This window comes from Pyrus communis, chromosome 3 (genome assembly GCF_041283825.1).
Source record: "Pyrus communis isolate YQ-2024b chromosome 3, ASM4128382v1, whole genome shotgun sequence".
NCBI lineage: Eukaryota > Viridiplantae > Streptophyta > Magnoliopsida > Rosales > Rosaceae > Pyrus > Pyrus communis.
Genome location: NC_142567.1, coordinates 8785349 through 8857437, shown reverse-complemented (window position 1 = coordinate 8857437; position 72089 = coordinate 8785349). Strand labels below are relative to the sequence as shown.

General features: G+C 37.6%; 4 protein-coding genes and 1 long non-coding RNA gene across 6 annotated transcripts in view; 3 read left to right on the top strand and 2 right to left on the bottom strand.

The window, feature by feature from the left end:
• Positions 1–1040, top strand: part of LOC137716053 (zinc transporter 11-like) — a 2075-nt gene extending 1035 nt beyond the window's left edge. The window contains exons 2-3 of the mRNA XM_068455447.2: positions 116–156; positions 287–1040. Coding sequence (XP_068311548.2) covers positions 116–156; positions 287–802 — 557 coding nt within the window. The 3' untranslated portion in view covers positions 803–1040. The remainder of the gene's footprint in view (positions 1–115; positions 157–286) is intronic.
• A 17518-nt stretch (positions 1041–18558) lies between these two features.
• Positions 18559–20874, top strand: LOC137716180 (zinc transporter 11). The gene is made up of 3 exons (XM_068455589.2): positions 18559–19113; positions 19905–19945; positions 20075–20874. Exons 1-3 carry the CDS (start codon positions 18633–18635, stop codon positions 20582–20584), a joined length of 1032 nt encoding a protein of 343 aa, XP_068311690.2. The 5' UTR covers positions 18559–18632; the 3' UTR covers positions 20585–20874.
• Positions 20875–22072: 1198 nt separating this feature from the next.
• On the bottom strand, positions 22073–25723 carry LOC137715344 (uncharacterized). Its single transcript, XM_068454636.2, has 6 exons — positions 25300–25723; positions 24178–24520; positions 23122–23206; positions 22896–22982; positions 22545–22787; positions 22073–22458 (listed from the first exon to the last, which is right to left on the bottom strand). The coding sequence occupies exons 1-6, from the start codon at positions 25461–25463 to the stop codon at positions 22382–22384; spliced, it is 999 nt and encodes a 332-aa protein (XP_068310737.2). The 5' UTR covers positions 25464–25723; the 3' UTR covers positions 22073–22381.
• Positions 25724–31742: 6019 nt separating this feature from the next.
• LOC148697864 (putative protein phosphatase 2C 8) lies at positions 31743–35157 on the top strand. 2 transcript variants are annotated; one of them, XM_088690237.1, is made up of 5 exons: positions 31743–31935; positions 32727–32797; positions 33676–33721; positions 33932–34015; positions 34831–35157. In XM_088690237.1, the coding sequence occupies exons 3-5, from the start codon at positions 33713–33715 to the stop codon at positions 34972–34974; spliced, it is 237 nt and encodes a 78-aa protein (XP_088546363.1). In that variant the 5' UTR covers positions 31743–31935; positions 32727–32797; positions 33676–33712; the 3' UTR covers positions 34975–35157. The 2 variants fall into 2 exon arrangements, with proteins under 2 accessions (XP_088546363.1, XP_088546362.1); XM_088690236.1 differs by lacking the exons at positions 31743–31935; positions 32727–32797 and having other exon boundaries at positions 33202–33721.
• A 570-nt stretch (positions 35158–35727) lies between these two features.
• Positions 35728–37299, bottom strand: LOC148697863 (uncharacterized). Its single transcript, XR_015960306.1, has 2 exons — positions 36254–37299; positions 35728–36178 (listed from the first exon to the last, which is right to left on the bottom strand). It is a non-coding gene; the product is annotated as an uncharacterized LOC148697863 (long non-coding RNA).
• Positions 37300–72089: the final 34790 nt, after the last annotated feature.

Sequence of the window (72089 nt, the reverse complement as noted above, 5' to 3'; positions counted from 1 at the left end):
CTGTATGTGTGTTTTTGCTGAGAATTGTGATTGCAACAATAATTTATGAAGCAAAACTAAGCTTGAGGTTGACTGTAAAACTAAGACAGTCGTGATAGTTTATTTTTCACTACAGGTAATATTGAGCAGGGAAAGGGTGGTCAATATGGCACTCAGGTAAGATATATACTTGCTAATTTCATATATCTTCTGGTGGTAATCGTATCAGGATTTCCATACGTATTGGGGGATTACTTGGTGGCCGTTCTGAGACTAACTCGAAACTTGTTTTTGATTGACCCGGCAGAGCCATAACCACTTTGCAAATGCAGTGGTTGCAAGCGCTACTTCACTTGGGGACAGCATCTTGTTGATAGTAGCCTTGTGTTTCCACTCTGTGTTTGAGGGCATTGCAATTGGAGTCGCTGAGACTAAAGCCGATGCTTGGAAAGCCTTATGGACAATTTCTCTTCACAAGGTATTTGCGGCCATTGCCATGGGCATTGCTCTCCTTCGAATGATGCCTAACCGTCCCTTCTTATCATGCGCTGCCTACGCTTTTGCATTTGCTATTTCAAGTCCTATTGGTGTGGCAATCGGAATCCTAATAGATGCGACAACCCAAGGAGCTGTGGCTGATTGGATATTCGCGATTTCAATGGCTCTAGCATGTGGAGTGTTCATATACGTAGCAATAAACCATTTATTGGCAAAGGGCTATACACCCGACAGAGCAGTTTCAGTTGACAAGCCCCAGTACAAGTTTCTGGCAGTTTTGTTAGGCATTGGGGTAATAGCTGTTGTGATGATTTGGGACACTTGAAGTCATTGTTCGTGCATGATTTGTTTGTGGAAGATTGCGTTCGGAAGTATAGATTCGTTAGTAGCAAGGCAAAGGGTTGATATATGTAATTTTGGTTTTATTTTGATTTTTGCAATCATAAGTTATTAGTTCAGGATAGAGAGCAGTGTTGTAATGATCGCCAAATGTTTTTAATTCGTATGTGTTGTAATGATCGCCAAATGTTTTTAATTCGTATGCATATTGATACAGTTATAAACAGATGCTTTCCGGGTTTATATATATAAGCAATATCTGGGGCAGAGGATTCGAGCTCAGTACCTCGGGCGCAGGAGTAAACATCCTTAACCACTTATGACCAGTCCCTTGGCCTTTCCAGGTCAAGCAGCATATCCTAATGCCATTGAACTACAGCCTATTGCCATCGTCTTGTGTATTCATTTCTTCTGTTTGATTTGCACAAGATTCACTTCTCAAGTCCAAAACAAGCTGTATAATGACACACTGAACCGTTCATTTTTTTCATGCACCACTGCAGAATGGCTTGCTACAATCTTCTCAAGCTCTCTCTCCTCCTCTGCCTCATCCTGGGCCAACAGTGGCCAAGATGACGATGAAAGCAACAAGAGCGACAACGTTCACACCCTTCCCTCCAAGCCTCTAATACTGGTGAAGATTTGGTGCTTGGTTTTGGTGTTTGTTGGGACATTTGGAGCCCGAACGTCGCTCTACTTCTTTAAATGGAACGAGGGGATCTTGGTTCTTCGCACGCAGTTTGCCGGGCCTGTATTATGTTCATTCACTTCTTGATGCGTGCCAATAACTGTGATCCTATGCTATATTATTTTATGCTTACACCAAACCTTCGACTTTTTTCTCCTGCACCAGTAGAACATGGCGTGCTACAATTTCCTCAAGCTCTCTCTCTCTCTCTCTCTCTCTCTCTCTCTCCCTCTTCCTCTTCCTCTTCCTCACCCTCTCCACATTGGCCTATAGCAGCCACAATGATGTTGAAAGTGAAACCAACAAGAACGACATTCCCAGCCTTTCGCACCAAGCCTCTAATACTCGTAAAGATTCGTGCACAGTTTTTTTTTTTTTTTTTTTTTTTTTTTGGGACATTTGCAGCCGGAATGTCGGCCTACTTCTTAAAGTGGAACGAGGGGTTTCTGGTTCTAGGCTCACAGTTTGCTTGTGGTATTTTTCTGGGAACAGCTCTTGTGCACATTTCAGGTTGATTCAAACAACACTTTCTGTGGTTTCGTATGTGTATACTAAGCAGGACAGTGACCCTCAAGTTTAATGTTTCCGGACCATCCCTTCTTATCATGCCCGGCATATGGTTTTCTGCCTCCATTTCCATTCCAACTGGTATCAGAGATGGGCACAACTCAAGGTAGAAGGCAGATTGGATCTCCGCCATTTCGATAGGTGTGGCAAGCGGTGTGTTCATGTACGTATCCATAAACCATCTACTTTCAAAGGGCTATACAGCTCCCATGGCAGTCTCCGTTGACACACCCCATTACAAAGTTTCTGGTTGTGTTGTTTGGGATTGTAGTAGTAGTATCGGTTGTCACAATCTGGGACACTTGATATAATCGTGCCAAGCTCGATGTCTATTTGATTCTATCCTCGATATCGCTGGTAAAATGAATAAAAATAATGCTAACTATTGATTATCCTGTTCACCTTGATTCATGACTAGATTCCCACTAAAGCACAGATTCATAATGGAAAAATTGGCATATATATGCAGCACAGACAATCAATGCAGTCTGTTCTTCAACTAATCACACAACTCATGATTATTAACACCAAAGTGAAACAGTTTATTTGAAAAGCTTCACCGTAAACAAACCGAAAGACATAATTTCAGAAAGGAGAAACCCCCAACGGTTGCGAAACTTCTCCTTCAACACTTGTTTTAACTGATTTCAAGCAGGTGGTATTGCTGTTAAGAACTCTATCATCGTATTGTAAAAACTGTCTCGTTTAGCCACTCAAAAAAATGACGCTCCGAATGAGAGATTCTTGATATATTCTTATAAAAATAGTAAGAAATGGGGTTTGGGGTCTGTGGAATATTCTTCAAGAAGACCAAAAAATTACAAACAAATAATTCATGGCAAATCTACAACCCCACACAAAATACAGAAAGCGATTGCGTACGTTTACTCCAGGTCAAGTCGTCGATGGCTGTTTGAAAACCAAAATCCACCACCCATTTTCTCTTCTTCTATGTCATCAAATATTCTAATAGTCCTCCGAAATATAGTCATTAAATCTTTATTTTTTTACGTTCTAACTAAAAACTTGGAGTTTAAAAAGTTAGAAGTATCCGACAATTCAGATAACCATATTAAATCCTGTCAATATCATACAACTGTATTGGGAGTGTATTCAATTTCATCTTCATAGTACAACTCTCTGTTTTTCTTCCCCCCATAAAGTACGTACTACAACCAAACCCGTTAAAACCAATGCCTCTCTCTCCCTCCTCTCCAAACCTACAAGTCAACAACGATGGCTCCACTGTTGGTATATGGTCCAGCCCATGATGAATGTTCTAGATTATTCTAGTAAGCAAGTGAGGTGGCTGGAGCATGCTAGACAATTCTAGCATGTTATTAAGTTGATGGAAGAAGCTAGAGAGTACTAGCTTCCTTGGTTGCAAATGGAAAGATCTAGAAGCTACAATTTCGTGGCTAATCTAGAATTATCTAAATTAGAGGTTGGTAGAATATTCTAGAAACTAGAAACTAGTTCTAGTTTGTAGAAGGAATTAGAAACTAGTAGAATGTCAAGCCCTCACCTATAAATATGGGTGTAGTGTTGTAATCAAGTAACCAAGTGTGAGTAGCAAAGGATCAAGTCCAAAGCTAGAGTTCCACTCCAAGAGTGAGAGTGAGAGTGTTTCACTACACATTGTGTGAGTGAAGTTTAGAGTGATAGAAAATGTGTATTATACTTTCTTGTATTCATCAAGCCTTGTCTTTGGCTTGGTAAGACTACTCTTGTTGTACTCATCATTTTCATATAGTGAAGATTGATCGTTGTTCCGTGGACGTAGGCATAAATTGCTGAACCACGTAAATTCTTGGTGTCCATTTTCTACTTTACTTTGTGCATTCTCTATCTTGTAGTACCGACATTCCTAACATCCACCTCTCCCTTGCTTACTCCTCCTCTCTTCTCTCCTCCTCCTTTGCCTCACCATCCCGCCTTAGCCCACAACGGCCACGATGACGACGATGAAACTGAACCCAACACCAACGACAACGAAACCCCACATGACCTCTGTTCAGGCCTCTAATACTAGTCAAGATTTGGTGCCTCATCATAATATTTTTTGGGACGTTCGTACCGGGGTTTCGCCTTATTTCTTCAAGTGGAATGACGAGTTCTTGGTTTTGGGTATCCAGTATGTTGGGGGTGTGTTTTTGGGTAATGCTATGATGCACTTTCTGAGTGATTCCAATGAGACTTTCAAGGACTTGACCCAAGAAGAATACCTCTTTTGTGTTTATGTTGGCTTGTGTGGGCTTCTTGCTTACAATGTTTGTTGATTGTGTCATTTCCCATGTGTTCCTCAAGAACAAGAGTGTTGTGTTTGCTGCTGATCTTCAGGTTCAGGGTAAATGCTTTTGGTCTTCTAGATTTTGTTCTCTTTGCTTGCTGAGTGAGTGAAATTCCTTGAATGGGAAATGATAAACACACACGCTTTTCAGCCTCACACACACTTCTTTTTAATCATTTCCATTCATTCTCTTTGATTTACTCAATCCACTAACAACAAAAATAACAACAAAGCATTTTCTCACTAAGTGGGGTTGGCTATATGAATCCTAGAAAGCCATTGGGCTTGGTTCTATGTCATGTCTTCCGTTAGATCCAACTACTCTAAGTCTTTTCTTAGAGTCTCTTTCAAAGTCTTCTTAGGTCTTCCTTTACCCCTTCGGCCCTAAAACTCTGTCCCGTAATCGCATCTTCTAATTGGAGCGTCAGTAGGTCTTTGTTTGATTTACTCAATCCGATAGCTAAAAATAAAGAAATTTACAGGTTTGTGTGAGTAGCTAAAAAGGTGTTTGAAAATCACATTCCCACCGGTTTCCGTTTGATTTATTCCATTCAATGACCAGAAATATAAAAATGTAAAGGGACTAAAAGTGTGTTGAAAATCACTATCCTTGAATAAACAACTATTTGGTGTTGGATTTTTGTATCTTCAGTAACAATTATCGTCTATGAGATTTGAACTCCGACCTTTTCACACTTAACAAAGTGGAGACGGGGGTGCCACTAAACGAACTGTATGTGTGTTTTTGCTGAGAATTGTGATTGCCACCATAATTTATGAAGCAAAACTAGGCTTGAGGTTGGTTGTAAAACTTGGACAATCAAGTGATAGTTTATTTTTCACTGCAAGTGTTCAAGCATGAATTTCGCTGGGAAATGTCCCTGGCTTGAGCACACAGCTCCCCGAGGAGTTGGCATTTTGGTTTTTTATTGGCTTCCTACTTGTCAGAATGCTGCAAGAGGAGGACACAATTAGTTATGAAAGGTGCATTTGTGGGGCCTTAGGTGTAGGCCTTGAGGCTCACAATCAAAACTAACTGAGTGCGAAGGCATGCCACTGCCATCTCTGTATGACAGACATAGAACAAGTGTATTTAAGCCGATTACTTGCGTCCTAAGTTATTCTGACTTCTTGTTATCAAAGGATTGTCGTGGATGGGTTAAGTCTACATTAATTCTTCTATACATGTGCCTTCTAACAACAACAATTTCCACACATTAATTCCCACACTTGATAATATTTTGGTTTCGTCATCATCTTGAGGCTCCATTTCACACCACATATATCATGTCTCTATAACTCAACAGTCCTTGCCACTTGTCCCCATTTCTCCTGTAGTTCCCTCTTCACATTCTCGTCAAAGTCCCTTTGTTTCTCAACCACAGTCACAACCACAGTCCATTACTGCTAGTAACAGTTCTTCCTCTACACTCTCTGTGGATTCCATACATAGTCCTAAGGATTATGTGAACTCATCATTTAGTCCCGAGAATCTGCAAGTGGTTCTTCCTTTTGCTCCCATTAGTTTGCATCGTATGCAAACTAGAAGCAAAAGTGGTATTATCAAAAGAAAGGCATTACTTACTACTTTGGTTGAATCTAGTGAAGTGGATTCGTCAGTTATTGAACCTACATCTTATAAAAATGCTCTTAAGGTTCCAATTTGTACAAGGCTATGCAGGAGAAAATAGATGCTCTTCATTCTCAAGGGACTTAGTTTTTAGTATCATTACCATCTCAGAAGAACCTTTAGGTTGCAAGTGTGTTTTTGAACTCAAGAGGAACTCTGATGGCTCAATTGCAAGACATAAGGCTCGTTTGGTTGCAAAAGGTTTTAGTCTAGAACCTGGTTTAGACTTTGGTGAGACCTTTAGCCCTGTGGTCAAGCCAACAACAATGAGATTAGTTTTGTCCCTTGTTGCTCATTTTGGCTTGCCTCTTAGGCAATTAGATATGAAGAATGCCTTTTTACATGGTTTTTTTGCAAGAGGAGGTTTATATGTCACAGCCTTTAGGGTTTGAAGATTCTAATCATCCATATCTTTCTTGTAAACTTCATAAGTCTCTCTATGGCTTGAAACAGGTCCCTTGAGCATGGAATGAATAGTTCATTGCATTTCTTCTAAAACTTGGGTTCAAATCAACGTATTCTGATTCTTCTCTATTCATACATACAATTGGCAGTGATGTTGTGATTCTATTAGTATATGTTGATGATATTATTATTATTATTGGAAGTTCAATGGCTGTGATTCAACATGTTATATGTTCTCTTACTTCTGAGTTTGACCTAAGGATCTTGGGGATTTGCATTATTTCCTTGGCATACAAATCACTAGAATAGCTTCTGGATTGTTTCTCTGACAGTCTAAGTATATTCAAGACTTGTTGCAGAAAACAGAAATGCTTAAATCCAAGCCTTATGACACTCCTTGCTTACCTTATAATAGACTTTTGAAGGATGATGGCATTCCATACAACAATCCTACTGCCTATCGAAGTATTGTGAGTGCCTTATAATACCTTACATTCACTCGTCCAGATATCTCATTTTTTGTGCACCAACATTTTTTGTGCACCAAGTCTGCCATTTTATGTAGAATCCTATGGTGTCTCATTTTACTGTAGTGAAAAGAATATTAAGGTATTTGAAAGGCACATTGCAGCTTGGACTTACTTATCCCAAGAGTGATCTGACCATGAGTGCTTTTAGTGATGCTAATTAGGCAAGTAATCCGAAAGATCGAAGATCAACCACTAGATTGGTGGTGTTTCTTGATTCAAATCCTATCTCTTGGTCTTCCAAGAAACAACAAACTTTCTCTTGTTCTTCCACAGAGGCTGAGTATAGGGCTATGTCAACTACATCTGCTGAGATTGATGGGATTTTACAACTTCTTGCATTTCTGTAGGTTAAAATACCTTATCATCCTGTTCTCTTTTGTGACAACTTGCTTGCTATAGCATTATCTTTTAATCATGTCTAGCATCAAAAGATAAAACATATCGAGGTAGGTGTTCACTTTGTTAGGGAGAGGATTGCAAAGAAGCAGCTTGGAGTTTAGTTTGTGTCTTCTCGAGAACAATTTGCAGATATCTTCACTAAGGGTCTCAATGCACCTTTATTTCAAACTCATTGTAACAATCTCATGCTTGACTTATCCAAACATGAGATTGCGGGGGATGTTAGAGTATAATAATGGTAGATCAATGGTAGATATAGTGCCACTTATCAACTTAATGTAGGAGTAGTTAGTTACGATTGTTGGTAAAGTGGTTATGATGTATGGCTTTACTATAAATAATAGTTGTGATGCAATAACTTCTTAGTTAAGTAATATTAATACAATTTACAGAAACCTTTCATTTCTCTCTCTGAGCTCTCTCTTTCTCTCTCTAAATTTCTATCATTTCTTGATTAATGACTGATGCTTAACAATAAATGGGGTTTGTGGAATATTCTTCAAGAAAACCAAAAAAATTAAAAATAAATAATTCATGGCAAATCTACAACCCCACACAAATTAAAGAAAGCGATTGCGTACGTTTACTCCGAGTCAAGTCGTCGATGGATGTTTGAAAACCAAAATCCACCACCCATTTTCTCTTCTTCTATGTCATCAAATATTCTATAGTCCTCCGAAATATAGGTATTTATTAATCGTTAAATTTTAAATTTTTTACGTTCTAACTAAAAACTTTTAAAAAGTTAGGAGTATCCGACAATTCAGAGAACCATAATAAATCTTGTCAATATCATACAACTGTTTAGGAAATTGTAATACCAATCCTATTTCCATATTAAACTCTGAACAGGACTTGGCTGCTGAAAAATCAGCAGCAGCTTCTACTGTTGATCAATCATAGCTGGACATGTGTCCAAGTGATTGATTTTTTAATCACAACTTAAACACGTCCAAAGAATGTTATTATTTAGATTTTTAAGCATTCGGAAGTATAGATTTGTAAGTAGCAAGGCAATGGATTGATAGATGTGATTTTGGTTTTGTTTAGATTTTTGCTATCATATGTTAATAGTTCAGGATAGAGAGCAGTGTTGTAATGATCTCCAAGAATGTTTTTATAGCTTATGTGGCTTGGCAATCATCTGGATGATGATCATCTTACATAAAAATATATAAAATTGTATGTGTATTGATACAGTTATAAACAGATCACTTTGCGGCTTATATATGCAAGCAATATTTGGGAAGAGGATCGAACTCAGTACCTCGGGTGCAGGAGTAAACATCCTTAACCACTTAAGACAAGTCACTCGGGCTTTCTAGGTCAAGCAGCGTATCCTAATGCCATTGAACTACAGCCAAATGCCATCGTCTTGTGTATTTTATTTCTTCTGTTTGATTCGCACAAGATTCACTTCTCAGAATCTTTCGCATCATGCAGATTCATTTGTTAGAATCTTTAGATTTATTACTAGGATTCTGTAAAAAAAAAACAAGTTGTATAATAACACCCTGAACCCTTCAATTTTTTCATGCACCACTGCAGAAAGGCTTGCTACAATCTGCCCAATCTCTCTCTCCTCCTCTGCCTTATCCTCAGCCAACAATGCCCAAGACGACGATGAAAGCAACAAGAACGACAACGTTCACACACTTTCCTCTAAGATTCTGATAATGTTAAAGATTTGGTGCTTGATTTTGGTGTTTGTCTGGACATTTGTAGCCATAATGTTGCCCTACTTCTTTAAAATAACGAGAGTTCTTGGTTCTTGGCACGTAGTTTGCCCCGGGGGTGTATTTTTCGGAACAATTCTCGTGCACATTCTGAACGATTCAAACAAGACTTTCCACTAAGCAAGCCTTTTGGATCAATAATTTCACCAAATGTCTAAGGGTTCTTGATTCTATCGAAAAGCCACTGCAAATATATTGCGACAAGAAGATTTCAAGTTAGGTCTCTGTAATAGGCGGATTAGTAGGGAACCTAGCACTATATGAAGGTTGTCCCTGCACTCACGACATTCAGTCTCTTTGTGTGCTAAAACCCTATTCACTAGTAAGAATATATTAGTTGTGTGTGGAGAAGACTGCCTTCTCTAATCTCTAACATCATGTCTACCTCTGAATGGGCGCGAAGGTTGCACCTGTACCATGATCAAAGGGATATAGCATTTCCGGCTTTTGGTGTTGCTGTGGAATCTGTTATCCTAGTAGAAAGTGTGAGGAGAAAGACTTCGATTCGGCACAATGAACTTGACTTCTTTGCTTTCTTTTCTGGTTTATTTGCAAGTTAAGTATTGTGTTCATTCGCTTCTTGATGCATGTCAATAACTGTGATCCTATACTATGTTATTATATGCTTATAATCCAAACCTTCAACTTTTTCTCATGCACCGCTAGAACATGGCTTGCTACAATCTTCTCAAGCTCTCTCTCTCTTCCTCTTCCTCTTCCTCTTCCTCACCCTCTCCACATTGGCATAGAGCAGCCACGACGATGATCAAAGTGAAACCTGTAAGAAGGATGAAGTTCAAAAGTGTGATCCATGTGAGGAAGTTATCAATGGTCAAAACAAAGCCACTTAATAGGTTGTTATACATATAGTTGGTTAGTTAGAATCTGTTGCTTTGGTTAGAGGGAGTTGATTAGAGTGAGTTAGTTGATATAAGGAGGTAGTTAAAGAGGAGTACTTGCTCTGCAAGTTTGGCAAACTTCTATATAAATGAACAATATAAATCGTATGGTTTTCTAATGAAGAAAAACATTCTCTACTGATACAACTCTCTCTCATCTCATTTATCTCTCTTCTTAAAACATATTTCAGCTATAGTAATATGGTATCAGAGCCGGCCGATATGGTGCTTCCGCTCAACCTCTAAAGCATTTCTTTCTCTTCTCTACCCTCTAGTTTGCATATCTCTGTGATATTTTTGGCGACGGAAAACATACCAGTCGCTCAGAAAGTTGGTTTCTTCTCGTTTGCCCACCAACTGTTTGATCAAACGTCTTAGTCAATGATTGTTCACGAAATCTGCAACATGGTCACTGCAGCTCAGTTACAGATTGTTCAGTCGCCGATTACCAGTCTTCTCTTCATCGTCTCCACTTCTATTACAGTAAAGCTTGATGATTCCAATTATCTTACTTGGAGCTTTCAGGTCCGATTGCTTCTGGAAAGCCATGAAATTATGGGATTTCTTGATCGTTCAAGAAAGTGCCCCCCACGGTTCAACGACAATTCTGAAGTTGAAGGGGTTGAAAATGATGACTACCTGGTATGGAAAATGCACGATCGTGTACTAATGCAGTTGCTCATTGCCATATTATCAACCACTGCCATTTCCTGCGTCATTGGATGCAACAGTTCTGCTGAGATGTGGTTGAATCTCACTGAGCAATTCTCTGTTGTGACAAAAGCAACGATCTTTCAGATGAAGACAGAACTTCAGAATATCAAGAAAGGGTCAGAATCTGTTGCTGTTTATCTCCAAAAGATTAAGGATGCAAGAAATCACCTTGTTGCAGCTGAAGTAATTTTTGATGATGAAGATATTATAATTCTTGCATTAAAAGGACTACCTGCAGACTTTAACACATTTCGATGTGTGATCAGAGGAAGGGAGAATGGGATATCTCTCAAAGACTTCAGGTCTCAACTCGTGGCTGAAGAAGCTATCATTGATCAGTCTTTTGGATTGTCCTTTGGTAGTGCCATGGTTGCTGGAATTCAATCTGACAAAGGGAAATCACTTGTTCATGATCAAGATCAACCACGGTCCTCCTCTGATCCATCTTTCAGGCACAATGGAGGATCCAATCTTGCTAATTCCAATCATAATACTGGATCTTACAGCACTCGGAGTTACCACAACTTTGGCAACTTTAAGGGTAACAATTTCAGGGGCAAAGGGAGAGGCAGATTCCAATACAATTCAGGTCCCAGATTTTCCAACGATAATCCCAGCATTCTTGGTACCCCAAAGCCATATCAATCTCACTGCCTGGATCACCATTCTGAGATTCCTACTTGTCAAATATGCAACAAAAAGGGTCATGTTGCTGCAGATTGCTTTCAAAGACATACCAACACTGCCTCGAGCTCTCCTATTCAATGTCAGATCTATTGGAAATATGGACACTCAGCTCTTCAATGCTATCACTGAAGTAATTTTGCGTATCAATGGAGGCCTCCAACCACTAATCTCAATGCTATGCATGCCAATCATCAAGCTTCAGCATCATCTGACCAATTTTGGCTTACAGACACTGGTGCTACATCACACATGACATCTGACTTGGCAAATTTGGACCTCTCTACTTTATATCAAGGAACTGATACAATTACCACTGCAAGTGGTGCAGGTTTGCATATTTCCAATATTGGCACGTCTAAATTGGTTGTTCCTCATCATTCCCTCACTCTTAAGAATGTATTACATGTTCCAAAGCTTTCTCAGCATCTGTTATCCGTTTATCAACTATGCAAAGACAATAGGTGCAGATTCATTTGTGATGATGTGTCTTTTTGGGTTCAGGACAAATCCATAGGGACAATCCTACTGAAGGGGCTGTGTAGAGCTGGTTCCTATCCTATACCATTCACCATTGATGCGTGATTTATACGCACACAAATTAAACCCTCTTTTTATCAATTGTAGTAAGTATGTAAGTAGGGATCGTTCTGGACCGGGGATTAGGAGGGATTGTTAATCACTTGGATTTGACTCAAAAATGTGAAACAAAGGTTAAAACACTAACTAGACTCAAATAATGCAAATCTAAACAATAAAAATACTAAAACAAACCAAAAGACTCAAACTGAAACTAGAACTTAATTTGGACGAAATTAATAGTGTTTATGACTCCAAATACTTAAGAACACAAAATGAAACAAAATCGAATGAATAAGACCCAACAAAATATGGGGGGATTGTGTTTGGACGAGATTAAATTAAAGGCACAGATTCTAATTTAAAACATATAGTAAAGATGAATGCGATGAAAATATGGATGGAATGCTAGCTAGAAGGTTCTTCTCTACACATGTTACACTTGCATACAAGATTGATTTTCAGTTGGTCTTTCGATAAATTATGAAACTCAACACCCCGGGTTAATTAGGTCCGCTTAAATTAACCGTCAAGTTCTCCTTAAGTTAATGAATTGGATGGGTTTGCGCAACGCAATTCACAACATTCTCCAAAAGTCCTTTACGTGAAAAGCACAATAAAGATACAATCAAAGATCATTAAGCATCATGAAAACTATAAGTGTTGACGAGGCCTTCGTTACTATGAAAAGCATGAAACTAGTGCCAAGAATTCATTTAACGCGATTGTTTATAAGCAACCTCCACTACTTGTGAATATAAGTTCATAACGATTAGGTGAAACTCACTTATATTCTAGCGTCATATTCATGCATGAAAATTAAGCGTGCACTCTCAATAAACATACATAAATAAGTTATCAATCAAACGGTTAAACAAATTGAATCCACAACTTATGAAATTCCAACCAAAGGTAATCAATTCATATTGCAAGCATAAACATGGTTTCGAATCACCCCCTAGCTAAAGGAGTTTTAGTTCCTCATACGTACAAGACAAAGATAAGTAAATTTAAACATTGAAATCAAAGAAACACCTAAGCATTCCAACAACTCAAACTTGAATTGTATGAACGTTTAGGCCCTCTTCTCTTCCTCTTTGTCGCGGCACAAGGTCTAAGGATAAGTTTTGGGGTGGTGTGAAGTGTTTTGGAGGAATCGGGAGTGGTTGGAGTGGCTGCAATGGAGGAGAAAAACTGCAGAAAATGGAAGGGGATGCACGGCATAGAATGGGCAGTTTTGTGTTGGTGTGTTGTGTGATTGTTTTGTGGTGAATGGGAATGGTTTGTATGAATGCATTGCATGGTTTTATAGGGAGAGAATGGATGGGAGAGCATGTGAATGGCAGCTAGGAGGGAATGATTAAAGAGGGAATGCATGTGGAATGACAACTAGGTTGGTTGGTGGAAAGCTGAAAATGCAAAGAGGAATGCTAAAAATGGGATGATGTGCACGGCATTGAATGTTTTGGGTGCATGTGAGAAAATGGATGAATGATTAAGAGTGCATGTGGGTGAATTATAGAATGGGAAAGCATGTGAGTGACAACTAGGGTGAATGGTGGCTGCAATGATGAAGTGGAATGGCTGAAAATAGGGGGGAATGCCACGGCAAGGTGTTTGTTTAGGTGCATGTGGCTGAAATTGTAGGTTATGCATGGTTTAGGATGGTTTTTGGGAAGAGAATGGGCTAGGCCCTTTGTTTTATGTCCTAAAGTGCATACAAGGCCTTCAATTTCATCCAACACTTTGGCTCCAAGCATAAGCTATCCATCCTTAGCCCAACATTGCTCCAAAAGGCCCCAAAATGCACTTCTTTCCTCCATTAGCCCTTAGAACCTGAAAACATACGAAAATGGCTTAAAAGACTAAAATAACTAAGGAAACACAACGTATATGCACGAGAACAAGCCAATTAGGTCGCATAAATATGCTCCTATCAACCATTTCACAGAAGCAAGCTTCACCACCTACATCTCATTCATGTTTCCTTGCAAAACCAGTTCACTCAAGCATATGGCACAAAAGGCTAGGGCACACATCCAATGCAATTACTTATGCAATTCTACATCAATCTTAAGTACCTGCATCACTAGACACATGTTCATCCATTTGTACACCATGTTTAGAGGGCAAGTTCACCAAATTACCATTTCAATTCCCTGTAAACAGATCTGTACATCTTTTAGAAAAAATCCACAGTGATGTATGGGGACCTGCCCCTTTACTATCCTATGAAAGATTTCGGTATTATGTAACCTTCATAGATGATTGTACTCGTTACACATGGATTTTTCCATTAAGAAATAAATCAGAAGTGTTTGCCACTTTTGTTCATTTTCATGCCTATTTGAGTACACAGTTCTCTGCTATAGTTAAAATCTTTCAAAGTGATGGTGGTGGTGAGTATACAAGTACCATGTTTCACCAATTTTTAGCACAATATGGGATTTTACATCACAAATCATGTCCCTATACACCTGAACATAATGGTTTAGCAGAAAGAAAACACAGGCATATTGTAGAAACAGCAGTCACCCTTCTTCAAACTGCCAAACTACCTAACCAATTTTGGGTTCATGCTTGTGCTACGGCTACTTACTTGATAAATAGGATGCCTTGTGCTTCTTTACACATGAAGTCCCCTTTTCAAATGCTATATAACACTGTTCCTGAGATTAATCATCTCAGGGTTTTTGGTTATTCCTGTTTTCCTTTGCTCAAACCATATACTTCTTCTAAACTTTAACCTAAGACAACAACTTGTGTGTTTTTGGGATATGCAAGTCAATACAAGGGGTTCCTATGTCTAGATATTGCCACTGGTAAAATTCGAGTGTCCAGACATGTTTTATTTGATGAAGCCAGTTTTCCATACTCAACCTTCACAGTATCACACACTTCCAAATTATCTTCTGCATCACCTATTACAATGCATCCACCCCTGTTTCCTCTAGTCATCACATCAACAAATCAAGCAGTCACACCCTCATTTCATTCCATCTCATCTCCCACCACAGAGTCATTATCTATGCATTCATCTAGTGCTTCAGAATCTTTTTCTGCATCTCGAACCTCAGAATCCTTGGAACCAGGTGCATCTCGTGCTCTAGAGTTTGATTCTTTCCCTGCACATAACACACCTGCATTACACATACCTTGTGCCTCTTCCGTATAGCAATTGCCTCCACCTAGCTCCATTACACAACATCATATCCCTGTGGATCCTGATTTCCATCCTAAGAGACTCAATGTGGTTCTGTCCATACCAATGAATGTGCATCCCATGCAAACAAGGTCCAAGAATGGGGTGTTCAAAAAGAAAGCTTTGTTAGCTACGATTACTTCTGAACCAAAAACTTTCAAAACTGCTTCCCAAGTGTCTGAATGGCAGATTGCCATGCAAGAGGAAATAGAGGCTCTTCATTCTCAACAGACTTGGTCTTTAGTTCCATTACCACCTAATAAGAATTTAGTTGGATGCAAATGGATCTACAAAATTAAAAAAACATGCAGATGGGTCTGTGGCAAGGTACAAGGCCCGACTTGTAGCACAAGGGTATAGTCAAGAAGAGAGTGTCGATTATTTGGAGACCTTCAGCCCTGTGGTAAAACCTACAACTATAAGGCTGATCTTTGCCTTAGCTGCTCAATTCAAGTGGTCTTTTAGGCAGCTAGATGTCAAAAATGCCTTCTTACATGGCATCCTTCAAGAGGAAGTATATATGGCATAACTTCCGGGGTTTGCGAGTGTCACACATCCTTCACACTATGTTTGCAAACTTCACAAATCATTATATGGTCTCAAACAGGCTCCTCGAGCCTAAAATGAAAGGTTCACCAGCTTCTTACCAAGCTTGGGATTTCAAGTTTCACAGGCTGATCCCTCGCTGTTTATACAACAGTCTTCCAAGGGCACGGTGTTATTGCTTTTGTATTTTGATGATGTCATTCTCATAGGTAGCAGCCCTCAATTGATCAACCAAGTGATCACAGCTCTTACTATAGAATTTGAAATGAAGGACTTGGGTTTCCTGCACTACTTCTTGGGATTGCAGATCAGTTACACCTCAGAAGGATTGTTTGTGTCTCAAGCAAAGTATATTAATGAGTTAGTTGATAAAGTTGACCTCCAGGACTCTAAACCGTGTGCTACACCATGTCTCCCATATCACAGACTTCTCAAGGGTGATGGGAAGCCGTATCACAGTCCAGATTAATATAGAAGTGTTGTTGGTGCTCTGCAGTATCTTACTTTCACAAAACCTGACATAGCATTTTCTGTCAATCAAGCTTGTCAGTTTATGCATAATCCTATGATTTCTCATGTTATTTCAATTAAGCGAATCCTCCGTTATCTCAAAGGGACATCCATTTATGGCATTCATTTTAAACCCAGACCATTGCATCTGCAATCTTATAGTGATGCAGATTGGGCAGGAGATCCAAATGATCGCAGATCCACTTCAGGCTTTGTTGTATTTCTTGGTTCCAACCCCATCTCATGGGCATCAAAGAAGCAACACACGGTATCCCGATCATCCACAGATGCTGAGTATCGAGCTTTGGCAATCACTGCTGCAGAACTTGCCTGGATTCGACAATTATTCTGTGATATGCATATACCTTTACATTCCTCTCTGCTGATATATTGTGACAATGTCTTAGCTATTGCCCTTTCTACAAATCCTGTGTTCCATGCCAAATCCAAACATATTGAGATCGACTACCATTTTGTCCGTGAGAGAGTCACTCGGGGTGATCTTCAAGTTCAACATGTGTCTTCGACAGACCAATCCGCAGATATCCTAACAAAGGGCTTGTCTGCACCATTATTTCAACACCATTGCAACAATATGATGCTTAGTGTTCTCGAGCATCAGCTTGAGGGGGGATGTAAGAAGGATGAAGTTCAAAAGTGTGATCCATGTGAGGAAGTTATCAATGGTCAAAACAAAGCCACTTGTCAAAAGATTAAATAGGTTGTTATACATATAGTTGGTTAGTTAGAATCTGTTGCTTTGGTTAGAGGGAGTTGGTTAGAGTGAGTTAGTTGATATAAGGAGGTAGTTAAAGAGGAGTACTTGCTCTGCAAGTTTGGCAAACTTCTATATAAATGAACAATGTAAATCGTATGGTTTTCTAATGAAGAAAAACATTCTCTACTGATACAACTCTCTCTCATCTCCTTTATCTCTCTTCTTAAAACATATTTCAGCTATAGTAATATGTCGCCCTACTTCTTAAAGTGGAACGAGGGGTTTCTGGTTCTAGGCTCACAGTTTGCTGGTGGTATTTTTCTGGGAACAGCTCTCATGCACTTTTCAGATTGATTCAAACAACCCTTTCTGTGGTTTCGTATGTGTATACTAAGCAGGATAGTGACCCTTAAGTTCAATGATTATGGACCGTCCCTTCTTATCATGCCCGGAATATGGTTTTCTGCCTCCATTTCCAGTCCAACTGGTATCGGAGTTGGGCACAACTCAAGGTAGAAGGCGGATTGGATCTCCGCCGTTTCAATAGGTCTGGCATGCGGCGTGTTCATATACTTATCCATAAACCATCTGCTTTCAAAAGGCTATACAGCTCACACGGCAGTCTCCGTTGACACACCCCATTACAAGTTTCTGGTTGTATTGTTTGGGATTGTAGTAGTATTTTCGGTTGTCAAGATCTGGGACATTTGATATAATCGGCCAAGAAGGAGATTGTCATTCAAGTAGTTAAATGCATTCAACTTGTAGGCATGTGCTGGCCGACATCCGAAGGTGACAAAGCCATATTAAGATGCATGAGAACAACGAATATAAATAAGATTTATAAATTTAATTGTAATTAATATGCAAATGAGTAATGTGTTCAGAACATACAACTAATTTAGAACACTAAAAAGAAATAATATAAAATTGAATGAGTTTTCCAAAAACCCTAGCATGCCATAAAACCTTTCATAAAACATATCTCGTATATAATGTGCTAACTAGTGGTATCAGTATCGCCCAAAGGCATATAAAACTCTTCCTTCAGAACATTTCTTCTGAACGCGTTCCTTAAACGCATATTCATTATATTTAAATTTCTATTATTTTATTCATATTCATTGTTCTCATGCTTTCTAATATGGCTTCGTCACCTTTGAGTGTTGGCCAGCACATGCCTACCTTGATATTTGGGTGAATATCAGGGTCGGGCGTGTCAGATTCTACCTGGTGATATATTCTTATAAAAATAGTAAGAAATGGGGTTTGTGGAATATTCTTCAAGAAAACCAAAAAAATTAAAAATAAATAATACATGGCAAATCTACAACCCCACACAAAATACAGAAAACGATTGCCTACGTTTACTCCAAGTCAAGTCGTCAATGGATGTTTGAAAACCAAAATCCACCACCCATTTTCTCTTCTTCTATGTCATCAAATATTCTGATAGTCCTCCGAAATATAGTCGTTAAATCTTTATTTTTTTACGTTCTAACTAAAAACTTGGCGTTTAAAAAGTTGGAAGTATCCGACAATTCAGATAACCATATTAAATCCTGTCAATATCATACAACTGTATTGTAAATTGTAGTACCAATCCTATTCCCACGTTAAAGTCTGTTTTTCTTCCCCCCAAAAAGTACGTAATACAACCAAACCCGTTAAAACCCATGCCCCTCTCTCCCTCCTCTCCAAACCTACAAGTCAACAAAGATGGCTCCACCTCTCCCTCGCTTACTCTTCCTCTCTTCTCTCCTCCTCCTCTGCCTCACCATCCCCGCCTTAGCCCACAGCGGCCACCATGAAGACGACGAAACCCAACCCGACACCAACGACAGCGAAACCCCGCATAACCTCCGTTCGAGGCCTCTAATACTAGTCAAGATTTGGTGCCTCATCATAATATTTTTTGGGACGTTCTTACCTGGAGTTTCGCCTTATTTCTTCAAGTGGAATGAAGGGTTTTTGGTTTTGGGTATCCAGTTTGCCGGGGGTGTGTTTTTGGGTACGGCTATGATGCACTTTCTGAGTGATTCCAATGAGACTTTCAAGGACTTGACCCAAGAAGAATACCCTTTTGCGTTTATGTTGGCTTGTGGGGGCTTCTTGCTTACAATGCTTGCTGATTGTGTTATTTCCTACGTGTTCCTCAAGAACAAGAGTGTTGTGTCTGCTGCTGATCTTCAGGTTCAGGGTAAGTGCTTTTGGTCTTCTAGATTTTGTTCTCTTTGCTTGCTGAGTGAGTGAAATTCCTTGAACGGGAAATGACAAAGACACACACTTTTTAGCCTCACGCACTTCTTTTTAATCATTTTCATTCATTCTGTTTGATTTACTCAATCCAATAACAACAACAATAACAACAAAGCATTTTTTCACTAAGTGGGGTCGGCTATATAAATCCTAGAACACCATTGCGCTCGGTTCTGTGTCACGTCTTTCGTTGGATCCAAGTACTCTACGTCTTTTCTTAGAGTCTCTTCCAAAGTCTTTCTAGGTCTTCCTCTACCCCTTCAGCCCTGAAACTCTGTCATGTAACCGCATCTTCTAACTGGAACGTCAGTAGGTCTTTACATGATTTACACAATCCGATAGCTAAAAATAAAGAAATTTACAGGTTTGTGTGAGTAGCTTAAATGGTGTGCGAAAATCACATTCCTAGCTGTTTCCATTTGATTTATTCGGTTCGATGATCAAAAATATAAAAATATAAGGGGACTAAAAGTGTGTTGAAAATCACTGTCCTTGAATAAATAACTGTTTGGTGTAGGATTTTTGTTTCTTTAGTAACAATTGTTATCTATGAGATTTGAACTCCAACCTTTTCAAACTTAACCAAGTGGAGACGGGGGGTGCCACTAAACGAACTGTATGTGTGTTTTTGCTGAGAATTGTGATTGCGACCATAATTTATTAAGCAAAACTAGGTTTGAGGTTGACTACTAAAACTAGGACAATCAAGTGATAGTTTATTTTTCACTGCAGGTAATACTGAGCAGGGAAAGGGTGGTCAATATGGCACTCAGGTAAGATATATACTTGCTAAATTCATAATCTTCTGGTTGTAATCGTATCAGGATTTCCATACGTATTGGGGGATTACTCGGTGGTGGTTCTGACACTGACTCGAAACTTATTTTTGATTGACCTGACAGGGCCATAACCAAAACGTGGTGGTTGCAAGCGCTACTTCACTTGGGGACAGCATCTTGTTGATAGTAGCCTTGTGTTTCCACTCCGTGTTTGAGGGCATTGCAATTGGAGTCGCTGAGACTAAAGCCGATGCTTGGAAAGCCTTATGGACAATTTCTCTTCACAAGGTATTTGCTGCCATTGCCATGGGCATTGCTCTCCTTCGAATGATGCCTAACCGTCCCTTCTTGTCATGCGCTGCCTTTGCTTTTGCATTTGCTATTTCAAGTCCTATTGGTGTGGCAATTGGAATCCTAATAGACGCAACAACCCAAGGAGCTGTGGCTGATTGGATATTCGCAATTTCAATGGCTCTAGCATGTGGAATGTTCATCTACATAGCAATAAACCATTTATTGGCAAAGGGTTATGCACCCAACAAAGCAGTTTCAGTCGACAAACCCCAGTACAAGTTTCTGGCAGTTTTGTTGGGTATTGGGGTAATAGCTGTTGTGATGATTTGGGACACTTGAAGTCGTTGTTCGAGCACGATTTGTTTGTGGAAGATTGCGTTTGGAAGTATAGATTTGCAAGTAGCAAGGCAATCGATTGGTAGATGTGATTTTGGTTTTATTTAGATTTTTGCTATCATATGTTATTAGCTCAGGATAGAGAGCAGTGTTGTAATGATCTCCAAGAATGTTTTTATTGCTTATGTGGCTTGGCAATCATCTGGATGATGATCATCTTACATACAGATATATAAAATTGTATGCGTATTGATACAGTTATAAACAGATCGCTTTGCGGTTTATATATACAAGCAATATTTGAGGAAGAGGATCGAACTCAGCACCTCGGGTGCAGGAGTAAACATCCTTAACCACTTAAGACAAGTCCCTCAGGCTGTCCAGGTCAAGCAGCGTATCCTAATGCCATTGAACAACAGCCAAATGCCATCGTCTTGTGTATTTTATTTCTTCTGTTTGATTCGCACAAGATTCACTTCTCTAATCTCTAATATCATGTCTACCTCTGAATGGGTGCGGAGGTTGCACCCTTGTAATAGTACCATGATCAAAGGGATATAGCATTTCCGGCTTTTGGTGTTGCTGCGGAAGCTGTTAACCTAGTAGAAAGTGTGAGGAGGAAGACTTCGATTCGGCCCAATGAACTTGTCTTCTTTAGTTTCTTTTCTGGTTTATTTACAAGTTAAGTATTGTCTTCATTCACTTCTTGATGCATGTCAATAACTGTGATCCTACGGTATGTTATTATATGCTTAGAATCCAAACCTTCAACTTTTTCTCATGCACCACTAGAACATGGCTTGCAACAATCTTCTCAAGCTCTCTCTTCCTCTTCCTCACCCTCTCCACATTGGCCTACAGCAGCCACGACGATGATCAAAGTGAAACCAACAAGAAACAACGGCATTCGCAGCCTTCGCACCAAGCCCCTAATACTCGTAAAGATTTCATGCACAGTTTTCTTTTTGGGGACATTTTCAGCCGGAATGTTGCCCTACTTAAAGTGGAACGAGGGGTTTCTGGTTCTAGGCACACAGTTCAAACAAGACTTTCTGTGGTTTTGTGTGTGTATACTAAGCATGAGAGTGACCCTCAAGTTCAATGATTCCGGACTGTCCCTCCTTATCATGCCCGCCATATGGTTTTCTGCCTCCATTTCCAGTCCGACTGGTATCAGAGTTGGGCACAACTCAAGATAGAAGGCGGAATGGACCTCCGCCATTTCGATAGGTCTGGCATGCGGTATGTTCATATACGTATCCATAAAGCATCTGCTTTCAAAGGGTTACACAGCTCACAAGGCAGTCTCTGTTGACACACCCCATTCCAAGTTTCTGGCCGTGCTGTTTGGAATTGTAGTAGTATCGGTTGTCACGATCTGGGACACTTGATATAATTGTGCCAAGTTAGGAGCTTGTTGTTCAAGTAGTTAACTGCATTTACCCTGTACTCGATGTCTATTTGATTCTATCCTCAATATCGCTTGTAAAATTGTAAAAATAAAAATAATGCTAAATATTGATAATCTTGTTCACCTTGATTCATGACTAAATTCAGGGACCAAACTGTGTACTTTAAAAGGTTCCCACAAAAGCACAGTTTCAGAATGGAAAGACAATTTCAGAAAGGAGAAACTCCCTACGGTTGTGAAACTTCTCCTTCAACACCTGCTTTAACTGATTTCAAGCAGGTGGTATTGCTGTCGAGAACTCCATCATCGTATAGTTAAGAACTGTCTCGTTTAAGCCACTTAAATTTGCCCATGTGCGAACAATACGTCAGACAAGTCATCCCCAGGACTCAAAGTTCTCCATGGTAAACTCTCCCAAGGCAAGCTGTTACAATTAAAGGCCCTGCCAAATCCCCCAAAAGACAGCCTGCAAAAAAAGAAAGAAAAATTACATGTACACTTACAGATGATTCACTTACAAATGGATACACCCCGATTAGGTAATTCGCTTACCAATCCACTGGCCAGATGAAGGGCGGATAAGGGAGGCACCAATACCGGCCCCAATGGAAGCAAAAACTAGTGATGCACCACACCTGATAGTAGTAACTGTAACCTTCTTCCCAAGAATCTTAACTTGTTCTGCCGTATCGATGTCATCAACCTCTTCTCTAGACTTTATTGTACGAGAAATATATCGGTAGACATCAATGCCAACTTGGATGAGCCATGACGCTGCCACACCTAGAAAGTGCCCTGAGTAAACATGGACAGCACAGTGAGAATGAAAGCTCAATCAACCAACAACAGTGACCATGCCATTTTTTCTTGCATATGTGACAGAATACATGAATAGAATATTACCTCTGAAAGTTGTTTTGCTAACACTACAGAAGAAAACTAAAGTAGGCAATCTTCTTCCAGCTTTCCGCATGGCGGACTTAGGAACATCTGTAGATTTTGTTTGTTGGTCGCGTATTTGAAGAAGCAAAACATATAACTAATTAATTAATCATATTTACACGCTTGTTTTTTGAACTTAATCTTCTCAAATAAAAGTAGATTTGGGATTATTGTGGAAAGAAATTACCTTTGAGAAGTTTCCATGCCATTCTCTCTGATACATAATGGACACAAATTCGTTCCAGAATCCGTCTAGTGGTTACAACAGAAGTCTGCAATGGATGCAAAACGTAACTCAATTGGAAGATGCAAAACTTTGTTGAGTTCAACAATAGAAGTGCAAAATTTTGTATGCTGTTTAATTAAGTGGTTATATTTGGGAAAGAGAAAACCCTAGAACTGCTTCAGGTGAAAGCTGTATTGTGTGTTGTGGGGGGTGGCAGGGAGAGAGAGAAGAAATTTCCTGTGCTAAAATGTAAATAAAGAAGAAAAAAGTTGAAAGGTGAATGCAAAGAGGTAAATCAACTGGTTGCTGATTCAACAACTAATGAACATTTCCATCACATTTCAGAAATAACTTGTTTCGTGATCAAATTGATTTTCAAAATAAACATGATTAGTGGTACACACTTGCATCTGGTCTATAAACCAGCAGAACTATACACGTCGACGAACAAGACAAAAACATCCGAGCACCTAATTCTGTTTAAATTTATCCACCTTTAAAGATCCATAGAATTCAAATAACTGTCAAGCTACTTATGATGTACAAGCAGCGCATACTGATTTAAAAGTGTAAAAAAAAAAAAAAAAAAAAAAACAAAACAACAACAACAAAATAAGCACCAACTGTTAACGTGGAATCCTCCTTCAAAGATCCATCAATTGCTAATAACTGTTGTGGAAACTTATGATGCTTAGTGCATACAGATTTAAAAGTATCATAATTTCAGCAAGGCGTTCCTCAAAATTAATGTTATCTTCACCGGATAAAATTTCCAATAAGGTATCTTCATTCTACAATGAGTCCTTCACAGAGGGTTGAGTCAACTATCTGAGGCATATTATGTCTGGTGTGCGACCAACAAAGTATAAAAAATAATCATTACGGTTTTTAATTCCGAAAACCACTGTTCAGAGACACCATGGAACCAATGGAAATAATTTAAAGACGACGTGTATGAATGGAACTTCTTAAACTAAATTCAAAACAGAAACAAGAATGTAGGAAAAAACAACTGACCTCACGAATAATCTGCACTACTGATTTTTTTAGAGGAACAACATAATCTATAGGTTGCTTTTCTTCAGTGTCCGGCAGGAAGTCATCATCATCCTCTTCCAAGTTTGTACGAGGCTCCAAAAGAGGTAAAAAGAACATTAAAAATGACCTCAAGGTTGTCATAGTTAGAGTCCTCAATTCAAAAGCCGAGAATAAAGGCTTTAACTCAATTTTGTATTCCTTGGTACTGTAATTATGAGAGTCACTCTCAAAGATTCGTTGAGATGAACTTCGTGTATTAGAAACATAATCTTCAGACCATGCTGTTCCAGCATCACAATGGGCAACCGGCACCCTGAAATTACTGTTGCATACAAAAAAGTTAGTACACAGTCAAACTTCAGCCGACAACAATCCTCAAAGCACTAATGAAATAACATTGACATGGGAAAGTAAGAAAAGGAAAGTATAATATGAACTGTTGATTTTAAATTTATGCAGCAAGCTCAAGAAAGGATATGAGGGCAGAATCAACTGAAAACAAAAACCAATGGCGCAAAAGTTTTAGCGTCCTGATATCAACATTTTGTACTACCTACACCAGAAGAACAATCCCGAATATATTTCTCCAGCTTCAACCATAAAAAATACCAATAATGAACTGTACCCCAGAAAGTTATTAATCAAACACAACCAACCATAACCACAGAGGGCAACTCTACAGCTTCGAAAAGTTTAGAACTTCCCCGAATTGTTCGATTGAAAAATTAGCCGACTGAACCTTTATCCGCACTCAAACTTGTTCACATCCTATAGTTTGTCATCAATCAATGTGAAACCGACCCGAAATCAAGTTTCAGGGTATGATCAAATCCCCAGACTCACCATACAATAACCACCATGAATACTAATGGCGAAATAAGAAAAAAAATTGAGATCACTGATTTCCGATTCTCAAATACAAATGCACCAACGAGCTATAACACTTACCCAAATCGTATCTAAATTTCATATCAAAGAATTCAAATCGGAATTGCATTATACAATACAAAATCTCCTCCATATCATCGAAACCGAATTCATCATAACAAAAACACACACAGATATGTAAAAGAAAACAGAATTGAGAGAGAGAGAGAGTACCCGAATAATGCCTTATAAGCATAAGGAGCACCGGCGGCGACAGACGCAGCAGCGGCAGAAGCGGCGGCTTTGGCCGAAAGATACCCAGCAGAGTGTAATGCTTGGACTGTACTGGGACTTGGTTTTTTCCGCAACAGATCTAGGATTATTGCTATTCCCGCCATTGTTACGCCCTCCAAAGCAAAAACCAATCCGACACCACCAACACCCTCAAACCGAAACTACGAAAATTAAACAAAATAAAACACGCCTTTTATACCTTCTCACTCAAATTTTCCCGGAAAATTGACTGGATTATATGTCGCATGATTAAGAAACCCAAAAGATGGGATTTTATATACAGTGCTTGGGGCGGAGAGAGAGAGAGAGAGAGAGAGAGCGCGTGTCGTTTGAGTCCTTGTACATGTTAGGCCTTGTGTTTCGTGTTATGTTCGTATAATACTTGTTATCTTAAAAAGTTGTGTCATGTCACATCTGTTATTTTAACGGGTCCTTAATAAGTTGGGTTACTTTACTCAATAGGTAAAATGACCTAACCCGTTCAGAAAAAAAATTTCTTCTTAAATTTGCACATACCACATTGCCACATAAATATTATTTCAAAGCATAAAATCACATTTGTTGTTAGGCCATCTCCAACTGAGGGCTGGCTAGAGGGCTCATTTTAACCCTCTGGCTTTCCAAGAAATTAATATTTTAATGAACAGTATCAGGCCATATTTGCCTCCGTGTCCAACTAAGGGCCAAAGGGTCATAGGGCTCGTTTTAGCCCTGTCACAAAAAACCATCTCTAACCGAGGGCCAAAGGGCCAACCATAATTTATTATTTAAAAACTACAACTTAAATTCAAATCCAACGGCTAAATGACATCAGCATGATGTCAGCTAGCGGTTGGTAGCTGACATCATGCTGACGTTAGCTAGCCGTTGGATTTGAATTATTCTTTTGCTATAAATAGGGTGGATATTGGGCTATAATTCACACAACTTTGAATTCAACCTATTTCAATTCAATCTCTTTCAATTCAAGTTTGCAATGAATTCCAACTTTGGATCATCTTCGGATTCCAACTGGGGGTCCTTATCCAATTTCAAATTGGAAGCAAAATGGGCGCAAATGAGACGAGAAAATGAGGAGTCTGATGAAGAAGTTCAAGTAAGGCGCAACAAACAAAACAAAGCAGCAACCATAGCTACGGCCATAGTGTGTCAGCCAACTGAGGAACAACCTCAATTGGGTGACTCTATTGCTGGTCGCTCTTACAAACCACGAAACAAAGCGATGTCGCATGCCAATCTGATGAACAACTACTTCAACCCCAACTCGGTGTACACATAAGGATTTCAAATTTCGTTTCCGGATGAAGTGCTATGTCTTCGAACGTTTACTTCGTGATGTCCAGCAGGTCAATCCATACTTTCGACAGAAGCGGGATGAGTAGGTCGCCCTAGTTTCTCACCTCATCAGAAGGTTACTGTTGCACTTCGAATGATAGCCTATGGCTCCCCAGCTGATTCGATGGATGAAACCCATGGTGTGTCTGAGTCTACATGCCTTGATACTTTTGAACAATTTTGTGACACAATTGTTCAGGTTTACAAAGATGAGTACCTCTGCGAGCCAAATCAAGAAGATCTGAATCGGCTCCTTCGTAAAGCGAAAGATCGTGGGTTTTCGGGCATGATAGGGCCATTAGATTGCATGCATTAGGATTGGAAGAACTGTCCCACCGGATGGTAATGAGGCTTTAGCGAAAGGTCGAGAAAGCCAATTGTTGTGTTAGAGGCGGTTGCCTCCTATGACACATGGATCTGGCATGCTTTCTTTGGAGTCCCTGGATCCCAAAATGACATTACAGCTCTTGGGCATTCACCCCTCTTCAATAACTTGACGGAAGGTAAAGCACCTCAACTTGACTACTACATCAACAACCGTCAAGACAATATGGGGTATTACTTTGTAGATGACATCTACCCAAAATGGGCGACACTTGTCCAAACAATTCCAAATCCTAGGAATGATGCAGAAAAATTGTTTACCTTACACCAAGAGGCATATCAGAAAGATGTTGAGAGAGCTTTCGGTATTCTACAAGCACGATGAAAGATCATTAGCGAACCGGCAAGAGGGTCGAGTCAAGAAAATTTGGACTCCATCATGATGTCTTGTATCATATTACACAATATGATAGTGGAGGATGAGCGAAATGAGTATATTGATGGAGAGTTTGATGACGACCAAAAAGATCCAAATAGGTTAAGAATGGCTCGTGCAAAAATATATGATGGGCCTAATTTGCCTTTCAATCCAAGAACTGGTAGTATGTCTATAAATGAGTACATGAGGCTATAGAATGATACGTTCTCGTGCCACAAATAAGTACCTACAATAGGATCTTATTGCATATCTTTGGGTCAAAAGAAGCATGGAGTAGGCGTTTAAGTTTTTGTTGTTAAATGTTTTGTAAAATGTTGTTTAAGTTTCATGTTGTTAATTGTTTTTTTTTTTTTTTTTTTTTTTTTTTTTTTTTATGTTGTATAATTTGTATGTTGGTTAATGTTATTTAATGTTGTTTCATGTTACTTAATTTAATTTAATGTTGTATAATGGCGTAGGAAGTTACAGAAAAAAATATAATTTAAAAAAAATATGAAACAAATTTTGTAAAATAGAAGGTATAGGAAAAAAAAATATAATTTAAAAAAAATATGAAACAAATTTTGTGAAATAGAAGTTATAGGATAAAAATAGAATTTAAAATAAAATAAAAAAAATTTTGTGAAATAGAAGTTATAGGAAAAAATGGAATTTAAAAAAAAATATGAAACAAATTTTGTAAAATAAAAGTTATGGGAAAAAAAGTAAAATTTAAAAAAAAAAAGAAAAATAGAAGTTATAGGAAAATTTTGTAAATAAAAAATAATAATAAAACTGAAAAAAAAAAAAAAATTCAAATGCAACGGCTAGCTGACATCAGCTAGACGTTGCATTTGAATTTTTTTTCTAAAGCATTCATGTCAGTTATAACTGCCAAGAAAGCTGATTTTTCTGGCCATCCTTCCAGCCCTCCAACCCTCTCTGATTCCATGGGGCCCTCTCAGATTCCATGGCCCTTTGGCCTAGCCCTCGGTTGGAGACGGTTTTCGAGCTATTTTCGACCCTCTGGCCCTCTGGACCCTTCGATTGGAGATGACCTTATGTACCACATCTACACTTGAAAATACACTACTAGTTTACTACAAAATATCAAATGTGCAAGGATATACAAAATGAATGAATTTTTCTTTTTTCAAAGTTGTGAAGCCTTTTTCAGAAATTAAAACATTGTCAATGAAACTCAAAACCTTGCATGTTATTCCTTTTACAAAATCCTTCAATTTTCATCGATCATCATGGAGAAATTGTATTGAAACTTTGGCTTGATCTATTGCCTTCAAGAGTTATGTTGATGATGTTTTCAGTAAGGTTTTCCACATCAGAACTCTCTTCCGCATAAACTAAGTATAGAAAAACCAAACATTATAACCATTCAAATTATGAGAATTTTATCAAAAGAATTATGAAAATAAATAAAATAATAATACTAGACCATATAAAAATGGAAACTTTAACGAAAAGTTTCCGGTACTATTCATTTTAACGAAAAACCATATTTTTACACTAAACTATTCATTTTACCCTTTATTTTGTCTTTATCGTTAAAATAAACTTTTCAAACATTTTTCATTAGTTTTTCTTATAAAAATATATTACCTCAATTTTTTGAAATTTTCTAAAATTTAATTATATATATATATATTATATAGTATTTTTAAGGTATAAAATTATTAAATTAATATTTTACTTATCGTGTATTGGGTTACCTATGTGTATATCTGGACCAACTTGTTATCTTAACATGTGTTTATCAGGTTATCCGATAACGATTCAATTTGTTATCATATCGATCTGATAACCTGTTAATTTTGTATCATATCATGTCGGATTAACAGACCGTGTCAAAAATTACCAAGCCCAGCACACGCCATGCACAATACTCGTACACAAATATGATTTTTTTTCTACGTCTTAAAATGATCAAATTGCTATAAATGAGTTAATTCTTCACATTTTCTGATTTCTCTCCTCTCCCCTCTCTCTCTATGACATCTACACTCTCCTTCTTCTTCCCAACCCGCATTCAATTTCTTGACAAATTACTAACCCTAGCCCTAACCCCTTTCAATCTGCGATCTAGGTTTAAACGTGCAAGAGTTGTACTTGAGTTTGATAGCAGATAGCGATCTGCAAAGTTCAAACCCATTTCCAATTTCTGTGAATGCTCTAGAGTCTCTCTCTCTATCTTAATTCTCTGAAGAAAAAAGACAACGGAGTCCACCGAGTCCTCCTAGATACCGTCACCGGAGGCCTCACGGAGACGCTTGTCGCCGTCGCCACCCAAATCACCTTTGGCAATTACATTCGTTTTCATATGATTACATCTCCTGATTCTCTCATAATTCGCTTCTTTTTCCCCAATTCTTACATTTTGCTAACTCTAAGTTTCATCCTAATCTGATCCAATTTTGTAAGTCTGAGCAATCATATTTCTGTAAGTATTTGAGTATCTGATTGCGGTGTTTGTGGGTGGTTACTTTTGTTGCTTTCTTAAGAATTTAACATTGAGAAGCTGCATGTGGTTAGAGGTTGAGAAGAGAAGATTAAGCACAGGTTTGATAATTTTTTCTTTTTTTTTGTCAAAAAGAAAAGCATGTGATTTTTGTTGCTCTGTTAACTCTCATTCGGCATGTATAATTGTGTTTATTTTAAGTATTGATTAGTTTTAATTTTAAGTATTGTAATCAAACTTGTTAACTGCACTTGTGCTTGAACGAGTTGAGGACATAACAGAACAAATTCAATAATACTTTAACCAAGTACAGATTATTTGTACCGGTGTGCCGCATGGTGATTGGCGTGATTATTGTTGTGCTGCATGTTTATTCTTAACTTTTAGTGTAATGATCCGTTCCTAATTACTACGAATTTTATAATTTTAAAATGTGAAATTTCGAAAATACCCTTCGAGGCAAATGTGTTGACTTTTGTTGACCTCTTTGTCGAAGCACGTAAGATCTGTTTTCTTGGCGTATCTTCGTAGTACTCATCGTTATGGACGTGTGGGAGCAAATGGAACGCAATTTGAAATTATAACGAAGGAGTTATTAACGAACGAAGTCAAGGACAAAATGGTCAATTGATCATTTTCTGGAAGGCTCCAAAATTGTTGAAGAAAATTTGGGAAGCCACGTGTGTGGCTGTGAATGGAAAGATAAGGATTGGGGGCTGCCCAATCAGAAATAAAGGAGGAAATGGGAGGCCAATTGGAAAGAAGAGTTTCGGGAGAGAAAAGAAAAGGAGGTTGTGGCGAATCGGGAGAGGAGAGAGGAAGAAGAGGTTGACCAATGAGGGAGGAGAGAAGGGAGAAACAGGAGGGAAAGGAGGAAAGGAGAAAACCAGGGGATTTGGGTGACCCGTTTTCCCCCCCCATCGCAAGCTGGTTGCCCGACGAAAAATTCCAGTGTTCTTCCATCGTTTTTTAGGCGAATTTCACCAAACTATCACCTAGAAACTTTCCACCGGCCTTCCCTCTCCATTTTACACCCAAGATTGTTGGGTTTTTGGCCTGTATCGCGAAGAATGGAACCGTGGGTTTCAGGGACACCACGGCGGCGATCCGCCCTATTCTGAAGGCAATCACGTCGATCTCCACCACCATTAGACTCCCCATGAGCCCAGGAACAAGGCCCAAACAACCTTAGGGGCGGCGGAGCACCGACGACGGCGAATCAAAGCCCACCCTTTCTAGATTTTCCTGCAGGTTTGAGTGAAATTGGGGCTTTTCTCGGCCAAATTGGACTTGGCCACAGGTATGAAACTTAGCTCCACTCGTTGAGATCTTCATTCTTATAAAATTTGAGAATTTTTGGAAATAGTTGAATTTTCCGGCAAGTCAGTGTGGCGGCGAGTGGAAAAGGACACCACTTGACCTTCCTAGGCTAGTATGGGTGCCCCGATTCCATATTAGACATCCGATTGACGAAATTTCGTTGTTTGGTTATATTTCCATTAAGGGCCGCCACTTGATTATTATATGATTCGACAATCCGACTATTGGATCGTCACCAAAGTTTAATACGTAATAGTACATAATATTTAAGGGCATTAGGAACTGACGGATCAGGAATCTAACGTACGGATCTTCCTGGGTAGGTTTTCTAAGTTTGTAAATCTAAACCTCGGACGCCACTTAATTTTAGCAATTGGTGGAGATCCGACTGTTGGATCATTCCAAAACTTTAGGATGATCTAGAAGCTTATTGAAACTCTTAGGAAGTTACAGATTGGAAATCTGAGGTGTGGAACTTCTAGATCGAGTTGCGTAGGGTTGTGGACCCTACCTTCGACTTTTGATTGACGGTTTACTTTTGGTCAATGGGTTACAAATCATTCTAGAATGTCCTTGGGGATGTGTTTTATGTAAGTTACGTGTTCTATCGATATGAATTCTGAGATGTGATTTGTTATTTGTTCTAGGTGACGAACGTTCATGATGCCTCGATATTCATGCTAGGGAGTTGTAGCATGGACTTTAGGTGAGTGAGTCTTTGCTTTATACACACACACACACACACACACACACACACACACACATATAGGTTAGTTTCCATATATACAAGCATTAATAAATTCTTCATGCGTATGCCATGATTAAATAATGTTATAAAAAATGTTGTACTGTTGTGAAATGCTAAAATAATACTACGGGATGCGTAGGTAAGTTTATTATGTTGACTAGAATTATTGAATCATTATGGCATGCTTATATTTATGTAGTTTGCTCATCATTGTTGTACTTGATGTTAGTGCTTGCCCAGGGCCATGGCCAATTTTTCACGTGTATGTTCACATCCACACTGCATGCTCGCCTTGGATCCAAGTAGGTGTCAGTCATGTTGTATAGGTTGCAATAGGCAACTCCGACTCGTATGTGACCGCGAATAGCGCCAATTTTCATGTGATTGTAGCACTAGAGTGTATATTATGATTACACCCAGTCCTGTCGTACATGTTGCATTAGACAACACCGACTTGTGTGCTAGCATAGATTGATGAGCATCAGTCCAATCGTATAGGTTGCATTAGGCGACTTCGACTTGTGTGCTAGCATAGATCGATGGGCACTTGATTCTATTATGTTACTGTTGAGATGTTATGATTGGCATATTTATGAATTTATTGTTGATTTGCATTGATTTCATACTTATACGTAATATGATTTTCTTGAAACTATACATGTTTTACAGCGATGGGTCTTAACGTTTCGAAAGGTTTTTACTAAAACTTTATTTTCAGGCCCACTCACCCTTGTTTTTCGCCCCTCCAGGTTTTAGTTGCTAAACTTTTGTATCGACGAGGATTCTTGGCAAATCTCAGTATAGGTGGCTACCTTTGAGGGTATAATCTTTATCTTATCTTACTATACTTTACTTATATTCTGACATCACTTGTGATGGGTTCATTCCCGTTCACCGCGGACTCTTGTATTTAGGCACTTTTAGGTTTAAATGTATTCACATTTTCCACATCGCTACACTTTATGGCTTCGTCACCTTCCAGGTGTCGGCCAACACAACTTGATTCGAAGTCCAAGTGAACATTTCGGGTCATGATGTGTCATTTAGTTCTTGTGGATGGAGAATTATGTGTTTTTTTTATTATAAGTGGTCCTTGAACCAGTTTTATGTTTAGATGTGCCTAATATGTAGTTTAATGAACTTTCTAGACTCGTACTGTCTTTATGAGCTGATATGGTTTTCATAATGGTGCATATTATTGATTTCAGTTCAATAGAATGAGCATATGGTGTTATAAGAATCCAATATTTACCTTAATAATCTTAATATTAATAAGGATATGACTTCTAAGTTTGGGGTGATGCAAATAACTAAAGCTTATAGTTTTCTACTTGTTTCTTATCTCTATGTCATTTGTGATGGACCAACCTTATCAACTTTTAGGAGTAAAGACCTTCTGACAATCATCAAATACCAACGGTCATGACTTGGTTAGTTTCATATACGTTAGAGTCAATGTTAGTCAAAGAATATGTTAGAGTTTGTTAACTTTGTTTAGCTGTGTTGTCTTCTAGTTAATCTATGTATATCTGAGTATTTAATCAGCTTTGTAACCATTATTCTCCCGTAATGTAAAAATCATCTATCTCACACGTTTTGACTAGTTGAGTTTAATATCAATAACTCGATCATCTCCCACTGAGGGACTGCTGCATGGTTCAAATGAAGCATGCCATCTGAAAGATATTGTTTAATCAGGAAACCCGAAGCCACCTATGAACAAGAGCGTGCTCGTATGCAGAAGGTAAGGATTGTGTATTTGTAAAGTGTGATTAAGACTTAGTTGAGTTTATATTGCTTTTTATGTCTGCTACTTTCTTGGGGACTGATGATTTCATTCTTCCTCAAGTCCGGATAATAATAATTTATTTCCATATAAGATTTCTTGTGCATGTAATTCATGTTTTATTACTTCTATCTGAATCTAATTGAAACATGTTGTGTTGTCACATAGGATGGTGGTAGTGTGAGTTCAAATGGACGACTCCAGGGGCGCCTTGAAGTTTCTAGGGCCTTCGGAGATTGCCAGTTCAAAAAGGTTCTATTTTCTCTTCTTTAACGCTTCCCCTTTCATTATTTGTTTCCTTTGTTTGGAATGTAACATAAAACAATTGTTTATATATATTGAAAAAGATCAAATCTGTAAAACTTTTGCTATTATAAATAAATATAGCTCAAGTTATTATAAATTGGAAATTTTATTTTTAGAAAGAAAGCATGTGTAAATGATTCATTTGTAATTACTAAATATGCTTAAGTTTATCCATCCACTTCTCTGGGAACAAAACCATATTACTTTACTCTGCCAAAGATCGTTGAATTGGATGTTAATGTACTCTATGCTTTGATTGTCTTATCTCTGTTTTTCCATTGAATGAATTAACTGCTCAGTAACTTGAGCTGAATGTGTCGGGCTGTGACAACCATAAATTATCAACAACTACTAGAATGTTAAGCAATGTAACATAGTTGTCCAATGTATTTGTTAACTATTATATAATAAATAAACATGAGGACTATGTATCCTTGTTATCTTGAGTGCCTACCATGTCCTAAACTTTCTTAATGCGAAGAGTACCAAATATCTTGAGTGCATTTGTAGGGCAAGTATTTTTGCGAATTCAAGTGGTGGATTTGTCATTTTGTTTCTCTAGTGTATCTAACAAATTTTATTTGATTGCTTTAGGCAAACTAAGATCCACAATATATGGGCAAGGCTTGTAGGTGTTGAGAGTGTTGGCAATAAATATTAGGAGAAGCTTGACACTCAATATGCATAGTGTTTTCTACATTTCCCCCCTTCAAATTCAGTATAATTTCAATGACGTTCTTCTTCTTTAAATTCTGTTGCAGCTTTTGATGCTAAAACCAAAGATGTACGACATTGAACACAGAGAAAATTTCACCAGGGAAGGTGATGAATTTATTTACCATTCCAAAGGGCAAGCCTCAATCCAAGGCAGAGAGACTGGACCACGCACTAACCTTGGGAACTAGCCAAGGAGTGAGTAGTTTCTATGACACGTGCGTGCTCAAACTTGAAAAAATTCGGCTGTATTGTGCTGTGTATTCCATTCAGTTAATAAATGGAATTTGATAGCTGTAAATCTTTTGGGATGCTTCTTGTATGTAAATAACACTTCTAAACTTGATAGTTTAATGAAATGCTGGTATTTTGAATTGGCAGGGGTAAATTATCTCAGTTCAAGTCAAAAAGGTTGCGTTTCACATTTCAGAGTGTTTGTACTTAGCAGATCGGTGTTTGTCTTGCAATGTGCATGTTTTTAGTATGCAGTGTGCATATCATGTGCATGTGTTCAACATGCAATGTGTAGACATAAACATGAGCATGCAACGTGCATGATGTGCATCCTTTGAGCATGTGCATGTTTTCAGTATGCAGTGTGCATATCATGTGCTTGTGTTGAGTATGCCATGTGCAGACATGTGCATCTTTTGAGCATGCAGTGTGCATATTCCACATTTACTGGTCATGATCGTAATCACGGTGGCTTGAAAAGTATAAAAAGTTATTAATGCAATTATCCGGGAAATATTTTTCGGCAAACCACCATCGAAAACGATACCAGAATTGCATTATAATTAATAAAGGCAAACCAATATGGGAGGGGCAATAACCCATTTTTAGGGGGCAGTTTGGTCGTTGGATCAAGTTTTTCAAAATAAAGGCACTAACAAACCAACTTTCGGAGAAATTTTTTGGGAAACTTACATTTGGATTATAAAAGATAACAAATAAAGGCATGCTTCATTACACCACCAACTTGCAATTGAATTCCAAATGCAAAGAATAGGGAAAAAAAGGGTTTTCAAGGAAGAATACAATTAGTACCCTCAACTATGACTACAGGTATGACAGAACCACCATGGATTGGAACCCCATTAGTTGTGCTAATCCTTGGAGTTGCGTGAAATCCATTTCCTAGGCCAGGATGGACCTCCCAAACAACAACAGTAGATGGGTTTACTATTGGAACACCTGCGACATGCAAGGCACTATAGTCTGTTATGATAGCATCAACTACCATGGTCCCACTAGGCCCAGCACCCAAGAGTCCATTGCTTGTTTGAAACCACTTTTGTGCAGCATTAGTTTGATTAGGAGGATACTGGGGCCAATGAAGCTGAATGGAGCTTGAAGAGAAAACAGAACAGACGCACAGAAAACTGGGCCACCTAGCTGAAACAAATAACAAAATATTGCAACAGATAACAATAACACACATTATGAGAGGTTGCATTGAAGGAAAAAAACCTGAATTTTGAGACTGCTGTGAAAGAAATTTTTCTTCAAGGGTGAGGCAGCCTGCAACGGATCTCACGACCTTCCAGGCATATAGCACATGGATGACAGAACATGCGTTGCAAAATCACAGGTAGCGGATTCAGATTCGGCACGTCGAAAAATCTAAGGAGGGACCTCGGGTTCTCCCATGCGCTGCTGCATGCCGCCACAGGGCCGCAGCCTAGGAGGCCACGCACCATCGCACGCGCAGAGATGGCTTGCCGAACAAGTCACATGAAAAGTTGCCGGTGTTGCTGTGGTAGCAGCCGTCCACGGCAGTGAAGCACAGTACCTCAGGCGGAGGTGCATGTGCTCAACGCATCGGCCATGACAGCCTCCCATGCGCGGCCCACGCATCGACCATGGAAACTAGGATTGGGTCTGGACTTTGGGTTGCTAGGTTGGGCCGGTTTATTGGATTGGGCCCAGTTATTAGGTTGGGTCGGGTTTTGGGTTGGGCTTGGTTGTTGGTTTTGGATCCGGTTTGGATTACGGGTTGGGTCAACCCGGTCCCAGTCACAAGCGTAAGGGAAGGCCGGAATAATTTTTGGCTCCGATCAATCCCAAATCTTCACTAAACCTAACCATCCAATATATCAAAATGAAGCCCAAGAAACAACAAGTTGGATTATACCTTTGGTTTCCTCGGTCATGGCAGGAATTGGTTGAAAATTGGTTCGAAAGTCGTCAAGTTTCTTGCCGGAAATTGGGAAATCTGTCCTAGAAGTTTATGTATCCCAAGCTCACCAAAATGAGCATGCCAACCTAGAACTCGAACTAAACATAAAAAAGGAGAAGCAAATGGATGAACCCCAAAGCTTACATAAGTCGTGAACGGCGAGATTCGTCGGACATGATGGTGGTCACGATGCCGTTGCACAGTGAGGTGAGGGATGAGTTTCGGAAGCGTTTTTCTTCATTTTCTAGGTTTGTAGAACTCACAGAGGTGGTGAAGTTGTGACGATGGTGCTAGTGGAGATCGCTGGAGCGGCGGGGGTGTGTCGAGTCTCGGTAAGGAGAGAAGTGTAGAGATGGAGGAAAGAGACAATGAGAGAAGGAAAGGGTTCTAGAGAGAGAGGAGTCAAAGAAGGACCAAAATGACACCCCAGAAATGGGGAAAAGCTGCCATTTGTCAGCCTAGGGGTGGTCAAAGTGGAAAATATCTCTACTTGGAAAGTTACCAAAATACCCTTACGTTTCGAATTCCATAAAATCTTCATTTTAGCTCCAAATTTAATTCTTCTTACGCCCACGCGTTCGTAATAATGAGTACTACCAGGATATGCTGAGGAAAAGAGCCTTACATGACATGATAAGGCAGTCAACAAAAGTCAACGTTTTTACCTTGAAGGGCATTTTCGTAAATTCACGCTTTAAAATTATAAAAATTGAAATATTTAGGGACGGGTCGTTACACTGCATGTAGAAAAATGCCAATAGGTGTGGAAATCCCAAGTTACATGCGCCTGTAGAGTTGTTTCCCAATTTGAACTAGATCTCCTTCCTTGATTTGGAGATAAACTTCTTCTAGGAAAAGGAAATCAGTTGCCTCCAATAACTATTTAATTTTGCCTTAAGCAGGGGATTAAATAAATTTGGAGAACAATCATCATTGCAACAGGGAAGAGAGAAGCCATAGGAAATTTGTTCCCCCTCCCCTAGTTTTCTTCTTCTCTTGCCCTTGCAAAGAGTCGTCTCTCGTTGCTGTTCTTCTTCTTCGTGCCACACCAAGGTAAGAAAATTTTTAATTTTCTTCTTCTTAATTTTTGGGAGCCTCGAGGCTTGAAAAATTGGCTCGGCGAGGGTCGATGAGGTGTGAAAATTGTGGCATAAGTGCCACGGTGCTGCTGTGTTGTGGTGGGCAGCGTGGGCTGGTGGTGGTGTGGCAACAGAGTTCAGCTAGGCCGAGGTGATCGGTGCGCTGGGACACAGGGAGGCCAGCTAGGGCTGGGCTTTCATGGCTATTGGCCACGGGTCTGTGTAGGCAAGAAGGGAAAGAGGGAGAGAGACCGGCGTGGGTTGGCTATCTGGTTTCTGCAACCTGGGCTAAGAGGCCTAGGGCCTATTTGAGCTGCACGCGTGAAAGAGAAGGGAGGAAGGAGCCGCGGGCTTTCTTCCATCATGGGCCTCGAGGACTGCTGGAGCAGCATGTAGCCGGGCTTGGACTCGCTTGAGCTGAAGGAGAGGGAGAAAGGCACGGGGTGTTAACCCTTCATTAATGGTGGATTTGCGCCGAAGGGCACTTGGGGCCTATTGTGGCTTGTTGATGAGCTGGGCAGTGAGGCTTGGCGTTAGGGCGCTAGGCTTTGCGGTCTTCCTTTATTTTTATTTTTTTTGTTTTTCTTCTCATGAGCTGTTGTCCAAATATTTTTCTTTGTACTTTCTTGCAGAAATTTTAAGATGTCTTCCACCTTTGCCCGTCAATGCGGTTCTTCCAACAAGGTGGGCTACTGCAAGCCTGTACATGTCAAGATCAATTCTAATGAGCTATTTCAAGATTTTCTCGAGACGTACAAGCATGCGATTCCGTCAAGGGTTCGCATTAAGCATGTGAAGGATAATAATGGGCATGAACTGTGTGGTGAAAGTGCCACTGCTAGGAAGAGGGCTATCAAATTCCATGAAATATGTGCATGCTTAGTGCTTCCTGAATGCAGTTCGTGCGATGGAGGGATTTTCATCTTTCTCAACTTAGACCTCTTAAAAAAATAAGGAAGACACGTATGACTGTTTCTAGGAAGATCACGATCATATGAGTAGCCATATAGCGGACAACAGTTTCGTACATGCTTCAAATGGGACGAGCAACACAAGTTTCTAGAAAAATAAGCATTACACATCAATAAGCAGTGTAGCTGTAATAACCGAACGTAATGCATAGGTAAAGGGCGAACAAATGTAAGACTAATCGCTATAACTTACGATGTTTCATGAATTTTTTTAAATTGGCATGGTAGTAGTTTTATTACTATTGTTCATTCCTCAATAATTTAGAAAATGCTTTACAAACTCAAAGCAACAAAGTGCAGTCGTAATAGGCATCAAAGCAAATACATCAAAATTTTATTTGAACTCATGAAATATCACACAAATTTGTTAGCCCTAGAGAAGTTCAATTCTCTGTTTAAGATAGCGAAGAAGAAGGTGGGACAGAAGTTGGAATTATACAATGATTAAATACTCGGTTAGCTTTGGCTTGAATGGCAGTTCTGTTCCCGGTGCGTTCGTAAGTAAAGGTGCTATTAACGAAAACATTATGGCACGGTCTTCCCAACGCCACAAGGTCCCGGCAACTAAAGTCACCAATTTTCTTCCCTTTGAAAATATAGTTGTACACGTCGAATGTATACTTTATGTTGAAATGTTTTTTGCACTCAACCACGGACGGCAAATCATCCAAATGCACCAACATTGGAAGTGCACAATTCGTGAAAAGCAAAAAGACCACAATTGTAAACATGTTTAATCCAACCATAATGGTGGAAAAAATGAATAACTTTTGATTTTTTTAGAAAATAATCCCTTAGATGCAGTTGAACTTTGATGCAAGGAGTTCTACACTTATAAGGGATGAGGTAAAGGTGCGAGTCATTGGTAAAATGAAAAACTCATTTTCCTTTAAAACTACTTTAGCAACGTATTTACTGATGTGAGCTATCAACTACAAGTAGCCATATTTGGGTAATACGCCATGGCGAAGTTTTCATTTTTCTCAACTTGGACCCGGAAACAATGAAGAAGACACGTATGACTGTTACCAAGAATATCGCGATCATACGAGTAGCCATATAGCGGATAATAGTTTCGTACATGCTTGAAATGGGACTAGCAACATAAGTTTCTAGAAAAATAAGCATTACACATCAATATGCAGTGAAGCTGTAATAATCGAACGTAATGCACGGGTAAAGGCTGAACAAATGTAAAACTGATCTCTATTACTTACTATGATTCACGAAGTTTTTGAAATTGGCGTGGTAGTTATTTAATTACTATTGTTCATTCATCAATCATTTAGATAATGCTTTATAACTCAAGGCAACAAAGTAAAGTCGTAACAAGGCATGAAAGCAAGTACATCGAAATTTTATTTTGACTTATGAAACATCCCATAAATTTGTTAGCCCTAGAGAAGTTCAATTCTCAAGTTAAGATAGCGAAGAAGGAGGTAGGACGGAAGTTGCAATTACACAATGATTAAATACTCGCTCAGCTCTAGCTTGAATGGCAGTTTTGTTCCTGGTGTGTTCATAAGTAAAGGTGTTGTTCATGAAAACATTATGGCATGGTCTTCCCAACGCCACAAGGGCCCGTCAACTAAAGTCACCAATGTTCTTCCCTGTGAAAATATAGTTGTACACTTCGAATGCATACTTTATGCTGAAATGTTTTTTGCACACAACCACGGCCGACGAGTCATCTAAATGCACCAACATTAGAAGTCCGCAATTCGCCAAAAGCAAAATGACCATAATTGGAAACATGTTTAGTCAAGCCATAATGGTGGAAAGAATGAGTAACTTTGATTTTCTTAGAAAATGATCCCTTAGATGCAGTTGAACTTTGACGCAAGGAGTTCTACACTTATAAGGGATGAGACAAAGGTGCGAGTCATTGGTAAACTGAAAAACACTTTTTCCTTTAAAACAACTTTAGCAACGTACTTACTGATGTGAGGTATCAAATACGAGAGTTTCTAATTTAGTATTTATTTTGGTACCATAAATGCAACTTACAAGTTCCCATAAATTGTTTAATTAATCTCAACAGTAACATAGCTATTTATTACATCGCACAAAAATTACTTGTTTCAAATTAATACACTGACTAGTTTGTTACAATAGAGTTGCAAAAACCGTAAATTGAACTTGCATGTCATGTTAGTGACTATTATTGCGTGAAAAAGAGATGACAAGCAGGAAAAAGAACGCGACTAGCCTTAATTGTTCTGCAGTGAATGGACAAACGTATTTCTCGGCATTATTATTCCTACTCTATCAAAATGAAAATGTGAGGAAAGAGATTAATTTGTTAAGAAGCAAAGAATTGTTGAAGTACAATAGATTAAGTAAATGGGCACACCTTTCTTGGTAAACTCATTTTAGCACATATATTATTTCACACCCTACGGCATATGGAGCAATAGTCATGCCCCACACGCCCGAATATAACGTTAACGAACTAAAGTTGCATCAATGATAAGTTTCAAATCAGTCAACAAATATTCTAGTTTTGGTTATTCAGACGAAAGACAAAAAGATGAAAAAAAAAAGATACAGAGGTGTGCCAAATGAACACACTTTTTACAAAGTGTAGCATGTCCATAACAACTTGAACCAAAATGCCAGAAAGAGTGGATCAAGAGTCTTTCATAAGCTTATTCCAACGTCGTTTTGCAAGAATTTTGGGTAATACACCTTGGCGAAGTTTTCATCTTTCTCAACCTCGTCTCGGAAACAATGAGGAAGACACATATGACTGTCACCAAGAATATCGCTATCATACGAGTAGCCATATAGTGGACAATAGTTCCGAACATGCTTGAAATGGGACGGGCAACATAAGTTTCTAGAAAAATAAGCATTACACATCAATATGCAGTGTAGCTGCAACAACCGAACGTAATGCACGGGTGAAGGCTGAACAAATGAAAAACTGATCTCTATTACTTACGATGTTTCACGAAGTTTTTGAAATTGGCGTGATAGTTGTTTTATTACTATTGTTCATTCCAAAATTATTTAGATAATGCTTTACAACTCAAAGCAACAAAGTGAAGTCGTAAAAAGGCATCAAAGCAAGTACGTCGAAATTTTATTCTGACTCTTGAAGCATCCAACAAATTTGTTAGCCCTAGAGAAGTTCAATTCTCAATTTAAGATAGCGAAGAAGGAGGTGGGATGGAAGTTGAAATTATACAATGATTAAATACTTGGTCAGCTCTGGCTTGAATGGCAGTTCTATTCCCGGTGTGTTCATAAGTAAAGGTGTTGTTCACAAAAACATTATGGCACGGTCTTCCCAATGCGACAAGGGCCCGGCAACTAAAGTCACCAATTTTCTTCCCTTTAAAAATATAATTGTACACATCGAATGCATACTTTATGCTGAAATGTTTTTTGCACACAACCACGGCCGGCGAGTCATCCAAATACGTCAATGTTGGAAGTGCGCAATTCGCCAAAAGAAAAATGACCATAATTGTAAACATCTTTGGTCCGGCCATAACGGTGGAAAGAATGAGTAACTTTTGATTTTCTTAGAAAGTAATCCCTTACATGCAGTTGAACTTTGACGCAAGGGGTTCTACACTTATAAGGGATGAGGCAAAGGTGCGAGTCATAGGTAAAATGATAAACGCATTTTCCTTTAAAACTACTTTAGCAACGTACTTACTGATGTGAGGTATCTAATACGAGAGTTTCTAATTTGGTATTTATTTTGGTACCATAAATGCAACTTAAAAGTTCCCATAAATTGTTTAATTAATCTCAACAATAACATAGCTATTTATTACATCACACTAAAATTACTTGTTTCAAATTAATACACTCACTAGTTTGTTACAATAGAGTTGCAAAAACCGTGAACTGAACTTGCATGTCGTGTTAGTGACTATTGTTGCGTGAAAAAGAGAAGACAAGCAGGAAAAGAAATACGACTAGCCTAAATTGTTCTGTAGTAAATGGACAAACATATTTCTCAGCATTATTATTCATACTATATCAAAATGAAAATGTGAGGTTTAAGAGATTAATTTGTTAAGAAGCGAAGAATTGTTGAAGACAAAGGAATAAGTAAATGGGCACCCCTTTCTTGGTAATCTCATTTCAGCACAAATTTTATTTCACACCCAACTGCGTATGGTACAATAGTCATGGCCCACAGCCCGAATATAAAGTTAACGAGCTACAGTTGCGTCGATGATAGATTTGAAATCAGTCGACAAATATTCTAGTTTTGGTTATTCAGACCAAAGAAAACAAGATGAAAAAAACCAAAAGATACAGAGGGGTGCCAAATGAATACACTTTTTACAAAGTGTACCATGTCAATTAAAACGTGAACCAAAAGGCCAATAAGTGTCGATCAATAGTCTTTCATAAGCTTATTCCAACGTCGTTTTGGAAGAATTATGGGCAATACGCCATGACGAAGTTTTCATCTTTCTCAACTTGGATCCGGAAACAATGAAGAAGACATGTATGACAGTTTCCAAGAATATCGTGATCATACGAGTAGCCATATAGCGGACAATAGTTCCGTACATGCTTGAAATGGGACGAGCAACATAAGTTTCTAGAAAAATAAGCATTACACATCAATATGCAATGTAGCTGCAATAACTGAACATAATGCACGGGTAAAGGCTGAACAAATGTAAAACTGATCTTTATTACTTACAATGTTTCACGAAGTTTTTGAAATTGGCATGGTAGTTGTTTTATTACTATTGTTCATTCGTTAATCATTTAGATAATGCTTTACAACTGAAAGCAACAAAGTGAAGTCGTAACAAGGCATTAAAGCAATACATCAAAATTTTATTCTGACTCATGACACATCCCACAAATTTGTTAGCCCTAGAGAAGTTCAATTCTCCATTTAAGATAGCGAAGAAGGAGGTGGGACGGAAGTTGCAATTATACAATGATTAAATACTTGGTCAGCTCTGGCTAGAATGGCATTTTTGTTCCCGGTGTGTTCATAAGTAAAGGTGCTGTTCACGAAAACATTATGGCATGGCCTTCCCAACGCCACAAGGGCTCGGCAACTAAAGTCACCAATTTTCTTCCCTTTGAAAATATAGTTGTACACGTCAAATGCATACTTTATGCTAAAATGTTTTTTGCACTCAACCACGGCCGGCGAGTCATCCAAATGCGCCAACGTTGGAAGTGCACAATTCGCCAAAAGAAAAATGACCATAATTGTAAACATGTTTAGCCTGGCCATAATGGTGGAAATAATGAGTAACTTTTGATTTTCTTAGAAAGTGATCCCTTACATGCAGTTGAACTTTAACGCAAGGAGTTATACACTTATAAGGGACAAGGTAAAGGTGCGAGTCATTGGTAAAATGAAAAACGCATTTTCCTTTAAAACTACTTTAGCAACGTACTTACCAATGTGAGGTATCAAATACGAGAGTTTCTAATTTGGTATTTATTTTTGTACCATAAACGCAACTTACAAGTTCCCATAAATTGTTTAGTTAATCTCAATAATAACATAGCTATTTATTACATCACACAAAAATTACTTGTTTCAAATTAATACACTCACTACTTTTTTACAACAGAGTTGCAAAAACCGTGAACTGAACTTGCATGTCGTTTTAGTGACTATTGTTGCGTGAAAAAGAGATGACAAGCAGGAAAAGAAATACGACTAGCCTTAACTGTTCTGCAGTAAATGGACAAACGTATTTCTCAACATTATTATTCCTTCTATATCAAAATGAAAATGTGATGTATAAGAGATTAATTTGTTACGAAGCGAAGAATTGTTGAAGTACAATAGATTAAGTAAATGGGCACCCCATTCTTGGTAAACTCATTTTAGCACAAAATTATTTCACAACCAACTACGTAGGGTACAATAGTCATGCCCCACACTCCTGAATATAAAGTTGTCGAGCTACAGTTGCATCGATGAGAGATTTCAAATCAGTCCACAAATATTCTAGTTTCGGTTAATCAGACCAAAGGAAAAAAAGATGAAAAAAACCAAAAGATACAGAGGGGTGCCAAATGAATACACTTTTTACAAAGTGTACCATGTCAATAAAAACGTGAACCAAAAGGCCAATAAGTGTCGATCAAGAGTCATTCATAAGCTTATTCCAACGTCGTTTTGGAAGAATTATGGGCAATACGCCATGACGAAGTTTTCATCTTTCTCAACTTGGATCCGGAAACAATGAAGAAGACATGTATGACAGTTTCCAAGAATATCGTGATCATACGAGTAGCCATATAGCGGACAATAGTTCCGTACATGCTTGAAATGGGACGAGCAACATAAGTTTCTAGAAAAATAAGCATTACACATCAATATGCAATGTAGCTGCAATAACTGAACGTAATGCAAGGGTACAGGCTGAACAAATGTAAAACTGATCTTTATTACTTACAATGTTTCACGAAGTTTTTGAAATTGGCATGGTAGTTGTTTTATTACTATTGTTCATTCGTTAATCATTTAGATTATGCTTTACAATTGAAAGCAACAAAGTGAAGTCGTAACAAGGCATTAAAGCAATACATCAAAATTTTATTCTGACTCATGACACATCCCACAAATTTGTTAGCCCTAGAGAAGTTCAATTCTCAATTTAAGATAGCGAAGAAGTAGGTGGGACGGAAGTTGCAATTATACAATGATTAAATACTTGGTCAGCTCTGGCTAGAATGGCAGTTTTGTTCCCGGTGTGTTCATAAGTAAAGGTGCTGTTCACGAAAACATTATGGCATGGCCTTCCCAACGCCACAAGGGCTCGGCAACTAAAGTCACCAATTTTCTTCCCTTTGAAAATATAGTTGTACACGTCAAATGCATACTTTATGCTAAAATGTTTTTTGCACTCAACCACGGCCGGCGAGTCATCCAAATGCGCCAACGTTGGAAGTGCACAATTCGCCAAAAGAAAAATGACCATAATTGTAAACATGTTTAGCCTGGCCATAATGGTGGAAATAATGAGTAACTTTTGATTTTCTTAGAAAGTGATCCCTTACATGCAGTTGAACTTTAACGCAAGGAGTTCTACACTTATAAGGGACGAGGTAAAGGTGCGAGTCATTGGTAAAATGAAAAACGCATTTTCCTTTAAAACTACTTTAGCAACGTACTTACCAATGTGAGGTATCAAATACGAGAGTTTCTAATTTGGTATTTATTTTTGTACCATAAACGCAACTTACAAGTTCCCATAAATTGTTTAATTAATCTCAATAATAACATAGCTATTTATTACATCACACAAAAATTACTTGTTTCAAATTAATACACTCACTAGTTTTTTACAACAGAGTTGCAAAAACCGTGAACTTATATTGCATGTCGTGTTAGTGACTATTGTTGCGTGAAAAAGAGATGACAAGCAGGAAAAGAAATGCGACTAGCCTTAACTGTTCTGCAGTAAATGGACAAACGTATTTCTCAACATTATTATTCCTTCTATATCAAAATGAAAATGTGATGTATAAGAGATTAATTTTTACGAAGCGAAGAATTGTTGAAGTACAATAGATTAAGTAAATGGGCACCCCATTCTTGGTAAACTCATTTTAGCACAAAATTATTTCACAACCAACTACGTACGGTACAGTGGTCATGCCCCACACTCCTGAATATAAAGTTGTCGAGCTACAGTTGCATCGATGAGAGATTTCAAATCAGTCGACAAATATTCTAGTTTTGGTTATTCAGACCAAAGAAAACAAGACGAAAAAAACCAAAAGATACAGAGGGGTGCCAAATGAATACACTTTTTACAAAGTGTACCTTGTCAATAAAAACGTGAACCAAAAGGCCAATAAGTGTCGATCAAGAGTCATTCATAAGCTTATTCCAACGTCGTTTTGGAAGAATTATGGGCAATACGCCATGACGAAGTTTTCATCTTTCTCAACTTGGATCCGGAAACAATGAAGAAGACATGTATGACGGTTTCCAAGAATATCGTGATCATACGAGTAGCCATATAGCGGACAATAGTTCCGTACATGCTTGAAATGGGACGAGCAACATAAGTTTCTAGAAAAATAAGCATTACACATCAATATGCAATGTAGCTGCAATAACTGAACGTAATGCACGGGTAAAGGCTGAACAAATGTAAAACTGATCTTTATTACTTACAATGTTTCACGAAGTTTTTGAAATTGGCATGGTAGTTGTTTTATTACTATTGTTCATTCGTTATTCATTTAGATAATGCTTTACAATTGAAAGCAACAAAGTGAAGTCGTAACAAGGCATTAAAGCAATACATCAAAATTTTATTCTGACTCATGACACATCCCACAAATTTGTTAGCCCTAGAGAAGTTCAATTCTCAATTTAAGATAGCGAAGAAGTAGGTGGGACGGAAGTTGCAATTATACAATGATTAAATACTTGGTCAGCTCTGGCTAGAATGGCAGTTTTGTTCCCGGTGTGTTCATAAGTAAAGGTGCTGTTCACGAAAACATTATGGCATGGCCTTCCCAACGCCACAAGGGCTCGGCAACTAAAGTCACCAATTTTCTTCCCTTTGAAAATATAGTTGTACACGTCAAATGCATACTTTATGCTAAAATGTTTTTTGCACTCAACCACGGCCGGCGAGTCATCCAAATGCGCCAACGTTGGAAGTGCACAATTCGCCAAAAGAAAAATGACCATAATTGTAAACATGTTTAGCCTGGCCATAATGGTGGAAATAATGAGTAACTTTTGATTTTCTTAGAAAGTGATCCCTTACATGCAGTTGAACTTTAACGCAACGAGTTCTACACTTATAAGGGACGAGGTAAAGGTGCGAGTCATTGGTAAAATGAAAAACGCATTTTCCTTTAAAACTACTTTAGCAACGTACTTACCAATATGAGGTATCAAATACGAGAGTTTCTAATTTGGTATTTATTTTTGTACCATAAACGCAACTTACAAGTTCCCATAAATTGTTTAATTAATCTCAATAATAACATAGCTATTTATTACATCACACAAAAATTACTTGTTTCAAATTAATACACTCACTAGTTTTTTACAACAGAGTTGCAAAAACCGTGAACTGAACTTGCATGTCGTGTTAGTGACTATTGTTGCGTGAAAAAGAGATGACAAGCAGGAAAAGAAATGCGACTAGCCTTAACTGTTCTGCAGTAAATGGACAAACGTATTTCTCAACATTATTATTCCTTCTATATCAAAATGAAAATGTGATGTATAAGAGATTAATTTGTTACGAAGCGAAGAATTGTTGAAGTACAATAGATTAAGTAAATGGGCACCCCATTCTTGGTAAACTCATTTTAGCACAAAATTATTTCACAACCAACTACGTAGGGTACAATAGTCATGCCCCACACTCCTGAATATAAAGTTGTCGAGCTACAGTTGCATCGATGAGAGATTTCAAATCAGTCCACAAATATTCTAGTTTCGGTTAATCAGACCAAAGGAAAAAAAGATGAAAAAAACCAAAAGATACAGAGGGGTGCCAAATGAATACACTTTTTACAAAGTGTACCATGTCAATAAAAACGTGAACCAAAAGGCCAATAAGTGTCGATCAAGAGTCATTCATAAGCTTATTCCAACGTCGTTTTGGAAGAATTATGGGCAATACGCCATGACGAAGTTTTCATCTTTCTCAACTTGGATCCGGAAACAATGAAGAAGACATGTATGACAGTTTCCAAGAATATCGTGATCATACGAGTAGCCATATAGCGGACAATAGTTCCGTACATGCTTGAAATGGGACGATGATGCGTGAATTTATACGCGCATAAATTAAACCCTCTTTTTATCAATTGTAGTATATGTATAAGTAGGGATCGTTCTGGACCGGGGATTAGGAGGGATTGTTAATCACTTGGATTTGACTCAAAAACGTAAAATAAAGTTTAAAACAATATACTAGACTCAAAGAATGCAAAACTAAACTTTAAATCACTAAGACAAACCAAAGACTCAAAATGCTTTAAAACATAAACTAAATTGAACAATAAGGAAAAAGGGGGGAAGAGTTTTGATTTGACGAAAATTGAAATAACAAAACAAGTTAATAAACTAAGCAGAATGTAAATGTGAATATGGATGATGGAATAAATGGAATGAAGGCTAGCTAAGGGGTTCTTCTCCACACATGTTATACTTGCATACAAGATTGATTCTCAGTTGGTCTTTCGATAAATTATGAAACTCAACACTCCGGGTTAATTAGGTCCGCTTAAATTAACCGTCAAGTTTTCCTTAAGTTAATGAATTGGATGGGTTTGCACAACGCAATTCACAACATTCTCCAAAAGTCCTTTACGTGAACAGCACAATAAAGATACAATCAAAGATCATTAAGCATTATGAAAACTATAAGTGTTGACGAGGCCTTCGTTACTATGGAATACGCATGAAACTAGTGCCAAGAATTCATTTAACGCGATTGTTTATAAGCAACCTCCACTACTTGTGAATATAAGTTCATAACGATTAGGTGAAATTCACTTATATTCTAGCGTCATATTTATGCATGAAAATTAAGCGCGCATTCTTAATAAACATTCATAAATAAATTATCAATCAAACGGTTAAACAAATTGAATCCACAACTTATGAAATTCCAACGAAAGTTAATCAATTCATATTGCAAATATAAACATAGTTTCGAATCACCCCCTAGCTAAAGGGGGGTTTATTTCCTCATAACTTTGAAATTAAAGAAACACCTAAACATTCCAACAACTCAAACTTGAATTGTATGAACGTTTAGGCACTCTTCTCTTCCATTCCTCATACGTACAAAACAAAGAGAATTGAATTTAAACTTTGAAATCAAAGAAACACCTAAACATTCCAACAACTCAAACTTGAATTGTATGAACGTTTAGGCCCTCTTATCTTCCTCGTTATTGTAGCACAAGGTCTAAGGTGAGGTTTGGGGGATTATGGAAATGGTAGAGGAGTGGTTTGGAGGGTTGGGAAGTGGTGGAAATAGAAGGGAATGATGCTGGAAAAGAAGAGAACCCACGGCAACAAGGTTGCTGTTTTTGTGTTTGTTGTTGTGTTGTGAAATGGAATGAGATGTTAATTGAATGAATGAATGCAAGGGTATTTATAGGAGTAGTGGAGGGAACATATGGCTATGTCATTTGTAGGTGAAGTAGGTGGATGTTGTAGGTGAGTAGGTGGATGTTGTAGGTGAAGTAGGTGGATGTTGTAGGTGATTATGAGTGATAAGTGATAAGTGTATGATATGTTAAGTGATAAGTGAATGATTATGATAAGTGATAAATGAATGTATGATATGATAAGTGGTGAATGATAAGTGATAAGTGGTGATGATATGTGATAAGTAATGAGTGGTGATGATAAGTATGGAGCATGTGAATTAACTAATGAAGGAAATGCATGTGCAATGACAATGTGTTAGAATGGATGTGTGTTATGCATGGCATGATTGGGATTAGGAAAGGTTTTAAATGTCCTAAAACTAAAGAGAACAAGGTTCCAACACTTTGGTCTTCAATTAGGTCTTCAATTTCGTCCAACACTTTGGCTCCAAGCATAAGCTATCCATCCTTAGCCCAAAAGTGCTCCAAAAGTCTCCAAAATGCATCTTTTTGCTCCTTTAGCCCTTTGGACCTATAAACACACGAAAATAGCTTAAAGTACTAAAATAACTAAAGAAACATAACGTAAATGCACGAGAACAAGCCATTTAAGTCGCATGAATATGCTCCTATCAGACGAGCAACATAAGTTTCTAGAAAAATAAGCATTACACATCAATATGCAATGTAGCTGCAATAACTGAACGTAATGCACGGGTACAGGCTGAACAAATGTAAAACTGATCTGTATTACTTACAATGTTTCACGAAGTTTTTGAAATTGGCATGGTAGTTGTTTTATTACTATTGTTCATTCGTTAATCATTTAGATTATGCTTTACAATTGAAAGCAACAAAGTGAAGTCGTAACAAGGCATTAAAGCAATACATCAAAATTTTATTCTGACTCATGACACATCCCACAAATTTGTTAGCCCTAGAGAAGTTCAATTCTCAATTTAAGATAGCGAAGAAGTAGGTGGGACGGAAGTTGCAATTATACAATGATTAAATACTTGGTCAGCTCTGGCTAGAATGGCAGTTTTGTTCCCGGTGTGTTCATAAGTAAAGGTGCTGTTCACGAAAACATTATGGCATGGCCTTCCCAACGCCACAAGGGCTCGGCAACTAAAGTCACCAATTTTCTTCCCTTTGAAAATATAGTTGTACACGTCAAATGCATACTTTATGCTAAAATGTTTTTTGCACTCAACCACGGCCGGCGAGTCATCCAAATGCGCCAACGTTGGAAGTGCACAATTCGCCAAAAGAAAAATGACCATAATTGTAAACATGTTTAGCCTGGCCATAATGGTGGAAATAATGAGTAACTTTTGATTTTCTTAGAAAGTGATCCCTTACATGCAGTTGAACTTTAACGCAAGGAGTTCTACACTTATAAGGGACGAGGTAAAGGTGCGAGTCATTGGTAAAATGAAAAACGCATTTTCCTTTAAAACTACTTTCCCTTACATGCAGTTGAACTTTAACGCAAGGAGTTCTACACTTATAAGGGACGAGGTAAAGGTGCGAGTCATTGGTAAAATGAAAAACGCATTTTCCTTTAAAACTACTTTAGCAACGTACTTACCAATGTGAGGTATCAAATACGAGAGTTTCTAATTTGGTATTTATTTTTGTACCATAAACGCAACTTACAAGTTCCCATAAATTGTTTAATTACTCTCAATAATAACATAGCTATTTATTACATCACACAAAAATTACTTGTTTCAAATTAATACACTCACTAGTTTTTTACAGCAGAGTTGCAAAAACCGTGAACTTATATTGCATGTCGTGTTAGTGACTATTGTTGCGTGAAAAAGAGATGACAAGCAGGAAAAGAAATGCGACTAGCCTTAACTGTTCTGCAGTAAATGGACAAACGTATTTCTCAACATTATTATTCCTTCTATATCAAAATGAAAATGTGATGTATAAGAGATTAATTTGTTACGAAGCGAAGAATTGTTGAAGTACAATAGATTAAGTAAATGGGCACCCCATTCTTGGTAAACTCATTTTAGCACAAAATTATTTCACAACCAACTACGTACGGTACAGTGGTCATGCCCCACACTCCTGAATATAAAGTTGTCGAGCTATAGTTGCATCGATGAGAGATTTCAAATCAGTCGACAAATATTCTAGTTTTGGTTATTCAGACCAAAGAAAACAAGACGAAAAAAACCAAAAGATACAGAGGGGTGCCAAATGAATACACTTTTTACAAAGTGTACCTTGTCAATAAAAACGTGAACCAAAAGGCCAATAAGTGTCGATCAAGAGTTATTCATAAGCTTATTCCAACGTCGTTTTGGAAGAATTATGGGCAATATGCCATGACGAAGTTTTCATCTTTCTCAACTTGGATCCGGAAACAATGAAGAAGACATGTATGACAGTTTCCAAGAATATCGTGATCATACGAGTAGCCATATAGCGGACAATAGTTCCGTACATGCTTGAAATGGGACGAGCAACATAAGTTTCTAGAAAAATAAGCATTACACATCAATATGCAATGTAGCTGCAATAACTGAACGTAATGCACGGGTAAAGGCTGAACAAATGTAAAACTGATCTTTATTACTTACAATGTTTTACGAAGTTTTTGAAATTGGCATGGTAGTTGTTTTATTACTATTGTTCATTCGTTAATCATTTAGATAATGCTTTACAATTGAAAGCAACAAAGTGAAGTCGTAACAAGGCATTAAAGCAATACATCAAAATTTTATTCTGACTCATGACACATCCCACAAATTTGTTAGCCCTAGAGAAGTTCAATTCTCAATTTAAGATAGCGAAGAAGTAGGTGGGACGGAAGTTGCAATTATACAATGATTAAATACTTGGTCAGCTCTGGCTAGAATGGCAGTTTTGTTCCCGGTGTGTTCATAAGTAAAGGTGCTGTTCACGAAAACATTATGGCATGGCCTTCCCAACGCCACAAGGGCTCGGCAACTAAAGTCACCAATTTTCTTCCCTTTGAAAATATAGTTGTACACGTCAAATGCATACTTTATGCTAAAATGTTTTTTGCACTCAACCACGGCCGGCGAGTCATCCAAATGCGCCAACGTTGGAAGTGCACAATTCGCCAAAAGAAAAATGACCATAATTGTAAACATGTTTAGCCTGGCCATAATGGTGGAAATAATGAGTAACTTTTGATTTTCTTAGAAAGTGATCCCTTACATGCAGTTGAACTTTAACGCAACGAGTTCTACACTTATAAGGGACGAGGTAAAGGTGCGAGTCATTGGTAAAATGAAAAACGCATTTTCCTTTAAAACTACTTTAGCAACGTACTTACCAATGTGAGGTATCAAATACGAGAGTTTCTAATTTGGTATTTATTTTTGTACCATAAACGCAACTTACAAGTTCCCATAAATTGTTTAATTAATCTCAATAATAACATAGCTATTTATTACATCACACAAAAATTACTTGTTTCAAATTAATACACTCACTTGTTTTTTACAACAGAGTTGCAAAAACCGTGAACTGAAATTGCATGTCGTGTTAGTGACTATTGTTGCGTGAAAAAGAGATGACAAGCAGGAAAAGAAATGCGACTAGCCTTAACTGTTCTGCAGTAAATGGACAAACGTATTTCTCAACATTATTATTCCTTCTATATCAAAATGAAAATGTGATGTATAAGAGATTAATTTGTTACGAAGCGAAGAATTGTTGAAGTACAATAGATTAAGTAAATGGGCACCCCATTCTTGGTAAACTCATTTTAGCACAAAATTATTTCACAACCAACTACGTACGGTACAGTGGTCATGCCCCACACTCCTGAATATAAAGTTGTCGAGCTACAGTTGCATCGATGAGAGATTTCAAATCAGTCCACAAATATTCTATTTTCGGTTAATCAGACCAAAGGAAAAAAAGATGAAAAAAACCAAAAGATACAGAGGGGTGCCAAATGAATACACTATTTACAAAGTGTACCATGTCAATAAAAACGTGAACCAAAAGGCCAATAAGTGTCGATCAAGAGTCTTTCATAAGCTTATTCCAACGTCGTTTTGGAAGAATTATGGGCAATACGCCATGACGAAGTTTTCATCTTTCTCAACTTGGATCCGGAAACAATGAAGAAGACATGTATGACAGTTTCCAAGAATAACGTGATCATACGAGTAGCCATATAGCGGACAATAGTTCCGTACATGCTTGAAATGGGACGAGCAACATAAGTTTCTAGAAAAATAAGCATTACACATCAATATGCAATGTAGCTGCAATAACTGAACGTAATGCACGGGTAAAGGCTGAACAAATGTAAAACTGATCTTTATTACTTACAATGTTTCACGAAGTTTTTGAGATTGGTATGGTAGTTGTTTTATTACTATTGTTGATTCGTTAATCATTTAGATAATGCTTTACAATTGAAAGCAACAAAGTGAAGTCGTAACAAGGCATTAAAGCAATACATCAAAATTTTATTCTGACTCATGACACATCCCACAAATTTGTTAGCCCTAGAGAAATTCAATTCTCAATTTAAGATAGCGAAGAAGTAGGTGGGACGGAAGTTGCAATTATACAATGATTAAATACTTGGTCAGCTCTGGCTAGAATGGCAGTTTTGTTCCCGGTGTGTTCATAAGTAAAGGTGCTGTTCACGAAAACATTATGGCATGGCCTTCCCAACGCCACAAGGGCTCGGCAACTAAAGTCACCAATTTTCTTCCCTTTGAAAATATAGTTGTACACGTCAAATGCATACTTTATGCTAAAATGTTTTTTGCACTCAACCACGGCCGGCGAGTCATCCAAATGCGCCAACGTTGGAAGTGCACAATTCGCCAAAAGAAAAATGACCATAATTGTAAACATGTTTAGCCTGGCCATAATGGTGGAAATAATGAGTAACTTTTGATTTTCTTAGAAAGTGATCCCTTACATGCAGTTGAACTTTAACGCAACGAGTTCTACACTTATAAGTGACGAGGTAAAGATGCGAGTCATTGGTAAAATGAAAAACGCATTTTCCTTTAAAACTACTTTAGCAACGTACTTACCAATGTGAGGTATCAAATACGAGAGTTTCTAATTTGGTATTTATTTTTGTACCATAAACGCAACTTACAAGTTCCCATAAATTGTTTAATTAATCTCAATAATAACATAGCTATTTATTACATCACACAAAAATTACTTGTTTCAACTTATAACACTCACTAGTTTTTTACAACAGAGTTGCAAAAACCGTGAACTGAACTTGCATGTCGTGTTAGTGACTATTGTTGCGTGAAAAAGAGATGACAAGCAGGAAAAGAAATGCGACTAGCCTTAACTGTTCTGCAGTAAATGGACAAACGTATTTCTCAACATTATTATTCCTTCTATATCAAAATGAAAATGTGATGTATAAGAGATTAATTTGTTACGAAGCGAAGAATTGTTGAAGTACAATAGATTAAGTAAATGGGCACCCCATTCTTGGTAAACTCATTTTAGCACAAAATTATTTCACAGCCAACTACGTACGGTACAGTGGTCATGCCCCACACTCCTGAATATAAAGTTGTCGAGCTACAGTTGCATCGATGAGAGATTTCAAATCAGTCGACAAATATTCTAGTTTTGGTTATTCAGACCAAAGAAAACAAGACGAAAAAAACCAAAAGATACAGAGGGGTGCCAAATGAATACACTTTTTACAAAGTGTACCTTGTCAATAAAAACGTTAACCAAAAGGCCAATAAGTGTCGATCAAGAGTCATTCATAAGCTTATTCCAACGTCGTTTTGGAAGAATTATGGGCAATACGCCATGACGAAGTTTTCATCTTTCTCAACTTGGATCCGGAAACAATGAAGAAGACATGTATGACAGTTTCCAAGAATATCGTGATCATACGAGTAGCCATATAGCGGACAATAGTTCCGTACATGCTTGAAATGGGACGAGCAACATAATTTTCTAGAAAAATAAGCATTACACATCAATATGCAATGTAGCTGCAATAACTGAACGTAATGCACGGGTAAAGGCTGAACAAATGTAAAACTGATCTTTATTACTTACAGTGCTTTACGAAGTTTTTGAAATTGGCATGGTAGTTGTTTTATTACTATTGTTCATTCGTTAATCATTTAGATAATGCTTTACAATTGAAAGCAACAAAGTGAAGTCGTAACAAGGCATTAAAGCAATACATCAAAATTTTATTCTGACTCATGACACATCCCACAAATTTGTTAGCCCTAGAGAAGTTCAATTCTCAATTTAAGATAGCGAAGAAGTAGGTGGGACGGAAGTTGCAATTATACAATGATTAAATACTTGGTCAGCTCTGGCTAGAATGGCAGTTTTGTTCCCGGTGTGTTCATAAGTAAAGGTGCTGTTCACGAAAACATTATGGCATGGCCTTCCCAACGCCACAAGGGCTCGGCAACTAAAGTCACCAATTTTCTTCCCTTTGAAAATATAGTTGTACACGTCAAATGCATACTTTATGCTAAAATGTTTTTTGCACTCAACCACGGCCGGCGAGTCATCCAAATGCGCCAACGTTGGAAGTGCACAATTCGCCAAAAGAAAAATGACCATAATTGTAAACATGTTTAGCCTGGCCATAATGGTGGAAATAATGAGTAACTTTTGATTTTCTTAGAAAGTGATCCCTTACATGCAGTTGAACTTTAACGCAACGAGTTCTACACTTATAAGGGACGAGGTAAAGGTGCGAGTCATTGGTAAAATGAAAAACGCATTTTCCTTTAAAACTACTTTAGCAACGTACTTACCAATGTGAGGTATCAAATACGAGAGTTTCTAATTTGGTATTTATTTTTGTACCATAAACGCAACTTACAAGTTCCCATAAATTGTTTAGTTAATCTCAATAATAACATAGCTATTTATTACATCACACAAAAATTACTTGTTTCAAATTAATACACTCACTACTTTTTTACAACAGAGTTGCAAAAACCGTGAACTGAACTTGCATGTCGTGTTAGTGACTATTGTTGCGTGAAAAAGAGATGACAAGCAGGAAAAGAAATGCGACTAGCCTTAACTGTTCTGCAGTAAATGGACAAACGTATTTCTCAACATTATTATTCCTTCTATATCAAAATGAAAATGTGATGTATAAGAGATTAATTTGTTACGAAGCGAAGAATCGTTGAAGTACAATAGATTAAGTAAATGGGCACCCCATTCTTGGTAAACTCATTTTAGCACAAAATTATTTCACAACCAACTACGTACGGTACAGTGGTCATGCCCCACACTCCTGAATATAAAGTTGTCGAGCTACAGTTGCATCGATGAGAGATTTCAAATCAGTCCACAAATATTCTAGTTTCGGTTAATCAGACCAAAGGAAAAAAAGATGAAAAAAACCAAAAGATACAGAGGGGTGCCAAATGAATACACTTTTTACAAAGTGTACCATGTCAATAAAAACGTGAACCAAAAGGCCAATAAGTGTCGATCAAGAGTCATTCATAAGCTTATTCCAACGTCGTTTTGGAAGAATTATGGGCAATACGCCATGACGAAGTTTTCATCTTTCTCAACTTGGATCCGGAAACAATGAAGAAGACATGTATGACAGTTTCCAAGAATATCGTGATCATACGAGTAGCCATATAGCGGACAATAGTTCCGTACATGCTTGAAATGGGACGAGCAACATAAGTTTCTAGAAAAATAAGCATTACACATCAATATGCAATGTAGCTGCAATAACTGAACGTAATGCAAGGGTACAGGCTGAACAAATGTAAAACTGATCTTTATTACTTACAATGTTTCACGAAGTTTTTGAAATTGGCATGGTAGTTGTTTTATTACTATTGTTCATTCGTTAATCATTTAGATTATGCTTTACAATTGAAAGCAACAAAGTGAAGTCGTAACAAGGCATTAAAGCAATACATCAAAATTTTATTCTGACTCATGACACATCCCACAAATTTGTTAGCCCTAGAGAAGTTCAATTCTCAATTTAAGATAGCGAAGAAGTAGGTGGGACGGAAGTTGCAATTATACAATGATTAAATACTTGGTCAGCTCTGGCTAGAATGGCAGTTTTGTTCCCGGTGTGTTCATAAGTAAAGGTGCTGTTCACGAAAACATTATGGCATGGCCTTCCCAACGCCACAAGGGCTCGGCAACTAAAGTCACCAATTTTCTTCCCTTTGAAAATATAGTTGTACACGTCAAATGCATACTTTATGCTAAAATGTTTTTTGCACTCAACCACGGCCGGCGAGTCATCCAAATGCGCCAACGTTGGAAGTGCACAATTCGCCAAAAGAAAAATGACCATAATTGTAAACATGTTTAGCCTGGCCATAATGGTGGAAATAATGAGTAACTTTTGATTTTCTTAGAAAGTGATCCCTTACATGCAGTTGAACTTTAACGCAAGGAGTTCTACACTTATAAGGGACGAGGTAAAGGTGCGAGTCATTGGTAAAATGAAAAACGCATTTTCCTTTAAAACTACTTTAGCAACGTACTTACCAATGTGAGGTATCAAATACGAGAGTTTCTAATTTGGTATTTATTTTTGTACCATAAACGCAACTTACAAGTTCCCATAAATTGTTTAATTAATCTCAATAATAACATAGCTATTTATTACATCACACAAAAATTACTTGTTTCAAATTAATACACTCACTAGTTTTTTACAACAGAGTTGCAAAAACCGTGAACTTATATTGCATGTCGTGTTAGTGACTATTGTTGCGTGAAAAAGAGATGACAAGCAGGAAAAGAAATGCGACTAGCCTTAACTGTTCTGCAGTAAATGGACAAACGTATTTCTCAACATTATTATTCCTTCTATATCAAAATGAAAATGTGATGTATAAGAGATTAATTTTTACGAAGCGAAGAATTGTTGAAGTACAATAGATTAAGTAAATGGGCACCCCATTCTTGGTAAACTCATTTTAGCACAAAATTATTTCACAACCAACTACGTACGGTACAGTGGTCATGCCCCACACTCCTGAATATAAAGTTGTCGAGCTACAGTTGCATCGATGAGAGATTTCAAATCAGTCGACAAATATTCTAGTTTTGGTTATTCAGACCAAAGAAAACAAGACGAAAAAAACCAAAAGATACAGAGGGGTGCCAAATGAATACACTTTTTACAAAGTGTACCTTGTCAATAAAAACGTGAACCAAAAGGCCAATAAGTGTCGATCAAGAGTCATTCATAAGCTTATTCCAACGTCGTTTTGGAAGAATTATGGGCAATACGCCATGACGAAGTTTTCATCTTTCTCAACTTGGATCCGGAAACAATGAAGAAGACATGTATGACAGTTTCCAGGAATATCGTGATCATACGAGTAGCCATATAGCGGACAATAGTTCCGTACATGCTTGAAATGGGACGAGCAACATAAGTTTCTAGAAAAATAAGCATTACACATCAATATGCAATGTAGCTGCAATAACTGAACGTAATGCACGGGTAAAGGCTGAACAAATGTAAAACTGATCTTTATTACTTACAATGTTTCACGAAGTTTTTGAAATTGGCATGGTAGTTGTTTTATTACTATTGTTCATTCGTTATTCATTTAGATAATGCTTTACAATTGAAAGCAACAAAGTGAAGTCGTAACAAGGCATTAAAGCAATACATCAAAATTTTATTCTGACTCATGACACATCCCACAAATTTGTTAGCCCTAGAGAAGTTCAATTCTCAATTTAAGATAGCGAAGAAGTAGGTGGGACGGAAGTTGCAATTATACAATGATTAAATACTTGGTCAGCTCTGGCTAGAATGGCAGTTTTGTTCCCGGTGTGTTCATAAGTAAAGGTGCTGTTCACGAAAACATTATGGCATGGCCTTCCCAACGCCACAAGGGCTCGGCAACTAAAGTCACCAATTTTCTTCCCTTTGAAAATATAGTTGTACACGTCAAATGCATACTTTATGCTAAAATGTTTTTTGCACTCAACCACGGCCGGCGAGTCATCCAAATGCGCCAACGTTGGAAGTGCACAATTCGCCAAAAGAAAAATGACCATAATTGTAAACATGTTTAGCCTGGCCATAATGGTGGAAATAATGAGTAACTTTTGATTTTCTTAGAAAGTGATCCCTTACATGCAGTTGAACTTTAACGCAACGAGTTCTACACTTATAAGGGACGAGGTAAAGGTGCGAGTCATTGGTAAAATGAAAAACGCATTTTCCTTTAAAACTACTTTAGCAACGTACTTACCAATATGAGGTATCAAATACGAGAGTTTCTAATTTGGTATTTATTTTTGTACCATAAACGCAACTTACAAGTTCCCATAAATTGTTTAATTAATCTCAATAATAACATAGCTATTTATTACATCACACAAAAATTACTTGTTTCAAATTAATACACTCACTAGTTTTTTACAACAGAGTTGCAAAAACCGTGAACTGAACTTGCATGTCGTGTTAGTGACTATTGTTGCGTGAAAAAGAGATGACAAGCAGGAAAAGAAATGCGACTAGCCTTAACTGTTCTGCAGTAAATGGACAAACGTATTTCTCAACATTATTATTCCTTCTATATCAAAATGAAAATGTGATGTATAAGAGATTAATTTGTTACGAAGCGAAGAATTGTTGAAGTACAATAGATTAAGTAAATGGGCACCCCATTCTTGGTAAACTCATTTTAGCACAAAATTATTTCACAACCAACTACGTAGGGTACAATAGTCATGCCCCACACTCCTGAATATAAAGTTGTCGCGCTACAGTTGCATCGATGAGAGATTTCAAATCAGTCCACAAATATTCTAGTTTCGGTTAATCAGACCAAAGGAAAAAAAGATGAAAAAAACCAAAAGATACAGAGGGGTGCCAAATGAATACACTTTTTACAAAGTGTACCATGTCAATAAAAACGTGAACCAAAAGGCCAATAAGTGTCGATCAAGAGTCATTCATAAGCTTATTCCAACGTCGTTTTGGAAGAATTATGGGCAATACGCCATGACGAAGTTTTCATCTTTCTCAACTTGGATCCGGAAACAATGAAGAAGACATGTATGACAGTTTCCAAGAATATCGTGATCATACGAGTAGCCATATAGCGGACAATAGTTCCGTACATGCTTGAAATGGGACGATGATGCGTGAATTTATACGCGCATAAATTAAACCCTCTTTTTATCAATTGTAGTATATGTATAAGTAGGGATCGTTCTGGACCGGGGATTAGGAGGGATTGTTAATCACTTGGATTTGACTCAAAAACGTAAAATAAAGTTTAAAACACTATACTAGACTCAAAGAATGCAAAACTAAACTTTAAATCACTAAGACAAACCAAAGACTCAAAATGCTTTAAAACATAAACTAAATTGAACAATAAGGAAAAAGGGGGGAAGAGTTTTGATTTGACGAAAATTGAAATAACAAAACAAGTTAATAAACTAAGCAGAATGTAAATGTGAATATGGATGATGGAATAAATGGAATGAAGGCTAGCTAAGGGGTTCTTCTCCACACATGTTATACTTGCATACAAGATTGATTCTCAGTTGGTCTTTCGATAAATTATGAAACTCAACACTCCGGGTTAATTAGGTCCGCTTAAATTAACCGTCAAGTTTTCCTTAAGTTAATGAATTGGATGGGTTTGCGCAACGCAATTCACAACATTCTCCAAAAGTCCTTTACGTGAACAGCACAATAAAGATACAATCAAAGATCATTAAGCATTATGAAAACTATAAGTGTTGACGAGGCCTTCGTTACTATGGAATACGCATGAAACTAGTGCCAAGAATTCATTTAACGCGATTGTTTATAAGCAACCTCCACTACTTGTGAATATAAGTTCATAACGATTAGGTGAAATTCACTTATATTCTAGCGTCATATTTATGCATGAAAATTAAGCGCGCATTCTTAATAAACATTCATAAATAAATTATCAATCAAACGGTTAAACAAATTGAATCCACAACTTATGAAATTCCAACGAAAGTTAATCAATTCATATTGCAAATATAAACATAGTTTCGAATCACCCCCTAGCTAAAGGGGGGTTTATTTCCTCATAACTTTGAAATTAAAGAAACACCTAAACATTCCAACAACTCAAACTTGAATTGTATGAACGTTTAGGCACTCTTCTCTTCCATTCCTCATACGTACAAAACAAAGAGAATTGAATTTAAACTTTGAAATCAAAGAAACACCTAAACATTCCAACAACTCAAACTTGAATTGTATGAACGTTTAGGCCCTCTTATCTTCCTCGTTATTGTAGCACAAGGTCTAAGGTGAGGTTTGGGGGATTATGGAAATGGTAGAGGAGTGGTTTGGAGGGTTGGGAAGTGGTGGAAATAGAAGGGAATGATGCTGGAAAAGAAGAGAACCCACGGCAACAAGGTTGCTGTTTTTGTGTTTGTTGTTGTGTTGTGAAATGGAATGAGATGTTAATTGAATGAATGAATGCAAGGGTATTTATAGGAGTAGTGGAGGGAACATATGGCTATGTCATTTGTAGGTGAAGTAGGTGGATGTTGTAGGTGAGTAGGTGGATGTTGTAGGTGAAGTAGGTGGATGTTGTAGGTGATTATGAGTGATAAGTGATAAGTGTATGATATGTTAAGTGATAAGTGAATGATTATGATAAGTGATAAATGAATGTATGATATGATAAGTGGTGAATGATAAGTGATAAGTGGTGATGATATGTGATAAGTAATGAGTGGTGATGATAAGTATGGAGCATGTGAATTAACTAATGAAGGAAATGCATGTGCAATGACAATGTGTTAGAATGGATGTGTGTTATGCATGGCATGATTGGGATTAGGAAAGGTTTTAAATGTCCTAAAACTAAAGAGAACAAGGTTCCAACACTTTGGTCTTCAATTAGGTCTTCAATTTCGTCCAACACTTTGGCTCCAAGCATAAGCTATCCATCCTTAGCCCAAAAGTGCTCCAAAAGTCTCCAAAATGCATCTTTTTGCTCCTTTAGCCCTTTGGACCTATAAACACACGAAAATAGCTTAAAGTACTAAAATAACTAAAGAAACATAACGTAAATGCACGAGAACAAGCCATTTAAGTCGCATGAATATGCTCCTATCAGACGAGCAACATAAGTTTCTAGAAAAATAAGCATTACACATCAATATGCAATGTAGCTGCAATAACTGAACGTAATGCACGGGTACAAGCTGAACAAATGTAAAACTGATCTTTATTACTTACAATGTTTCACGAAGTTTTTGAAATTGGCATGGTAGTTGTTTTATTACTATTGTTCATTCGTTAATCATTTAGATTATGCTTTACAATTGAAAGCAACAAAGTGAAGTCGTAACAAGGCATTAAAGCAATACATCAAAATTTTATTCTGACTCATGACACATCCCACAAATTTGTTAGCCCTAGAGAAGTTCAATTCTCAATTTAAGATAGCGAAGAAGTAGGTGGGACGGAAGTTGCAATTATACAATGATTAAATACTTGGTCAGCTCTGGCTAGAATGGCAGTTTTGTTCCCGGTGTGTTCATAAGTAAAGGTGCTGTTCACGAAAACATTATGGCATGGCCTTCCCAACGCCACAAGGGCTCGGCAACTAAAGTCACCAATTTTCTTCCCTTTGAAAATATAGTTGTACACGTCAAATGCATACTTTATGCTAAAATGTTTTTTGCACTCAACCACGGCCGGCGAGTCATCCAAATGCGCCAACGTTGGAAGTGCACAATTCGCCAAAAGAAAAATGACCATAATTGTAAACATGTTTAGCCTGGCCATAATGGTGGAAATAATGAGTAACTTTTGATTTTCTTAGAAAGTGATCCCTTACATGCAGTTGAACTTTAACGCAACGAGTTCTACACTTATAAGGGACGAGGTAAAGGTGCGAGTCATTGGTAAAATGAAAAACGCATTTTCCTTTAAAACTACTTTAGCAACGTACTTACCAATGTGAGGTATCAAATACGAGAGTTTCTAATTTGGTATTTATTTTTGTACCATAAACGCAACTTACAAGTTCCCATAAATTGTTTAATTACTCTCAATAATAACATAGCTATTTATTACATCACACAAAAATTACTTGTTTCAAATTAATACACTCACTAGTTTTTTACAGCAGAGTTGCAAAAACCGTGAACTTATATTGCATGTCGTGTTAGTGACTATTGTTGCGTGAAAAAGAGATGACAAGCAGGAAAAGAAATGCGACTAGCCTTAACTGTTCTGCAGTAAATGGACAAACGTATTTCTCAACATTATTATTCCTTCTATATCAAAATGAAAATGTGATGTATAAGAGATTAATTTGTTACGAAGCGAAGAATTGTTGAAGTACAATAGATTAAGTAAATGGGCACCCCATTCTTGGTAAACTCATTTTAGCACAAAATTATTTCACAACCAACTACGTACGGTACAGTGGTCATGCCCCACACTCCTGAATATAAAGTTGTCGAGCTATAGTTGCATCGATGAGAGATTTCAAATCAGTCGACAAATATTCTAGTTTTGGTTATTCAGACCAAAGAAAACAAGACGAAAAAAACCAAAAGATACAGAGGGGTGCCAAATGAATACACTTTTTACAAAGTGTACCTTGTCAATAAAAACGTGAACCAAAAGGCCAATAAGTGTCGATCAAGAGTTATTCATAAGCTTATTCCAACGTCGTTTTGGAAGAATTATGGGCAATATGCCATGACGAAGTTTTCATCTTTCTCAACTTGGATCCGGAAACAATGAAGAAGACATGTATGATAGTTTCCAAGAATATCGTGATCATACGAGTAGCCATATAGCGGACAATAGTTCCGTACATGCTTGAAATGGGACGAGCAACATAAGTTTCTAGAAAAATAAGCATTACACATCAATATGCAATGTAGCTACAATAACTGAACGTAATGCACGGGTAAAGGCTGAACAAATGTAAAACTGATCTTTATTACTTACAATGTTTTACGAAGTTTTTGAAATTGGCATGGTAGTTGTTTTATTACTATTGTTCATTCGTTAATCATTTAGATAATGCTTTACAATTGAAAGCAACAAAGTGAAGTCGTAACAAGGCATTAAAGCAATACATCAAAATTTTATTCTGACTCATGACACATCCCACAAATTTGTTAGCCCTAGAGAAGTTCAATTCTCAATTTAAGATAGCGAAGAAGTAGGTGGGACGGAAGTTGCAATTATACAATGATTAAATACTTGGTCAGCTCTGGCTAGAATGGCAGTTTTATTCCCGGTGTGTTCATAAGTAAAGGTGCTGTTCACGAAAACATTATGGCATGGCCTTCCCAACGCCACAAGGGCTCGGCAACTAAAGTCACCAATTTTCTTCCCTTTGAAAATATAGTTGTACACGTCAAATGCATACTTTATGCTAAAATGTTTTTTGCACTCAACCACGGCCGGCGAGTCATCCAAATGCGCCAACGTTGGAAGTGCACAATTCGCCAAAAGAAAAATGACCATAATTGTAAACATGTTTAGCCTGGCCATAATGGTGGAAATAATGAGTAACTTTTGATTTTCTTAGAAAGTGATCCCTTACATGCAGTTGAACTTTAACGCAACGAGTTCTACACTTATAAGGGACGAGGTAAAGGTGCGAGTCATTGGTAAAATGAAAAACGCATTTTCCTTTAAAACTACTTTAGCAACGTACTTACCAATGTGAGGTATCAAATACGAGAGTTTCTAATTTGGTATTTATTTTTGTACCATAAACGCAACTTACAAGTTCCCATAAATTGTTTAATTAATCTCAATAATAACATAGCTATTTATTACATCACACAAAAATTACTTGTTTCAAATTAATACACTCACTTGTTTTTTACAACAGAGTTGCAAAAACCGTGAACTGAAATTGCATGTCGTGTTAGTGACTATTGTTGCGTGAAAAAGAGATGACAAGCAGGAAAAGAAATGCGACTAGCCTTAACTGTTCTGCAGTAAATGGACAAACGTATTTCTCAACATTATTATTCCTTCTATATCAAAATGAAAATGTGATGTATAAGAGATTAATTTGTTACGAAGCGAAGAATTGTTGAAGTACAATAGATTAAGTAAATGGGCACCCCATTCTTGGTAAACTCATTTTAGCACAAAATTATTTCACAACCAACTACGTACGGTACAGTGGTCATGCCCCACACTCCTGAATATAAAGTTGTCGAGCTACAGTTGCATCGATGAGAGATTTCAAATCAGTCCACAAATATTCTATTTTCGGTTAATCAGACCAAAGGAAAAAAAGATGAAAAAAACCAAAAGATACAGAGGGGTGCCAAATGAATACACTTTTTACAAAGTGTACCATGTCAATAAAAACGTGAACCAAAAGGCCAATAAGTGTCGATCAAGAGTCTTTCATAAGCTTATTCCAACGTCGTTTTGGAAGAATTATGGGCAATACGCCATGACGAAGTTTTCATCTTTCTCAACTTGGATCCGGAAACAATGAAGAAGACATGTATGACAGTTTCCAAGAATAACGTGATCATACGAGTAGCCATATAGCGGACAATAGTTCCGTACATGCTTGAAATGGGACGAGCAACATAAGTTTCTAGAAAAATAAGCATTACACATCAATATGCAATGTAGCTGCAATAACTGAACGTAATGCACGGGTAAAGGCTGAACAAATGTAAAACTGATCTTTATTACTTACAATGTTTTACGAAGTTTTTGAAATTGGCATGGTAGTTGTTTTATTACTATTGTTCATTCGTTAATCATTTAGATAATGCTTTACAATTGAAAGCAACAAAGTGAAGTCGTAACAAGGCATTAAAGCAATACATCAAAATTTTATTCTGACTCATGACACATCCCACAAATTTGTTAGCCCTAGAGAAGTTCAATTCTCAATTTAAGATAGCGAAGAAGTAGGTGGGACGGAAGTTGCAATTATACAATGATTAAATACTTGGTCAGCTCTGGCTAGAATGGCAGTTTTGTTCCCGGTGTGTTCATAAGTAAAGGTGCTGTTCACGAAAACATTATGGCATGGCCTTCCCAACGCCACAAGGGCTCGGCAACTAAAGTCACCAATTTTCTTCCCTTTGAAAATATAGTTGTACACGTCAAATGCATACTTTATGCTAAAATGTTTTTTGCACTCAACCACGGCCGGCGAGTCATCCAAATGCGCCAACGTTGGAAGTGCACAATTCGCCAAAAGAAAAATGACCATAATTGTAAACATGTTTAGCCTGGCCATAATGGTGGAAATAATGAGTAACTTTTGATTTTCTTAGAAAGTGATCCCTTACATGCAGTTGAACTTTAACGCAACGAGTTCTACACTTATAAGGGACGAGGTAAAGGTGCGAGTCATTGGTAAAATGAAAAACGCATTTTCCTTTAAAACTACTTTAGCAACGTACTTACCAATGTGAGGTATCAAATACGAGAGTTTCTAATTCGATATTTATTTTTGTACCATAAACGCAACTTACAAGTTCCCATAAATTGTTTAATTAATCTCAATAATAACATAGCTATTTATTACATCACACAAAAATTACTTGTTTCAAATTAATACACTCACTAGTTTTTTACAGCAGAGTTGCAAAAACCGTGAACTGAACTTGCATGTCGTGTTAGTGACTATTGTTGCGTGAAAAAGAGATGACAAGCAGGAAAAGAAATGCGACTAGCCTTAACTGTTCTGCAGTAAATGGACAAACGTATTTCTCAACATTATTATTCCTTCTATATCAAAATGAAAATGTGATGTATAAGAGATTAATTTGTTACGAAGCGAAGAATCGTTGAAGTACAATAGATTAAGTAAATGGGCACCCCATTCTTGGTAAACTCATTTTAGCACAAAATTATTTCACAACCAACTACGTACGGTACAGTGGTCATGCCCCACACTCCTGAATATAAAGTTGTCGAGCTACAGTTGCATCGATGAGAGATTTCAAATCAGTCCACAAATATTCTAGTTTCGGTTAATCAGACCAAAGGAAAAAAAGATGAAAAAAACCAAAAGATACAGAGGGGTGCTAAATGAATACACTTTTTACAAAGTGTACCATGTCAATAAAAACGTGAACCAAAAGGCCAATAAGTGTCGATCAAGAGTCTTTCATAAGCTTATTCCAACGTCGTTTTGGAAGAATTATGGGCAATACGCCATGACGAAGTTTTCATCTTTCTCAACTTGGATCCGGAAACAATGAAGAAGACATGTATGACAATTTCCAAGAATATCGTGATCATACGAGTAGCCATATAGCGGACAATCGTTCCGTACATGCTTGAAATGGGACGAGCAACATAAGTTTCTAGAAAAATAAGCATTACACATCAATATGCAATGTAGCTGCAATAACTGAACGTAATGCACGGGTAAAGGCTGAACAAATGTAAAACTGATCTTTATTACTTACAATGTTTCACGAAGTTTTTGAGATTGGTATGGTAGTTGTTTTATTACTATTGTTGATTCGTTAATCATTTAGATAATGCTTTACAATTGAAAGCAACAAAGTGAAGTCGTAACAAGGCATTAAAGCAATACATCAAAATTTTATTCTGACTCATGACACATCCCACAAATTTGTTAGCCCTAGAGAAGTTCAATTCTCAATTTAAGATAGCGAAGAAGTAGGTGGGACGGAAGTTGCAATTATACAATGATTAAATACTTGGTCAGCTCTGGCTAGAATGGCAGTTTTGTTCCCGGTGTGTTCATAAGTAAAGGTGCTGTTCACGAAAACATTATGGCATGGCCTTCCCAACGCCACAAGGGCTCGGCAACTAAAGTCACCAATTTTCTTCCCTTTGAAAATATAGTTGTACACGTCAAATGCATACTTTATGCTAAAATGTTTTTTGCACTCAACCACGGCCGGCGAGTCATCCAAATGCGCCAACGTTGGAAGTGCACAATTCGCCAAAAGAAAAATGACCATAATTGTAAACATGTTTAGCCTGGCCATAATGGTGGAAATAATGAGTAACTTTTGATTTTCTTAGAAAGTGATCCCTTACATGCAGTTGAACTTTAACGCAACGAGTTCTACACTTATAAGGGACGAGGTAAAGGTGCGAGTCATTGGTAAAATGAAAAACGCATTTTCCTTTAAAACTACTTTAGCAACGTACTTACCAATGTGAGGTATCAAATACGAGAGTTTCTAATTTGGTATTTATTTTTGTACCATAAACGCAACTTACAAGTTCCCATAAATTGTTTAATTAATCTCAATAATAACATAGCTATTTATTACATCACACAAAAATTACTTGTTTCAACTTATAACACTCACTAGTTTTTTACAACAGAGTTGCAAAAACCGTGAACTGAACTTGCATGTCGTGTTAGTGACTATTGTTGCGTGAAAAAGAGATGACAAGCAGGAAAAGAAATGCGACTAGCCTTAACTGTTCTGCAGTAAATGGACAAACGTATTTCTCAACATTATTATTCCTTCTATATCAAAATGAAAATGTGATGTATAAGAGATTAATTTGTTACGAAGCGAAGAATTGTTGAAGTACAATAGATTAAGTAAATGGGCACCCCATTCTTGGTAAACTCATTTTAGCACAAAATTATTTCACAGCCAACTACGTACGGTACAGTGGTCATGCCCCAAACTCCTGAATATAAAGTTGTCGAGCTACAGTTGCATCGATGAGAGATTTCAAATCAGTCGACAAATATTCTAGTTTTGGTTATTCAGACCAAAGAAAACAAGACGAAAAAAACCAAAAGATACAGAGGGGTGCCAAATGAATATACTTTTTACAAAGTGTACCTTGTCAATAAAAACGTTAACCAAAAGGCCAATAAGTGTCGATCAAGAGTCATTCATAAGCTTATTCCAACGTCGTTTTGGAAGAATTATGGGCAATACGCCATGACGAAGTTTTCATCTTTCTCAACTTGGATCCGGAAACAATGAAGAAGACATGTATGACAGTTTCCAAGAATATCGTGATCATACGAGTAGCCATATAGTGGACAATAGTTCCGTACATGCTTGAAATGGGACGAGCAACATAAGTTTCTAGAAAAATAAGCATTACACATCAATATGCAATGTAGCCGCAATAACTGAACGTAATGCACGGGTAAAGGCTGAACAAATGTAAAACTGATCTTTATTACTTACAATGTTTCACGAAGTTTTTGAAATTGGCATGGTAGTTGTTTTATTACTATTGTTCATTCGTTAATCATTTAGATAATGCTTTACAATTGAAAGGAACAAAGTGAAGTCGTAACAAGGCATTAAAGCAATACATCAAAATTTTATTCTGACTCATGACACATCCCACAAATTTGTTAGCCCTAGAGAAGTTCAATTCTCAATTTAAGATAGCGAAGAAGTAGGTGGGACGGAAGTTGCAATTATACAATGATTAAATACTTGGTCAGCTCTGGCTAGAATGGCAGTTTTGTTCCCGGTGTGTTCATAAGTAAAGGTGCTGTTCACGAAAACATTATGGCATGGCCTTCCCAACGCCACAAGGGCTCGGCAACTAAAGTCACCAATTTTCTTCCCTTTGAAAATATAGTTGTACATGTCAAATGCATACTTTATGCTAAAATGTTTTTTGCACTCAACCACGGCCGGCGAGTCATCCAAATGCGCCAACGTTGGAAGTGCACAATTCGCCAAAAGAAAAATGACCATAATTGTAAACATGTTTAGCCTGGCCATAATGGTGGAAATAATGAGTAACTTTTGATTTTCTTAGAAAGTGATCCCTTACATGCAGTTGAACTTTAACGCAAAGAGTTCTACACTTATAAGGGACGAGGTAAAGGTGCGAGTCATTGGTAAAATGAAAAACGCATTTTCCTTTAAAACTACTTTAGCAACGTACTTACCAATGTGAGGTATCAAATACGAGAGTTTCTAATTTGGTATTTATTTTTGTACCATAAACGCAACTTACAAGTTCCCATAAATTGTTTAATTAATCTCAATAATAACATAGCTATTTATTACATCACACAAAAATTACTTGTTTCAAATTAATACACTCACTAGTTTTTTAAAACAGAGTTGCAAAAACCGTGAACTGAACTTGCAGGTCGTGTTAGTGACTATTGTTGCGAGAAAAAGAGATGACAAGCAGGAAAAGAAATGCGACTAGCCTTAACTGTTCTGCAGTAAATGGACAAACGTATTTCTCAACATTATTATGCCTTCTATATCAAAATGAAAATGTGATGTATAAGAGATTAATTTGTTACGAAGCGAAGAATTGTTGAAGTACAATAGATTAAGTAAATGGGCACCCCATTCTTGGTAAACTCATTTTAGCACAAAATTATTTCACAACCAACTACGTACGGTACAGTGGTCATGCCCCACACTCCTGAATATAAAGTTGTCGAGCTACAGTTGCATCGATGAGAGATTTCAAATCAGTCCACAAATATTCTAGTTTTGGTTATTCAGACCAAAGAAAACAAGACGAAAAAAACCAAAAGATACAGAGGGGTGCCAAATGAATACACTTTTTACAAAGTGTACCTTGTCAATAAAAACGTGAACCAAAAGGCCAATAAGTGTCGATCAAGAGTCATTCATAAGCTTATTCCAACGTCGTTTTGGAAGAATTATGGGCAATACGCCATGACAAAGTTTTCATCTTTCTCAACTTGGATCCGGAAACAATGAAGAAGACATGTATGACAGTTTCCAAGAATATGATGATCATACGAGTAGCCATATAGCGGACAATAGTTCCGTACATGCTTGAAATGGGACGAGCAACATAAGTTTCTAGAAAAATAAGCATTACACATCAATATGCAATGTAGCTGCAATAACTGAACGTAATGCACGGGTAAAGGCTGAACAAATGTAAAACTGATCTTTATTACTTACAATGTTTCACGAAGTTTTTGAAATTGGCATGGTAGTTGTTTTATTACTATTGTTCATTCGTTAATCATTTATATAATGCTTTACAA

Coding starts and splice junctions, on each gene's coding strand:
- LOC148697864 (XM_088690236.1), top strand. CDS start 33,647: ATGCCATCTGAAAGATATTGTTTAATCAGGAAACCCGAAGCCACCTAT. Junction 33,722..33,931: donor AGCGTGCTCGTATGCAGAAG/GTAAGGATTGTG, acceptor GTTGTCACATAG/GATGGTGGTAGTGTGAGTTC. Junction 34,016..34,830: donor GAGATTGCCAGTTCAAAAAG/GTTCTATTTTCT, acceptor ATTCTGTTGCAG/CTTTTGATGCTAAAACCAAA.
- LOC137716180 (XM_068455589.2), top strand. CDS start 18,633: ATGGCTCCACCTCTCCCTCGCTTACTCTTCCTCTCTTCTCTCCTCCTC. Junction 19,114..19,904: donor TGCTGATCTTCAGGTTCAGG/GTAAGTGCTTTT, acceptor TTTTCACTGCAG/GTAATACTGAGCAGGGAAAG. Junction 19,946..20,074: donor GTGGTCAATATGGCACTCAG/GTAAGATATATA, acceptor TTGACCTGACAG/GGCCATAACCAAAACGTGGT.
- LOC137715344 (XM_068454636.2), bottom strand. CDS start 25,463: ATGGCGGGAATAGCAATAATCCTAGATCTGTTGCGGAAAAAACCAAGT. Junction 22,983..23,121: donor GGCATGGAAACTTCTCAAAG/GTAATTTCTTTC, acceptor CAAAATCTACAG/ATGTTCCTAAGTCCGCCATG. Junction 22,788..22,895: donor TAGCAAAACAACTTTCAGAG/GTAATATTCTAT, acceptor ATGTTTACTCAG/GGCACTTTCTAGGTGTGGCA.